The sequence below is a fragment of the Solanum stenotomum genome, chromosome 6, assembly GCF_019186545.1.
Source record: "Solanum stenotomum isolate F172 chromosome 6, ASM1918654v1, whole genome shotgun sequence".
Classification (NCBI taxonomy): domain Eukaryota; kingdom Viridiplantae; phylum Streptophyta; class Magnoliopsida; order Solanales; family Solanaceae; genus Solanum; species Solanum stenotomum.
The window spans coordinates 45,897,452-45,962,408 of record NC_064287.1 but is presented as its reverse complement, the minus strand read 5'-3'; the positions used below and the strand labels follow the sequence as shown (position 1 = coordinate 45,962,408).

General features: G+C 34.3%; 4 protein-coding genes and 1 pseudogene across 8 annotated transcripts; 4 read left to right on the top strand and 1 right to left on the bottom strand.

Annotated features, from left to right (window-relative positions):
* The first annotated feature begins 4,764 nt into the window (after positions 1-4,764).
* On the top strand, positions 4,765-36,070 carry LOC125867011 (protein NRT1/ PTR FAMILY 1.2-like). 5 transcript variants are annotated; one of them, XM_049547428.1, is made up of 5 exons: positions 5,398-5,571; positions 5,636-5,853; positions 5,974-6,533; positions 6,617-7,175; positions 35,665-36,070. In XM_049547428.1, exons 1-5 carry the CDS (start codon positions 5,490-5,492, stop codon positions 36,001-36,003), a joined length of 1,758 nt encoding a protein of 585 aa, XP_049403385.1. In that variant the 5' UTR covers positions 5,398-5,489; the 3' UTR covers positions 36,004-36,070. The 5 variants fall into 5 exon arrangements, with proteins under 5 accessions (XP_049403386.1, XP_049403385.1, XP_049403388.1 ...); XM_049547431.1 differs by having other exon boundaries at positions 6,617-7,269; positions 35,760-35,902; XM_049547429.1 differs by lacking the exons at positions 5,398-5,571; positions 35,665-36,070 and adding an exon at positions 4,765-4,876 and having other exon boundaries at positions 6,617-7,529.
* A 15,658-nt stretch (positions 36,071-51,728) lies between these two features.
* On the top strand, positions 51,729-54,056 carry LOC125867014 (protein NRT1/ PTR FAMILY 1.2-like). Its single transcript, XM_049547433.1, has 4 exons — positions 51,729-52,054; positions 52,139-52,356; positions 52,455-53,014; positions 53,119-54,056. The coding sequence occupies exons 1-4, from the start codon at positions 51,982-51,984 to the stop codon at positions 54,014-54,016; spliced, it is 1,749 nt and encodes a 582-aa protein (XP_049403390.1). The 5' UTR covers positions 51,729-51,981; the 3' UTR covers positions 54,017-54,056.
* Positions 54,057-55,085: 1,029 nt separating this feature from the next.
* On the top strand, positions 55,086-56,902 carry LOC125867018 (protein NRT1/ PTR FAMILY 1.2-like; annotated as a pseudogene).
* Positions 56,903-57,597: 695 nt separating this feature from the next.
* Positions 57,598-63,970, top strand: LOC125867037 (uncharacterized). The gene is made up of 3 exons (XM_049547460.1): positions 57,598-58,339; positions 59,003-59,290; positions 63,388-63,970. The coding sequence occupies exons 1-2, from the start codon at positions 57,669-57,671 to the stop codon at positions 59,262-59,264; spliced, it is 933 nt and encodes a 310-aa protein (XP_049403417.1). The 5' UTR covers positions 57,598-57,668; the 3' UTR covers positions 59,265-59,290; positions 63,388-63,970.
* On the bottom strand, positions 59,380-63,748 carry LOC125867027 (probable serine/threonine-protein kinase PBL28). Its single transcript, XM_049547448.1, has 7 exons — positions 63,584-63,748; positions 63,248-63,435; positions 62,866-63,064; positions 62,624-62,787; positions 61,978-62,082; positions 60,522-60,644; positions 59,380-60,410 (listed from the first exon to the last, which is right to left on the bottom strand). The coding sequence occupies exons 1-7, from the start codon at positions 63,651-63,653 to the stop codon at positions 60,174-60,176; spliced, it is 1,086 nt and encodes a 361-aa protein (XP_049403405.1). The 5' UTR covers positions 63,654-63,748; the 3' UTR covers positions 59,380-60,173.
* Positions 63,971-64,957: the final 987 nt, after the last annotated feature.

Sequence of the window (64,957 nt, the reverse complement as noted above, 5' to 3'; positions counted from 1 at the left end):
TTTATATGAAAATGGAAAGGGATCAATTATACCCCTAAAAAGTTTGAACCCATAAACACCTAATCCGACCCATAAATCAACCCCCCCTTTTAAATAAACTATCCGACCTGTTTTCAACAATTTCGTTTAAATTTTTATTTTTTTTGGTAAATCCCAAAAATTAGTAATTGATTAATAAAAAAAGGAAAAATATGAAAAAAAAATGTAATGCCAAAAATTCACAAATAAATATCTGAGGCATGTTATGCCTTGGGGGGCCCTCACTATAACTAATGGCTCTAGCATCATTCTTCTGTTGGCCATAGTTTCAAAGAAGTGCAGCGTTTCTTGACCTTAAAAACGTTACATCGAATTTACCAGTCTAATTTCTTTGTCCATAAGACAGCCACTCAGCATAAGCAAGCATATAAATACAACAATCCCTACATACAATCAGAGAAGAGAAAACAACGATACAAATAGATAAATATATGAGAATACTAAATTCATAATAATATACCAACTTACAAGTTGCCATGTTCCTGTTGAGGTATGTTTTCAATGAAGACTATATCAAAAAATTTGTTCTCTTCTTGACTGAGAGATATATCTACTCCTCTGTTCTTGTAATAATCGTTCACTGTCAATTTTAGAGGAATGAGTTGAACCAACTTTTTTACCTCACACATGATCGTTGCATTGTGACCTGCTGCTCTGATTAGATTTGCAAATGTTTATGGACAATGTGCACGCTTGTTAGTATGTATTTTGTATTCCCAACTAGATGGTTTTTGCCTCTTCATAAGGCAGATAACCAGGCCTAAATACAAAAAGATATTACATCAATAGCAAGAAGCAATACAAAAATGAAAGTTATTGATCTGAGGATATGAAATAAAATGACTTATAGGACAAACTAATGAGCACCTTTGGAGTCACATAATTTGGTATTCCACAAGTTGTAAGTAGCAGTCCATCTTCATTAAAAAATAAACGTCAATGAACTTAATATACATTAAGATACAGTGATGTAGTTGGTATTGGCAATTTATACAGAAGTGTTGATACTTGATAGATCAGATTAAGCAAAAAACGACTTTGTAAGAAATAAGAAGTTTCCATAGGTGAACTTGTTGAGACAACATACTCAATCCAATATAATAGTTTCAAATATACTTAGGAGTGCATCTAACTGACAGTCCCCCAAGCATATACATGCCAACATGATGAAAACTACCATTACTTTGAGCAAAAAATTGAATGTCAACTTTGATTATTAATTTTTTTTTAAAAAAAAATGCAATTACTTCTTAACATATAAATTTGAAACTAAAATTCCAGATTCAAATCTCCCTTTTATACCTTTGCATCTATTGGATGCCTTAATGAAATCTCACATCATAAAAAAAAAAAAATACAGATTCAACTTATGTTACCTTAAGCAATCATATTTTTCGTGACCATGTTGAAATAAATATATGCTTTACACTTGTGAAATAACAATATTTGTTAATCATAGCAAAGCCTACAACACCACACATACAATACAAACATATCAAGCCAATTAGTCAAGCTAAAACTACTACCTAAGATTCATGATCCATCTGTATTATAACATGGTCAAAATTTCAACTATCTCGGCTGAAAGAGTCAAGTCAGATTCAAGAAACAAAATCGAAATACTGAATGAACAAAAAACTCCACCACACTTGCTAATAGTGGTTAAGTTGTGCGGACTTTTCAATTTTGATTGTGCAGCAGTGTTGGATTGTCCAAAATACAGTATTTTTAGAAAATTAAGTGCACACCCAATCAACATTTATAAAGAGTCCAAGCAACATATGATTATGATACTTGAAACCTTGAATAACTAAGAAATGTCTGAACTATGACAGAATGTTATAACGTTACAAACGTAAAGTTTGAAACCGCATCAATCACCTTTGGTAGGTCCGTTAACAACTATTTATAAAATGCATGTTCAACAGTTTCAAGTTTCAAAGACATTTGACAATTAAACTATGGTGAATAAAGCTTTGGGTTATAGTTCACCTAAGACATCCTGCTTTATTTGTACTGAAAAGATAAATTTTTTTTATAGTGAAATCTTTAAAAAAAAATCTGTACTTTTTTAAAGTATAGAGATTGCAAATAGCGCACCTAGGCTATTTGCACTAATAAATATTACACTTGTGGTAGTGAGTTTTAATATAAATAAATATTTTCTACTAAAGTTATTTTACAATGATATGATTCAAGCATGTGAGTAAATACTATCATCTACGCCTGCTTTTTCAATTTTGAAATCATAAATAATCTTCAACACAAGGTACTTTAATGGAAGAACAAGAAAAAAAAAACTCGCACGGATCACATAACTTGTTGCTTTGGGCCAAATAAATCCAAAATAAACTGAAAATCATAATAAATAGCACCAAGAATGCATATAACTAACTGAGTTACCACAGTACTGAATGTTGTGTTTGGTAGCTGAATGGTCTCTGTTGGTGTATTGTATACCCCAATAAGTTGCATTATATATTTCAAAATTGTGTGAAATGTAATAGTGAATTTTGTCATATGTATACCACTATGTTATAAATTATACCTGTACTAAATAGACAACAACAATAACATAGCCAATGTAATCACACGAGTGAAGTTTGAGGTACCAAAAATACAACACCACACAAATTTTAATTAGTTTATATTGATGTGTTTTGCTTTGTCTACGAAACATCTAATAAACTAATTGAATGTAAATGCACTTTACAAATAAAAAAATATATTTTATTCATTGAATGCAAATGCTCTTTACAAATATTTAAACATAACACAACTATTGCTAATTGTTAAACCATGGAGGCCAATTTGTCTACTTGTAATAAACTCTGTGAGATATGTATTTATAGAAAAAGAATATTTTATGAATGTTGGAGGTGACGATCTAATTTGGGCCTTGAGAACACTGACTTCTCATGTGGGCTTGGAGGCAAACAAGTCGTGAGCTTTGTGCTTAATGGGCCATTGTCGGAAGCCCAATCCCCAGATTTCTTCTCAATAGAAACAGAGTTATAAATTGAGATTTGGAGCCCAACACAACATCAACAGTACCAAACAAACACTTTTAGTCTTATTTTGTATTGGTCTTTAATTTGTTTGTGTTTTCTGTTCGTCTATAATTTAATAATTTATACTTATCTCTTTTAACTAATAATTAAAGTTTAAATTATTGAATCATAATAAGACATACTTCAATTTCTAAGAAACTTATACCTGATTAGACATAAATTCGGAAAAAGAATTAGAGTTAGAGACTTAGAGGGCTTGTGAAAATGCCATGAGAATACCAACCAAGAGCCAAATCCAAAAGGGGAAGAGGAGAGAGGGAGTATCCAAATTCCTACCATTCACTAAAGATGAGTTCTCTATTTGAAATAGAAAGCCTCCTCCACCCACTCTTCACCACCAACAAATCTTTTCTTTTTACATATTTAAAAAATATTTTTCCTGGTTGCCTACCAACACCAAGATTGGTATTAATCAGATAAAAAAGTCTTGTCTTTTTTCTCTGCCCATATATCAGTTGGTATGAGTAAACTCTTATAAGCTCTCAGATTTATCTTTTCAAGAACACAAAAAGATTCAATCTTTTTGCAAGGTGGTAAGTCTTCTTATTATGTCTTCTTCAATTCTTCTCATGTAATTACCACTTTCTTATTATCTCGGAAAAGCTTCAACAATAACCATCGACACGGTGCTGCTTCCACCTCCGATGTCCACCAATGACGCCAAACACTCAAAGAATACCTGCACAACAATAAGAAACCAACAAATTGGAGATCAATCTCGAATCGACAGCCATTGCATCATTGAGAACACCATTGAACTCTAGCTCTTCATCAGTACCTTTTTGGTGAATACTTTAAAAAATCCCTACATATAAATTGGGTATCAAAGAGAAAATAGGATTAAATAATCGATTTCCACGCAAACAAGTCAAAATACATATATAAATTGTGGTCTAGAAGTTGAGAAATACTCAATTTATGAAAAAAAAATAATATGAAAGACGAGAACTGAAGGAAAAAAAAAACAATCATAAGAGAAAAAGACACTTACCGGAGACAACACTGAAGAGTGAGCAGTGATGGGAAGAGAGGAGGTCTCTTTATTTGTGTCTAAAGTGTAATTTTAGAAAATTCCTTTTTATAGTCACATAGCTAGATACTTCCTCCGTCCCATTTTATGTGGCAATATTTGACCGGGCACGGAGTTTAAGAAATAAATGAAGACTTTGAAATATTTACCAAATTGTCCTTTTAAAAGTAGACTCAATTTCTCTCTCCTCATAAATGTATTGGAGTATTATTTTAAGATTAAGTGGGACCAACAAGGATAAAAAAAGAATTGTACCTTTAAATACTTTCCATATAAGGAAATGTGACATTCTTTTTGGGACTGACCAAAAAGGAAATGTTGTCACATAAAATGGGACAGAGGGAGTATTATTTAGTAGTAAAAGACTCATTTACCCTTGGTTGTCCTTGGGCTTATCTTTCTAGAAAATTCCTCTTTAGTGTGTGGATGATGAAATGGTAGATATTATTTAGTAGTAAAAGACTCTTTTACCCTTGGTCGTTTGGTCGTCAGCATGCTTCTATATAGTAATAATAATAATAATAATAATATTCTATGTATCTTATTGAAAAATATTTTAATATATTCTGGACCATTCATTTTACTGAATCTACATCATCGAATTTAAAGCAAGGAAGATTGAAGAAACTGAAGAGGAAAAAAAACAGAGTGTTAGTGAAAATGGAGAGTGAAAGAGAATTATTAGTTGAAGAAATCCCAAGAAAGGGCAGTCTTAGAACCATGCCTTTTATCATTGGTAATACTCTTTAAAAATTACAAACATAGGGAGAAAAAGGGTCAAAATAGTTTATTTATAAAGGTATTTACAAGTTTTGTGGGGTCATAGAACACTCACATAATTTAAATGTCTTTTTAAAAATTTGCGACAACTTCAAGTGTTATTTTATGTCTTTCCTCCCAAATACAACTTGAAGTTGAAGGCTAGACAATATTAATTGTTACATGACATGACCTGCCACTCTGCCAGCCTTTTTACTACTAAAACATACTTTATAATTGATTTGCTTTAGAAATTTGTGTCTTATATTGTTTGTTTAAACATTTATAAAAGAGTTGTTTCTCAACGTGTCATGTTTTTTGGTTGTCACACTTTGTTATAATGAAGAGTAAATTTTTAAATTCAACTTGAAAAATAAAAGTAAAAAATATTCATGATCCAATCGTTATCAAAATTTAAATTGTCTAATATGCCCCACTCTCTGTCACGTCTATATCTCATTCAATATTTTGGAAGCAACCAATTTGAGGCGATAAATGTGGGCATGGGGTTTTGTGTATCTTACTCTTTCTCTCTGTCTCTGTTAATCATATATTAAAGCAAAAGAAGAAAACTGAAGAGGAAACAGAGAATGGTACTGAAAATGGGCACAGAATCACAAGTTGAAGAAAACCCAAGAAAGGGTGGTCTTAGAACCATGCCTTTTATCATTGGTAATACTCTTTTTTTTTTTGTTTACATTGTTTAAGTAGTAATTGTTTCATATATTTTTTTCAGTGAATGAATCATTTGAAAGGGTAGCAAGTTTTGGTTTACAAACGAATATGATAATCTACTTGATGACATATTATAACATGAGTGCTGCTACTGGAACTAGCATTCTTGGACTATGGGGTGCACTTTCAAATGGATTGGCTCTTTTTGGGGCAATTACTGCTGATTTTTACTTGGGTCGGTATAGGGCTGTTGCCTATGGATCCATCTCCACTCTTATTGTGAGTGTTTTGATGTCAATCTGTTATCTCACTAGTGCAGATGTTTTTTTTCTTATTTATTTATAGAAAATGGTGATGTTCAGACTAAATTGGGTTAAGTTTAACATTTTTCTTGGACAGGGAATGATTATTCTATGGCTCACAGCGATGATTCCACAACTCAAGTCTTCACCCTGCTCTCAGATCCAACATGTTTGTAATGGAGTAACAGCACTCCAACTTGCTGTTCTGTTTTCATCTTTTGTGTTTATGTCAATTGGAGCTGGTTTTGTTAGACCTTGTTCTATAATATTTGGTGCTGATCAATTGGAAAATAAAAAGAACCCCAACAACCAGAGGATTCTTGAAAGCTATTTCAATTGGTACTATGCTAGCTCAGGGATTTCAACTATTCTTGCAGTTACCGTTATCGTTTATATTCAAGATCTTTATGGTTGGAAAGTTGGCTTTGGTGTCCCTACTATCCTCATGTTTTTGTCTGTCTTGATGTTCCAAATCGGTTCTCCTCTTTATATCAAAGTGAAAGCTAAAACTACGGAAAACTTGGTCATAGGATTGTTTCAAGCAGCTGTAGCAGCTTTTAGGAAAAGAAATAATACCCGTCTTTCATTGAGTGATTGTGATGAATACTATCGTTGGCCACTTGAATCAGAGGTCTTGACTCCATCAAAGGACTTCAGGTCAGTGTCTTCATCTTTTCTTCCTTTTTCAGTGCTATATGATATTGCAGTTCATTGTAATAAAGTTTTATTGTATGTTATAGGTGTTTAAATAGAGCTTGTATGATTGAAGATCCTCAAAGAGATTTGAATCCTGATGGATCAGCTTCAAATCCATGGAATCTCTCTAGTGTGGAACAAGTTGAATCACTGAAGGCTCTTATTAAAGCACTTCCTATGTGGTCCACCTGTTTCATGATCTTTGTGGATATGAATGTATTTTCATTTTCCTTGCTTCAAACCAAGACAATGGATAGACACATCTTTCCTCACTTTGAAGTACCAGCAGCATCATTCAGTGTGTTTATGATTATTGCTTTAACAATCTGGATTGCTTTCTACGACCGCGTTTTGGTCCCTTTGCTATCAAAATATACAGGACAAGCAAGAGGGTTAAGTCCTGTGACCCGAATGGGGATTGGTTTAATATCCTCTGCTATGTCTATTGCATTGTCAGCAATAACAGAAAGCATAAGACGACAAAGGGCAATAGAAGAAGGGCTCGAGGACGACCCAAATGCTTTAGTGAACATGTCTGCTATGTGGTTCGTGCCACAATATGCACTACTCGGAGTTGCTGCGGCTACCCATGGAGTTGGACAGGTTGAGTTTTTCTACGCTTTATTTCCCAAAAGCATGTCCAGCATCGCGTCTTCTATGTACACTGTTGGGACTGCTGTGTCGAGTTTGATTGGAAGTATTCTGGTGAGTGGTGTGGATTGGCTTTCATCAACCGGTGGTAAAACAAGCTGGCTTTCGAGCAACATTAATAAGGGTCACATTGATTACTTTTTCTGGTTGCTTTCTTTCTTGGGTTTTCTCAACTTCTTATATTTTTTGGTCGTCTGCCGATTTTATGAATCTCTCAATGATGGGAGCAGTAGGTTATCTCATGTGGCTGAAGAGAAAGAATGTGATTATAGACTCTTACATGAATCTTGATGTGATGTTGTACTGCATTCTTGAATGATGCAATTATTACTAATTATTTTATTATTAATAAACAATATGGGGACAATTCTATTCTTTTCTTAATTCCTAAGTATTTGATTGTCAAGAAGAGTCCCGTCACACCTCGATTTCTTTATGAATATTTCAAGAGTTTATGAAATATTTGAGATGCCTCTGTAAGAAAATATATTAGAGTCCGGAGCCAAAATGACAACTTGTTTGCTCCAAAATGCATAATGGCAACCCAATTTATTTTTTTTAAAAAACAAAATGGAAAATTCGCTTACGAGTGAGCGAGATCCTTTATGATTTTAATAGCCGTTAACAACGTCCAATGAGAAATGTTAAACATTTTCTTTAACAAAATAACTGCTAGAGCAGCGAGTTCCATAAAAAAAAAACCCATAAAATTGCTGCAGCGGCGAGTTTATTTAATGTATTTTACTTTTTAAAAAAAAAACACATACTCATAGCAGCTTTTTTCAAAACTTAATTTTAAAGGGTAATGCTAAATGACCAGAAAATTAAAAAGTCTATAATATCTTTTTTATTTTAAAATAAACTGTTCTTTTTTCCATTTTTTAATTAAAAGGTATTAAAATTAAAAAGATAAAAATGTTCAAAAAAAATAAAATAAAATAGTGTGAAATATATTATTTTACCATTCTGACTAAATTTTCTGGTGAAAAGATTTTTTTCAATTTTAAAACTAATAACCTATAGACAATTTTGTTTTTTCCTATATTCATTGGAATATAAAAATGGAAGTACATTGGAATCATAATACTAATTAATAATATGTAATGGAAGTACATTGGAATCATAATACTGCTTATGTGCCTAATTACGTATCCATTTTTCTTTTTTTAGTTTTCTTTAGTTACTTGTCCATTTTTCCTTTTTTAGTTGTACTTAATTACTTGTCTATTTTTTAACCTATTATACCCTCAATTAATTACATTGAAAAAGGTAAGACTTCTTGAAAACTTTAAGTTTTTAAGTCATTCATTTCATAATTAATAGGGGTAAAATGATAAACTCACTATATCAATAATTATTTTCTTAATGTGTGTCAATTCAAAAGTGGATAAATAATTAGGGACATGAGAGTACTAATTAATACTCATTTGCTACCAACTCTTAATAAATCCAAGTGGGAATTAATAATTCCAAATTTACAATTAATTAAATTGATCTATTTTAGTTTGAATTTTAAAATTAATCAATTTAATTCTTGAAAAGCAAACCTGATCACTTTATGTGATAATTCTTTTTGGATCCTTATAATTGTTTAAAGTTGTGTTTAATGTAGTTGCAAAGGCATTTGCTATTGCCACTGCTCTTGTCTTTGATGGTTCAGCCTTACAGTTGGCTTGCTATGGGCCCTTTATACATTTAGGAAGAAAAAAATGGTCTTTTTGACTCCGAAAAATTCAAATATATTATTTCTTATTTAGACATGAACTATATATAGTTTAGAATAGTAGTTTTCAAGAATCTCAAATGAAATTGCACTCATCTTAGCTTGTATAGTCCCACAAAATTTTGATGTCTATAGATATACAGTTCGCCAATTTATAACTACCGTCGTCACTCACCATTATTAACTATCACCATCTACATTCATCATCATAACAATTCCCAATCACTAATAATAATTGTCATTATTATATATCGCCACAAATCGTAATTATTCTCTACCTTCATTAGCTATTATATAAACCACATTTACAATTATTAGCATAACAACTTTCAATCACTAATGATAATAATTATTATTATTAGTCATGGTAAAAAAAATTATAATTATTCTTCACCAATTACTTCTCCACTCTTACTATGAGTTATGCCATTTTCACAATTTCAACATTATGTGGTAGGTGGGGGCTACTCTGTGGCTGGCTAGAAATAAAAAATGACACGAGCTAAATGAGTTATTTCCTTGTGGATGGGTGACTACAATTATTAACTTCAAGTAGTATAATATTTTGCTATAAATTTTAGTGTGATAACAAGTTATACATCATATTTGATATATTATTTTTCTACATAGTAAATTATGATTATTTCCATTCTAATATATTGTTTACGTGATTATAAATCATTTTATTAAAGACAAAATTAATATTTTAAAATTAAATTGTTACGAAATATAGAAGACATAATAAATAAATATGAAATTTAACTTGACTTTAGTTGACATACATGTCCTCCAACTCTGAGTGTGCACAACTAAACATTTAAACTTGTATAAAATTGAATAAATAAACATATTCATCCTACGTTGCATCCTACGTGGCTATTATATGTCATATGTAATGTCCTACGTGTATTAAACTGTTCTTTTAAAATATATATATATATATATATAGGAAAATTCAATATTATTTATCCACTTTAAAATGAACGAAAAATTAAGTCAGCAAGATGTTTATGATTTGGTCTTAAATTGAAATCTCTATTCGTCATAATAAATCTCGATCTGGAGTCAACTTCAACTGCTACACTTAGAAATGTCGATTCCTTTCATCTTTAAGATGATCACACCTAACACCGATTTTATATTAGTCTGTTTTACAAAATGTCATTTTTTTAATATCTCTTTAATTTTATTTTTTCACGATAACATATTTAAGATTATAAAATTAAAAAAAAAAAAGTACTTACTTTGATGTGTTGGGTATATAGTAAGAATAAATAAAAAATGGAGGAAAGATGAAAGGACGGATGATGAAGTGTTCTCTTATGCTTTAATAAAAAACAATTCTTACTCATTAGTGGAGGAAAAAAAAGTTGTGTTTAAACAAGGAAATACTTTTATTAGTCATTAAATGGGTTGGAAAGAGGGACTCCTTATGTCATCGCTTGCAATATTTTTGCTTTGGAAAATGATTGAGAGATTATTTTTTGATAAGGTTTTCTTTAATTATTAATTTAATTAATTATTAATTTATTAATGAATGGCAAATATCTTTTCCATTTTATTTAAATTTCTCACCATTTTCTAGTGATTGTTTTGAAAGGTTGCAAACTTACAAGAACAACCTTGTCTTAGTGACTATTCTGGAAGGTTGCAAATTTTCAGAAACAATTTTCTTCGCTTTAAATACTTGTGATTCCTCAGACTTTTCACTATGAAATTTTTTGAACTTCTTCTTTTGCACAATTAAATCTAGTATTCTAGTGTACTTTGCTCTCGTTGAGTGGCTCACTGACACCATTGTTTTTGTACCAATACACTGGTGAGTAGAATCTTTCTATCCTGAGAGGATATATTCGTTTAAACCTTGATACTGGAGGAGAATAATTTCCTTAATGACACATTTTATATTCAGTGTGCTTGATATTATTTCTTTCTGTTTCATCTTACTGTTACAGATTCTGATATGTCTTTACAATAATTAATTTATGTTTTTGATTATATGCTTTAAATTTATTCTTATACAAAGTTATTGTTCTAAGTATTTATTAGTACATATTAGATAAAATGATGTACACTCAAAAATTAAACCAGAAGTATATATAGACCATTTAGCTTACTAAATACAACATCGAATTTAAGGCAAGGAACAGTCCCATCTCAATGATTATGTATTTAACATGTCAAAGTCAAATCGCAACTTTTTACATATCAACGATTGGTAGAGACTTCTAATTTTTTTTTAAATGAGTGGGATCTTGTTGGGGGTCATTACTAATGATTCTTACTTGGGTCGGTATAGAGTTGTTGCCTATGGATTCATGTCCACTTTTATTGGCGGTTGTGCCATCTTTGACATGTTTCTTGTTTTCCTTTTACTCGTTTATTCTTAATTATTTGTTCATTTTTTTTACTTGTCTCTTTTTGCTTGTTCATTTTGATAAATCAAGAAATGATATTTTTTTTAAATTATTATACCTTCAATTAATTAGGCTCTTATTGTATTTATTCTATTGGATCTATCTGTCGGGTAGGTAATCGACACAGAAATCTCATTATTCGTGGTATTGCAATAAATTCATTATATAATAATTGAAAAAGGTAGAACTTCTTAAAAAATCTTAAATTTTAATTCATGCATATCGATCATAGTTAATAGGATAAAACGGTAAACTCATTATTTGTAAATTAGATGCCAAAAAACAATATCAAATATTATAGCATACCAAATTTATAAAAAAATACCTAGTTTTACGGGTTTGTGTGCCCTATAAATGAATTCATGTCATAGAATTAAAAATTATATTCCTCACTAGCATGTGACTCTGCCAATTCTGTTCTGCTAATAATCCCGTCATACCAATTGGAGGAGACCTTGCAAATTGATTTTGTTTTTTCACTATACTTAAAAGAAGCTTTACCTTTACTTTTTCCGTTTCAAAATAAATGGTATTTTTTTATTTTTTCTATTTTATTTCAAAGGTGTTTCAAGAAGACATAAACAATGGTTGAATAGAGCTTGCATGAATGAAGATCCTCAAAGAGATATAAATCCCGATGAAATTACTTTAATAAAATTTTAATGTTATTAAGATATTTATTCAAATAATACTACAAAGATGTCAATTCATCAATTTCATCCAATCACAACTATCATCATCACTTACCATTACCAACTATTATTATTATTATTATTATTATTAACCATTACCGTCCACGACCCAAATTATCATTCCACCACTACCATCATTAAGCAATTAGAACCGACTAAACAAAATTAGGGTCTAAAACAAAACTTTGAGAGAGGCCCTAAAATTGGGAGACATTTCCTCCATGTATGTCAAGTCAATTGGGACTTACTAATAAATAAAGATATACTTATTTATATTTGTTGAGTGCACCCGCCAACAACGTATATATTCAGCAGAATCAACTCAGCATCAAACTAATGAGAGAAGTATTGAAAATACCTCTCAACTTGACGTAAATTATTAGTTTAGTCTTAAAATTATTGACAACTTTAAAAAAAACTCTTCTACTTGACTAACTAAACTTAGATACACTCCGATCTGCCAAATGACATGACAAGTGGTCTCAATCTTTTGTAGGAGTATGGGGCTCTTAATAAAAAATCGAAAGAAGTGTTTTCTTCTAAACTTGAAGAGAATTTAGAGACGTATTTCACTCATGTTGCAGTATAGGAGGTGAAGAGGAAAAACAGAGAGACAGAGTGAAAATAGGGACAGAAATCAGACAAGAAGAAGAGAAGCCAAGAAAGGGTGGTCTTAGAACTATGCCTTTCATCATTAATAATTCTTCTTTTTTTGTTCTTTAAATTGTTTGCATGTGTTAAGTACTAAATATTTTTTTTTTTTATGTTTTTGTTCCAGTGAATGAATCATTTGAGATGATAGCAAGTTATGGTTTACAAACAAATATGCTAATTTATTTGATGACATTTTATAACATGAGTGCTGCCACTGCTACTACAATTCTTGAACTATGGGCTGCACTTTCAAATGAATTGGCCATTGTTGGGGCCATTATTGCTAATTCTTACTTGGGTCGGTTTAGAGCTATTGCATTTAGATCCATTTCAACTCTTATTGTGAGTTTGTGAGATTTTCAACAAGACAATACTAATTGCTGATATTTTAAATTTGTATAAAGTTGAACAAATAGATATTTGATCACTTTATATAAAGTTGAACAAATAGACGGTTGTCACGACCCGAGCCTATACCCCGAAAGCGACACGGCGTACAAGACTCCGAAAAGTCTCATACAAGCCTCATAGCATTCATTACATTCGATATAAGGAAAATTGTACGGAATTAAAACTTTTTTTTAAATCCATACAATACAAAAAACATTTAAAACAACGGAAGTCTATTGTCTCAAATGGCCATCTGAACAATATCTTGAAACAAAAGTAGGGTCACGGCCCTTTACAATCGAAAGTCTAACAATAGTCTTTTACGTGAAAGAAAATGAAATATCAAGTACTTGTCCTCGATCTATGAGGACATACCACTTAGTCTTGGAGAATCTCAAATCCAAGCCCTTGAACTAGAGAGAAAGCAACTCACTTGCCGGAACCTACACATGTAGTAAAATAAGAGAAATATGGATTAGCACAATTAAGTACCAAGTATGATATCCATGCAAAAACAATGCTTAAAACGGACATTTTGTTTGAAAGTCATACTTTTATGTCATTTTGATAAAACTTCATGAACATGAGTATAAGAGACATAATATACAAGCACAACCAACATACAAGTAATTTCTTCACATTTGAACATAATCAACATACATGACATTTCATTACATTAAGCTTTCACCTCAAATAACACCAAGTCATACCTTGTGCAATGTATGAATAGCGTCCCATACCACCATCCACACTAGATACCACATTAAGGCCACCAAAAGTGAACTTACCATTCATCCTTTTCATTTTTACACAATACTCATACATAAGAGACATAACTATTTCATAAGTCATAATAAGGAAGTAACTCATAATACAATCCAAGTATAGCATGCATCATTACATTAGACATTTAAGTCAACATTCTTCATTAGCTTCATTTAGAGCACTTTTATTCATTAGTCATTAAGACCTTAGAAAACTCACTATAGCCCTCTCAAAGCCTATAACCAGTGGCGGAGCCAGAATTTTTAATTAGGAGGTTCAAAATCTGAAGAAATAGACACATGAAGTAGTCTAAGGGGGTTCAACATCTACTATATATACATAAAAAAAATATTTTAACTATGTAAAAATAATATAATTTTCCGCCGAAGGGGGGTCGGATGACCCCCCTAAAGATTGGGTGGCTCCGCCACTGCCAATAACTTGTGCAATGCATGGAGGACATCCCATACTACCACCCACACTTCATAGAACTTCTTAAGAAATCATAGTGCACATCTCACATGATGGGAATAAGCATTAACCGACATAGACTATGAGAGCTAACCATGGAATCTGGTGTCATATAACCCCATACCATAAAGAGGTGGTCTACTTGCCTAAGGTAGAACTGGTAACATTTTAGCTTGGATGGAATCCACTAGCTAATATCCTATGTGGGCACATAGTTATGGAATAGGAAGATGTTCATTGGAACCTGGCCTAACATGGGGAGAGTTTCCATCTTACCATATCCTCTCGGTACTTAGCCTCCATTCCCATAGAGTAGTTCAGTTCATTCACATTAACATTATTGTACTTGAGAGGGCTACCAATATTAGGTCTACCAACCCAAAGTATATTACACATGAAAGGGTCACCACCGTTGGTCTGTCGATTCAAGGTACATTAGGGATAGCTCATTGAATTTCAAAGAAGGGTGCCATCAACATTAGGTCTACCGATACAAGGTTCATTATTTCACACATGAAAGGGCCACCAACACTAAGTCTACAGATTCAAGGTTTATCATCAACATTCATGGAAAGGTGCCATTAGCCTACCGATCCCAAAGTTCATTAACATTATCTATGAAAGGGTGCCATAAGTCTACCGATCCAAGATACGTCATTAGGATAAGTCATAGAACTCATCATGCAAGGGCTACCAACATTGGTCTACCGATTCATGTTCATTAAGTCAAAATACATTCATTAGTCAAGAAGAGGATGCCTAAGCCAACCAATTCAAGATATAACATTCAAGGTCACATTCATCAATACAAGAAAAGGATGCCTTAAGCCTACCAATTCAAGATACATCAATCCACATTACTTTCATTTATACAAGAAAAGAATGCCTAAGCCTACCAATTCAAGATATACATTACATAGAAGAAAACCCTTCACATTCTATCATCATCATTCATGAGTGTTAATTGAGAATATGCTATCAACAACAACAACAATATTGCATTCTAATCATGATCATCATATTATCATTGAATTCACATGCATATCCTTCACATCATAATCATACAATAACCTTCATACCTTACTTTTCAAGACCAAGGATCACATTCACCCACACACCTTAAAATACTACAATTAGGCATGAGTAATAACATAATTTCAACAATCTATATCAATATAAACATAAACAATTCAACATACTTTCATGATCAATCAATTCCCAATCCCAAATCACAACTTAAGAATTTGGGGGAAAACATAGGTTCAAAGGGAAAGTCATTTTAATTCACCATTCAATCATCAATTAATCCATGATTCATAACATAAATGCCTTTTGAAATCGTTTGGAATGGAACACATGCATAGATTGAAAACTTAGGGTTTTTGGGGAACTTTGGAGATTTGAAATCATTTTTAAATTGGGTCCTTGAAAGAAACTAAGTTAAGGATAAAGACTACCATACCTTCTATGGAAGAACTCCACGAAAATGCCTTGAAACTTGAGAGCTTGAATCCTTCACCTCAAATGGAGGTTTCTAGAGAGAGAACTTTTGAAAGGAGAGGGGAGGTTTGTATTTTTAGGTTTTGAAATAATGAGTTGTAAATGTGTTTTAATACTTTAAAATATCTTAATAAATCCATAATAACTGTCCCCTAACTAAAATAACTTAAGTAGGAATTTACCGTACCACCCCTCAACTTGGCCGAAAATGGACAGCAAGCAGGTTTGACCTACGACCCCTTTCCTATGGATCGTAGGTGGGATGACACCCCGTCCTGCTGGTCTGTGGTTTGGGTTTGGGGTCACCCTTTGGGGTCTTGACCTACAGAGGCCATCCACGTAGCGTGGATGTACCTATGGGGCGTAGGTCCCTATTTGTAGATCTTCCCAAATTTCCAGGTTTTTGGTTTTCTTGGGGTCTTGGGGTTTAGTCTTAAGGTCCTTCTCAAGGACCCCTTGGGTGGTCCTTGGGGAGTCGTACCTTGACGTTTAACCCCTAAACCTCTCAACCTAAGCTCAGGACAACATTCTACCATATGAAAGCCCACAACAACTCAAACACACACTAGTTAGGCTCTAGTTTCACCTAGTCATTTTATGGGTAGTTACATTATCTCCAACTTGGGAACATTCATTCTCGAATGTCACTTTAAACACATTAAGGGTTAACGACTCAATACTAGCAGCCCATCATGCATGCAACATCATAAACAATGCACAAAACTAGGAGGAAACATCAACTCCACATCAATAAGCTCAATGCAACACAGGAAAGTAGGAACTACATCTACGAACTCATTACACATCATAACTTCAACATTTCTCATTTCATTGGAGGAATTACCTTCTCCAACTCACATCATGCTCATCATAACATCATTAGGCACATTTTGCAATTTCTTCATAAAAGCACAAAGCACATTTAGGCATGTTCAACAATTCACCTCATGAAGCATATAGACAACTCATACTAAATGAACATCAACATGAGGAACATAATTCATGAAAACTCAATTTCTCATTTAAACATAAATTCATAAAGAACATGCATAATATAAGGAGACCATGGAAACACATATTCACACATGAATACAACACATGAAACAAGCTACAATGAACTCTTGGTCTCAAACTTCAATAGGAACAGAAGGAAAGAGATAAGGATATTGAAACTCTCAACAACCTTACTATTCAATATATTATCTCCTACTTAGGAGTAAACCCAACTAAGGCCAACATGAAAATAACATAAGGACTTTAACACAACATTCACAACTATAAGAAACCATCACTTACCGGTGCCTTCATTCGGATTAGCTCATTTGTCCTTGTTAGCTTGAAGCACATAAAAACGGTTTGTCTTTTGAGCATTAGGATCCGGGCCATCAAGAGAAACTCGCTTGGCCTCCCTTCCTTTGGCCATAAGAGTAGGGCAATCTTTCACTTGGTGATCATTTTTTCCACAACCATAGCACCCACTAGTACTGGCTAGGCACTTCCCATGATACTTCTTTCCACAATTGTGGCAAGTAGGTTTAGAAAATGGAGGTCCACTACCTCTCTCTTGGTTACCCCTAGGAGTGCTTGAAAAATCTTGGTTTGGAGCTCTCTTTTTGAACCTCGGTTGACCTTGCTTATTGGACCTAGACCTCTTCAACTCCTTATTCTTCCTCTTAAGTTTGGACTCCTCAATAGATTGAGCATATACCATAAGTCTAGAAATGTTCATGTCATCATAGAGAATCGCCGTATGACACTCTTCTTCAACTAGGTCGGATACACCAGTAACAAACCTACTCATCTTATCTCTAGGGTTAGACACCAAAGATGAAGCATACTTAGACAATTGGGTAAATCTCAAAGAGTACTCTTGAACACTCATGTTACCTTGCCTAAGGTTGATAAACTCCTCCATCTTAACCTTTTTTTTTCTTACGAGGAAAGAACCTTCCAAGGAATGCTTCCTTGAACAATTCTCAATCTATAGGCCTCGCTCCTATCGGCCTATTACCTTTCCATTGAGTGAACCAAATTTGGGAAACATCCTTCAATTTATAAGCGGCTAGTTCCGTTTTTTCTATAGAAGTCACCCCCATAGCATTGACTATCTTATAGTCCTCATCCAAAAACTCTTGGGGATCCTCTTCCACTTTGGAACCAAGAAAAATCAGAGGATTCATCCTCACAAAGTCTCTCAACCTAGAATCCATAGTACTTACATTGGGGTTCAGATTAACACCCCTAGTAGCTTGGGCTGTCATAACTTGTGCTTGAGTAGTTACGACTTTAGCAATCATCAAAAGAGCCGAACTAACTTTCTCATTGGTCATGGCCGGGGGATCCACCGGAAGTTGATTGCCTAAAGGAACTTGGTCACCTTGAGGACCTTGGGGAGGAACTCCCTAATTCACAATCTCCTCTTCCATCCTTCTTCTGTTCGCCATTGTATTCATATCCTATAAACACAAGAGAAGGGTTAGGAAAAGGACTTTTACATAGCTAAACTCTAAGGCACGACTTCAAGAATAATGAAAGAAGTGTAGCTTCCTAACGTCCTATAGCCTCTCGCTCATAGATGTGTCACGACTCATACCGATGAACAAGACTCTACTAGACGTGGCTTGTGAGACATCAATCCTAAAAACTATTTCCAAAATCTTGTGCTCTTATACCATGTTTGTCATGACCCGAGTCTATACCCCGAAAGTGACACAGCGTACAAGACTCTAAAAAGTCTCAAACAAGCCTCATAGTATTCATTACATTCGATATAAGGAAAATGGAACAGAATTAAAACTTCTCCTTAAATCCATACAATAGAAAAACATTTAAAACAACGACAGTCTATTGTCTCAAATGGCCATCTGAACAATATCTTAAAACAAAAGCAGGGTCACGACCCTTTACAATCGAAAGTCTAACAATAGTCTTTTATATGAAAGAAAATGAGATAACAAGTACTTGTCCTCGATCTATGAGGACATACCACTTAGTCTTGGAGAATCTCAAATTCAAGCCCTTGAACTAGAGAGAAAGTAACTCATTTGCCGGAACCTACACTTGTAGTAAAATAAGAGAAATATGGATTAGCACAATTAAGTACCAAGTATGATAGCCATGCAAAAACCATGTATAAAACGGACATTTTGTTTGAAAGTCATACTTTTATGTCATTTTGATAAAACTTCATGAACATGAGTATAAGAGGCATAATATACAAACACAACCGACAAACAAGTCATTTATTCACATTTGAACATAATCAATATACATGACATCTCATTACATTAAGTTTTCACCTCAAATAACTCCAAGCCATACCTTGTGCAATGTATGAGTAGCGTCCCATACCACCATCCACACTAGATACCACATTAAGGCCACCAAAAGTGAACTTACCATTCATCCTTTCCATTTTTACACAATACTCATACATAAGAGACATAACCATATCATAAGTCATAATAAGGAAGTAACTCATAATACAATCCAAGTATAGCATGCATCATTACACTAGACATTTAAGTCAACATTCTTCATTAGCTTCATTTAAACCACTTTCATTCATTAGTCATTAAGACCTTAAAGAACTCATTATAGCCCTCTCAAAGCCTATAACTTGTGCAATGCATGCATGACATCCCATACTACCACCCACACTTCATAGAACTTCATAAGAAACCATAGTGCACATCTCATATGATAGGAATAAGCATTAATCCACATAGACCATGAGAGCTAACCATGGAGTTCAGTGTCATATAGCTATACACCGTAAAGAGGTGGTCTACTTGCCTAAGTTAGGACCGGTAACATTTTAGCTTGATGTGGACACATAGTTATGGGATAGGAAGATGTTCATTGGAACTCGGCCAAACATGGGGAGAGTTTCCATCTTAACATATCCTCTCGGTGCTTAGCCTCCATTCCCATAGAGTAGTTCATTCACATCAACATTATTGTACTTGAGAGGGCTACCAATATTAGGTCTACCGACCCAAAGTACATTACACATGAAAGGTTCACCACTGTTAGGTCTACCGATTCAAGGTACATTAGGGATAGCTCATTGAATTTCCAAGAAAGGTGCCATCAACATTAGGTCTACCGATACAAGTTCATCATTTCACACATGAAAGGGCCACCAACACTAGGTCCACCGATTCAAGGTTTATCATCAACATTCATGGAAGGGTGCCATCAGCCTACCGATCCCAAAGTTCATTAACATTATCTATGGAAGGGTGCCATAAGCCTACCGATCCAAGATACATCATTAGGATAGGTCATAGAACTCATCATGCAAGGGCTAACAACATTGGTCTACAGATTCATGTTCATTAAGTCAAAATACATTCATTAGTCAAGAAGAGGATGCCTAAGCCAACCAATTCAAGATATAACATTCAAGGTCACATTCATCAATACGAGAAAAGGATGCCTTAAGCCTACCAATTCAAGATACATCAATCCACATTACTTTCATTTATACAAGAAAAGAATGCCTAAGCCTACCAATTCAAGATATACATTAAATAGAAAAAAACCCTTCATATTCTATCATCATCATTCATGAGTGTTAATTGAGAATATGCTATCAACAACAACAACACTATTACATTCTAATCATGATCATCATATTATCATTGAATTCACATGCATATCCTTCACATCATAATCATACAATAACCTTCATACCTTACTTTTCAAGGCCAAAGATCACATTCACCCATACACCTTAAAATACTACAATTATGCATGAGTAATAACATAATTTCAACAATCTATATCAATATAAACATAAACAATTCAACATACTTTCATGATCAATCAATTCCCAATCACAAATCACAACTTATGAATTTAGGGGAAAACGTGGGTTCTAGGGGAAAATCATCTTAATTCACCATTCAATCATCAATTAATCCATGATTCATAACATAAATGCCTTTTGAAATTGTTTGGAATGGAACCCATGCATAGATTGAAAACTTAGGGTTTTTGGGGAACTTTGGAGATTTGAAATCAGTTTTGAAATTGGGTCCTTGAAAGAAACTAAGTCAAGGATGAAGACTACCATACCTTCTATGGAAGAACTCCACGAAAATCACTTGAAAAAGATGAAGACTTGACCTTGAGAGCTTGAATCTTTCACCTCCAATGAAGGTTTCTAGAGAAAGAACTTTTGAGAGGAGGGGGGAGGTTTGTATTTTTGGGATTTGAAATAATGAATTGTAAATGTGTTTTAATACTTTAAAAACCCTTAAAATATCTTAATAAACCCATAATAATCATCCCCCAACTAAAATAACTTAATTAGGAATTTACCATACCACCCCTCAACTTGGCCGAAAATGGACAGCAAGCAAGTGTGACCTACGACCCCTTACCTATGGACTATAGGTGGGGTAATGCCCCATCCTGCTGGTCCGTGGTTTGGGTCGGGGGTCACCCTCTGGGGCCTTGACCTACGGAGGCCATCCACGGGGCGTGGATGGACCTACGGGGCGTAGGTCCCCATCCGTAAGTCATCCCAAATTTCTAGATTTTTGGTGTTCTTGACTTAATATCAATATAGCTTCCCGAAACTCAACTTTGGTGACTTCTCCTTGGAGTTGCACTTCTGGTGCATTTGGTACCCCTTGTTCCTGTGGTTAAACATTCCTTCTAGCGGGACGACCTTTGACAGCTCTTCGTGGAGGCATGATCTAAAAGACACGCGCAAGCATGAATTAGAATAAACTTTTTAGAAATAATCTTTATCGCATGAAATGAGTATGAAAGAAGTGAGATAGTGTCACGACTCAGATCATCGTGGCACCCACACTTACCCTCCGGTGGGAGAACCATTCATACTAATTAGCTAACCAACTTGATCAAAATACTAAAGCATTCAAGGTTACAGAAGCAAGTTTAAATGCTAAGGAAAATATAGGGAATTCCCATAAACTCCAACAAAAGTCTAACAACCAAAACTAACATTGCGGAAGTAATACCTAGAACCTGAAAGTCAATGTACCAAAACTCTAAAAAGATCCATAAGTCTAAACAAGAAGGGGCACAACCCCAAACTAACATAGAAATACTAACTAGAAAGTCTAAGTCCGAAAATATGGACTTTAAACGAAAGAGAACTGATGGCAGCCCGGAAGAACTAGCTTACCCTTGCACTGTACTTCAACAAAGAAAGAGCAAATGCAGTATTAGTACACAACCACAGTGTACTGGTAGGATCACACGGTTATCCCACTAAGTGCAACATACATAAGTCATTACAACATAATAATAACATATATACACCGAACATATACAATATCAATATCATTTACGAACAACGATCATGCTCATAATTCTCAATTACACAATTATGTCAAGTCAAAGGTCCTCTCATGGAACCCAAACTCAAACTATTAGCATACTGGTACGTGGTATCCGATCTAATATTTATGTCGGAACATGGCAACCGATCCCATATTTATATCGAAACGTGGCAACCGATCCAAGTTAGTGTCTCGGAACGCAACAGCCGATCTATTCAACAAGCCACAATCACAATCACAAAGTACATTTTCATAATCATACAATCAAGTCATGATTCATGACATCATCATTCATCTATCCTCATTTACAATTAGTGTGATCAATAATGCAACATTCACATACATACATGTATTATAATGAAGTAAAAACAAACATACATCACATACCATGAAATCACAACCATCACCTACCTCGAACAAAGCTTGAATCCCCTAAGAAATTTGATTCTTCCCTTTCCGAATTCGTTCCGCTTGTTCTTGGTCTACAAATAATTAATATAACACGGGAATCAACAAATAATAACTAATTTCCAGAATTACCAACAATTTTATCAACCCTGGATCAAACCCATGATCCCAATATCCAAATTAGGGCTTTTTCCACCATAATTCCCAGATCAAAATACTCCCCCATCGATAATTACCTACTAGATTACGATCTATGGATCGAAAAGCGGATTCGAGGAGTTAAAACCTTACCTTTAGAATTAAGAATGGTGGAAAACTGTCAAGAATCTCCTGGGATTCGTCTCCTTATTCTCAAGAACGAAAGTTGCATAATAAAGACGTTTTGGGGTTTATTTCCGACTTAAATCGCGACTGTCCCACTAAAGCGGTACCACTCCGCTACAGCGACCCACCCTGGCGGCACAAATTCCCACCATAGCGGCTTGCACAGAACAATGACCTAATTTAATAAATGCAATACCCTCATTCACAACACACATACAACCAACGACGCTCAGAAACTACCCGTTCATGCTAAGATCAGTTTCGAGAGTTCTACTCATCCAAATTCAATTTCGTAAAGTTGTACGAGTTTTTTAAAGTCTTAAATATCTACTCATGTGATCAAAAATATAATTAAATCACCTAATTATTTCCAGCTTTTCCTAGACCTTACTCACTTCGATTTCGTCCAAATCTGGACTAGGTTGGGAAATTTCAAGTTACTACGAAAAAGTTTTCCGGCTCAAAATTTTTCCCGTTGGATTTTCTATAATGACGGCAATAGGTCATTACATGTAGTTGTTGACACCCAATTTTTGACCCTCCTTTCTTCTAATTTATTGTTTTCGAGCTTCTAATTTGATAACATATAAAATAATCCTTTTTCACAACTATTTTTACCATTACAACTATTTATCTATTAAAATTATACGTTTATTGTCGAGATGATTGTTATCACTTTCTATACCTCTTTTCTTAAATAATCAATTGTCGTCATCTTATTTCTAGTTTCGTATTTATTAAATTAATTTAAGTCAATATTTTGCACATATATTTTATATTAGCGATGTTTTATTACGTAAATTATTAGTTGTCATCTGATGGTATATTTTATATTAATTATAAAGTAAGAAGCCCAAAATAATTTAAAAGAAGAAAGGAAAAGGCTAAGAAATTCGGCCCAAAACCCCTCAAATCAGACCAACATTTCAGCCCAATTCGGTCCAAAGCCTCCAAAAGAGACCAAAACGCTTCAGCCATTGTTTTATATCAAAATATCCAAAAATAGCCCAAAAAATTGAGCCCAAAAACAATTTTTTCGGCCCAAATTTGGACCTAATATTGAGAGAACAACAACTGCCTCATCTCTCTTCTTCCCTCCCATTTTCAGAAAAAAAAAAAAAGAACAACTAGGTCTGTCAACCATTGACAGAGCTCAACTACCCCATTTTCATGATATATGCATATCAATAGCATGAAGGCTGCTATGTTCAACTACTCACGTCATTCAAGTTTGAACGGTTATATTGACCAAGTTCAAAAATTTGAAATTTCAAAATCCCGCCCAAAAACACAGCCCTAACTCTAAATCGCCTATAAATACTCGCATTCAACCCTATCTTTAGGGGGATTTCGTTTTTTACCTCTAGAACAGATGTTCAACTTCTTTTTAGCTTTTTCCATTGCACCAGAGTACTGCTAGCTACTGTTTTTGTTCTAAAATATTTCCTTTATATTCTCTCCCGATCTTGGACGAAGCTCTATTTTTGAAGCTTATTCGAGTTCGTTGTTGTTCGAAGTTTGACCTTGGATCGAAGCGCCCTTGTTCACTGCCCTATAGCAGGTACATTCATTCCCTGTTCTCTCTGTTTTCTTTGTTACTATATTAAAATGTTACATATGTCGTAGTAATCTCTGCTCATTTAAGCTATAATAAGAATAACATTTCAGATGTGTTTCGGCTCATTCAAGACTCATAATAATCTAAAGTCCTCTTTCTTTCATGTTCAACCATCTTGTAGTTTAAGAAATGATTTATTTTTGTTCTTAAATCTCTATTTTTAGTCAAGTTAGTGTTGTTTATGATGTAATGGCCTCCTATGTCTTTATTTGGTAACCAATCTTGAAGTTTTTGTCGCAAGCTATTCGTTTCCTAGGAAGTAATTGCAATCATACGGGATGTAGTTTTCCGTTATATATGATATGAATTTTTGTTAAGCTTATTTCCTGTTATATTTCCCTTAGCAGACATGTATGTATTATATATGTGTTCCTTTTCAGAATTGCAAGTAATGGCATATTGAAATCTCAAATCTTGTTTGATGTGATATCTCTTTAGATAATGATAATCTCCTTGCAATTGATATTAATGGGTCGATTTCATATCTTATTAGAAAGACAAATCAGGTTTAGTAAATAATTCTTTTTAGTTTAGTCATAATGGCAATGAATTATTTTCAAGATTGGTATAGCTCTTAAGCTCTGTTTCTTGGCGTATTAGACAACTTGATAATATTACTTGAAACCAATTTTCTTGTTAGTTAATGTCCCTCTGACGTCTTTTGTATGATGAAATTTTTTGGCTTGTTTTTTTTCTTTTTGTAAAAAAAAAAAGTATGCTAAAAAGAGTTGATATTTGTTGTTGATTATTTTTAGAAATGATATGCGGGTTATTTTTAATTTGCTTTATGTCTTTATTTTGTTTATTTATTTTTTGTTAGAGTAAGAAAGATCATGATCCTTGGCATGTTATCTAAGATTCCGATATTATCTCTATGTGTATAAAATATAGATTTTAAATCCTTTTGCTTAATTCATTAGTTGGTACAGTTGGATTTTTTATTTTCTTCCAAGTGTTTTGTAAGGGCTACTTAAAATGTCTTAATATCTTAGTTTGAGTTTTTCCGTTCAGCATTAGTACGCTTTATATGTTAAATATTATATTTGATGTATGATGTTACTTAATTAGTATTATCTATTTTTATTATATTGCTTAAAGTCGTATATCTTACTAATTCAATTTATCTTCTCTTTAGTTGCATGAATACTTTGGAACAAAAATGGAGTCCCGATTAAGGACTCTCGCAAAATCGAGTCTCATAGACTCAACATTATCCTCATACCCGCACATGGAGTTTTCACTACATACTTGACCATTCGAAATTGCAAGCGAAATTAATGGCCCTGTCTTGGAGTCAATTATGGCTACTTACATTTTTTCATTATTTGTTTACATGTTTTTCTTTACATGTTACACTAGTTTACGTGACTTGAAGATGTTCTTATCTTTGAATTCACAAATAGGTAACTTAATATAGATGTTTGGGTTTGGGTACCTTTAGCTAGCAATAAACCTATTAGTTACTTCAGCTTTTATTACTTCACTTGAAAAAATCTTTTTAAACACTTGATTTTGCATCACTTTAAACTCACTAATTTTTCAAGTTTTGTTCCAACTTGGCAATGTCTTACAAAGAAAATATTTTGTTCTAAACCTTTTTTTTTTTCTTAAACTTTTTCTAACGAGAGTACTTGTCAATCAATGAACAAGTGTCTTTTTTTTTTTAAGTACTTATTCTTAGTCATGGATTTATCTAAATGGATCTAAAGAAATTACTCTTCCTTAAATCTTTCACTCTAATACAATTATAATAAGAGCTTTAAAATAAATAATGTTTTCCAACTTGGCTACTCAATTACTTAATCTTTAGCATTCTTTCTTTTCAATTTAATTAACCTAAGTTTGGTCGGTAACCGTCTTTAACAGATCTTAAAGGATGCCTTACCCCTTTCCTTTAGGATAACTAGAACTCTTACCTAGAATCTTTTTAAGTTAGTAAACCTTAATTGAAGTCAATTTTAGTATTACTTAGTTAAATATTTAGTTGTCCTAATTCACCATAATAATTAGGTGGCAACTTCTTAAGTTAGTTAAAAATTTGGAAATCACCAATATGTTGTACATGTTTTGACCTCGAGTTAAAATGCGGTATAACAATAGTTCCTAAATGTCATAGCCTCCTAATTATAGATATGGTGCGCTTCACACCGATAATTAGGACTCTACAAACATAGCTTCATAGACTCCATAGGACTCTTAAACTTTGTGCTCTGATACCAAATTTGTCACGCCTTGAGCCTATACCCCGGGTGGGACTGACACTCGAGAACCATTATTGGCCCCAAGCGAACCCTTGGCCCGACTTAACTCTTAGAAGAAGACTTACTCATGATAAAAAAGAGTATAAAAATACAATCATACTAAAATTGTCTCAATGAATAATTTAGAATGTATTTAAAGATCAACATTCATCTGGCTAAAATGGCAACTCAAGTCTCAACATAACTGAAAAGGAAATGAAAAGACTCATGAATTAATATCAACTAACTGTCTATGAAGCCTCTAACAACTGAGATGGACGTCGGGACAAGACCATGACATCCTAATGAACTAAAATGATAAAGTAATAAAAGGGGATCCTCCGGAAGCAAGGAGGCTCAACAACAACTCTAAAGCTCAACTAGAATCAACAATGTGCTGGATGCAGATCCTGGTTACCTGTATCTACATCATAAAAGATGCAGGCCATCTGACATCAGTACATTGAATGTACGAGCATGCGAGGGGAAATCTAAAACAAGACATAAGCTTGAAAGGAACTGAAAGAACATACATGGCTCAACTCAATTCATTACAATGTAAAGCAATAATATGTATGCATTATAAGGAAAAGCTTTTAAAACATGGATAACAACTCTATGTATTGAGAAATACAATAGTAACAATGTTTGTATGCAAAGATACAATATAAACTCTATTTGTATGTAAAAATACAATTAACACTGTGTATATAAGAATACAAAATACTTCTGTGGGAGTTTCTCTAACCGACAACCATCACTTAAAAGCTATTGTGATGATACAATGTTTTGCCTCACGCTGTCAGGGTCGTCCTATACCTTGCCGAGGGTATAAAACGTGACTACTAAGTGGATCCACTAGTCTGTGCTGAAGAAAATCATCTAAAAAGTACGACCCTTTTCTACCCATGATGGCTACATAGTTTATGGGGGCTAGGAGTTGTCTAAACTCTCCCCTATATCAGTGCTCAATACTACTCCAAAATATAACTAGCTCATATGTTTCAAAACATAACACTTTTTGTTGTTTGAGATAATTACTCAAAAACTAGCCCAAAGGCTCTCTAGGAAATCAGTGTTTTCTCTCTTGCTTAATTGTGAAAGCATTTACTCTCTACTGAAAACTAGCTCAAAGACTCTTTTGGAAATCGATGTTTCCTTTCTTGTTTAAATGTGAAAACATTTTACTCTTTGAGAATACATAGTCCCCATATACTCTTTTGAAGAAATGAACTTCACTCTTTACTTTTTGTTCAACTCAAAACCCAAGTCTTAAAACAAGTTTAAAGCATTTGTAAAAGACTTTTGAATAGGACTCTAAGAACTCTCTAAACTTGGCTCTTAACTTTCCTTGAGTTTGAATTTATGGATTCAAGGTTATGATTCATGTTCATGGATGATATCATGATGTTTAGACATACCTTAGAATATATAAATCAACTATAAAACATGCGTACGATTCAAGGAAACTCAAACGGAAAGAACTGGGAAAGAGTAGAAGATCTGGCGACCTTGGTGTACTAAGTGGTGTCGGGCGCCACACACTAAACTTCAGAGTCTAGGTTGGGGAAAATTGGCTAGCGCGGTGACCCAGAGCCCAAAGTACAGACCCCAAAGTGGGGCGCTCTGAGAGGCACGGCACCCCACACTCCTGCCCAGAAAACTCCAATTTTTCTTGCTCGTTTTTTCAACTCTAAACCCTCTAGATTCAATTAGTTCCTTCACCAAACACTTAGATTCAAATACATAACCAAAATATGCAAGAATCTACTCAAAACAACATCAACTTTCATGAATCTAACTTAAGAACTTCTCAAAAACTTCAACAATCAAGAACCCAATAGAAACTTCAAGACAATCCATCAAGAACTCATATTCTATACTTTCAAGATCATAATTTCGCTGAATTAAATCATGATTAGCGTGTGGGTGAAATAACCCAACGCTATATGATCTCACTTACCATGTAGGGATCAACCCTTGGCGAAATCCACAAGCTTAACTTCAAGAATGCGACGAATCCTTGTTTTTTCTCCTCTTCTTTTCTCTTCTCTCAAAACCCTAACTTAATTTTTATGAAGCGTAAACTGAACTAATTCAGTTTTGACCCCAACTTAATTACCAAAAACTAATTTAATTAATTGGGTAGTGAAAAGACCATAATACCCCTCAAAAATTCGATTCTGACTTTCCTTCTCAAGACATCCTGACTTCAAATGGGCATATCTCCCTCATATGAACTCGAAATTGAGCAAACTTAGGGGCGTTGGAAATATAATTCAAATATATTTCATTATATATCTTATATCACACCTAACACATCAAAGTTATGGTCGTTTGGAGTTGACTCAAAACTTATACTTAGCAAAACTTGCCAAACTTTCCAAATTTGATCTTTCCAAAAATGGTTTCTTTCTATGTCTACTTTCTTTCTAAAGTGGGATGTTACAAATATTTTACAAATACAAATTAGATTTTAAAATTTTCATAAATTTTATGATCAAGCATAATCTTTGAAATTCAACTAATAGAAAAAGGTCGAAAGAATCGTTTGCTTTGAACAAGAGAGAGTTGCTTAGATGGTAAGCATATCTCACTTTCAATCTTAAGGTTATGAGTTCGAGTCATCAAAGAAGCAAATGTGGGAGCTCCCGAGGGGGAGCTAAAACAAAAACTAATAGAAAAAGTAAAAAATATCCATGACAAAATAGCTCATTCTTTTTTTTTGGGTGGGGGGAAGTGGAAATGGAGGAGACAGATTACAATATGGGGAATGGAATCCTCACCAACAAGGCGGGAGTTCAGATAACCAACCAGCTAAGATATTAAGATTCCCCGATCAAATGGTTATTCAAGTTAATACTACCAACGTTCACTTTTAATTGTCATAGTTTCTTTTTTTAGAATCAAACTATAAAAACTTTGACCAACATTTTACAATGTATATTTTCATCACATTGATATGCAAAAAATTGCAATTTATAGTACTTTTCGTATACTTTATCTAAATTTTTTGTTTAAAATATCGGATTAATGTAATTTAATTTAACTTTGAAAATTAGACAAATTAACTTTTGAAAGGCGCAACATGACAAACAAAAATGGACGGAGTATCGTTTGATATAACATGGGGTGAGTTGCTCACTATTTTTAAATGACTGACAAGCCTCATCGTTACCTTGCCCATTCTACCTCTGCATGTGCCATATGACTGATTGGAAATTGTGCTTTTTGTCACGACCCGAGTCTACACCCTGGATGTGGCCGACACTCAAGAACTATTGTTGGTCCCCAAGCGAACCCTCATCCTGGCTGACTACAAGCGGAAGACTAACTTAAGCATGCAAAAGCTCAAAAACTGAATAAATATTCATGAAACTTAAATAGAAAGCTTTAACTCAAAAGAAAACTCCAAATAAAATAAATTATTTCACTCGCCATAAAATAGGAAACTTAAGTCTTTAAAACATTTAATAAAATAAATGATATAGACTTCTCAACTATACTAACTATCTATGAAGCCTCTAACTGATAAAGATGAAAGTCGGGAAAAGACCCACGACATCCTAGCAACTAATATAACTGAAAGGTAAATGAAATCCTCCGGAAGAAAGGAGGCTCACCATAGCTAACTCGAACTCTCGGATGTATCAACGAAGCTCATATTGATGATCCTGAATACCTGTGTCTGCATCATGAGAAGATGCAGGCCAAATGGCTCAGTACGTGGAATGTACGTGGATGTAAGGGGAATTCTAAAGCATAATATAAGCTTGAAAAGAATCTGAAAGAAACTGAGGAACTTACCTGGCTCAACTCAACTCAACATAACTGAACTCATTTCAATATAAAGCAATTTAAAACATGTGCAATATAAAGAAAAGCTGTTTAAAAACATGATGCCAACCCTGTGTGTATGCAAAGATGCATATAACTCTGAGATGTATGTAAAAATATAAATAATCTGATGTATATAAAAATACAAAATACTATTGTGGAAGTTTCTCTAACCGACAACCATCACATAAGAACTATTGTGATGATACAACGATCTTCTTCACGCTGTCAGCGCATCCTATACCTTGCCACAGGTATAAGACCTGACCTACTAAGTGGATCCACTAGTCTATGCAAAAAGGATTCATCTAAAAAGTATGACCGTTTTCTACCCATGATGGCTACATGGTTTATGGAGACGTGAGTTATCTGAACTCAAGCTCGTCCCCATATCGGTGCTCAATACTACTCCCAAAATATGATACTAGCTCTTTATGTTTAAAACATACTTCTTTATGTGATTTGAGATAATTGCTCAAAAACTTAGCTCACAGTCTATCTTGGAAATCAAGGTTTCCTCTCTTGCTTATTGTGAAAGCATTAATTGAAAACTAGCTCAAAGGGTCTTTTGAAAATCTCAGTTTTCCGTACTTATTTAAATGTGAAAACATTTTAAACTCTTTTGGGAATACATAGTCCCCATATACTTTTGAAGAAATGAACTTCAACTTTACTCTTTACTAAACTCAAATCTTAAGTCTTAAAACAAAGTTAAAACATTTATAAAAGACTTCTTAAAATATGGTTCATGCCGAATTATGAACGTGAACGACTCGATGCAAAGTTTTCAATAACCATAGATAGATCTCAATACACGGAACTCAAGAACTTCACTAATACTACTCATTTCAAGAATGCTCAACTCAGAGGGTTCATGAGGAATTATGAGCATGAACTACTCAACTCAAGGACTCAAATATACTTCTCATCTCAAGATTGTTCGACTTGTAAGGTTCATGCAGAATTATGGGCATGAATAATTCAACTCAAGAACTTCATGGGTAACATGTAATAGTGCCATGATTATAAATATGATCTTATTGGGGATTAGGAACTCAATACTTAGAACTTGAAGATACTACTCCTCTCAAAGGTACTCAACTGATGATGTTCATGCGGAAGTTATGGGCATGAACGACTCGACGCAAGGGTCAAAATATCAATAAGGAACTTATGTATACGACTTTTCTCATTCTCATACTTACTCAAAACTTAACTCAAACCGATGATGAGTCTCAAAGGATTCACAATTGAACTCAAAGACTTTCTTGAAACTCTACTCTTAACTCTCTCATGAATGTGAATTATGAATTCAAGAGTTATGGTTCATGATATGAATGATCTCGTGATGACAAAGTAGACTCATGAATACATTCTCCTCAATCTCATACTCACTTGCTCGAGTCTTGAAAAAAGTTACTAGAAATTATAGAAAACTCTTCAAAAGGACTCAAAGGGACTGTCTCAAAATGGTCGAAAAAACTCTAAAGACTCAACTCTTAACTTTTTCTTGAATTTGAATTATTAATTCAAGGTTAGGATTCATGTTATGAATGATTTTTAAGTGTTTAGAAGTAGTTTAGAGTGATTAGAATCAAAAAGAGTGAAGGAAAAAAGTGTGGGGATAGGCGACCTGACACGTTCCGGGCGCCAACCCCTAACTTCAGAGACTGCATATGGGCGCACTGCAGGGGCACCACCTCAGCCCCTTGGGCACATTTGGGGCGCGCCGCCCCAACCTTTTCTCAGGTCAAGTTCGACGAATTTCGTCTCTCGTTTTCTTATCCTAAATCACTTTTAATCGATTTCTTTTCTCAAGTTTTCCTTAGATTCAATCCCCCAACCTAAGTACACACTAATCCACTCAAAACAATCACTTTAATCTCAAGATATCATCAAAACCCCAACAAACAAGATTTAGAATGAACTTCAAGAGCACCTATCAAGAACTTAAATCCTTTAACTTTTTGAGAATAAATATTCGCTGAAAATAATATGTTTAGCGTGTGGGTGAACAAACCCAACACTATGGAAGCTCACATACCTCTTAGGGATCAAACATAATATGTTTGGCGACAATACGCAACAACTCTCAAGAATTTTGACGAACGCTTCGATCCTTTCTCTTTTCTCCTCTTCTCTCTTCTTCTTTTCTCTTCTTTTCTCTTCTTGAACTCTCAACTAAACCCTAGGCGTAAACTAGGATTATAAAACTGAACCTAATCAGATTAGTCCCCTAAAATATTACTAAAAATGAATTAAATCTGATTGGGTAAGGGAAAGACCAAAATACCCCTCTAAAATCCGGTTTTGACTTTCCTTATCTAGACAGCCTAACTTCGAATGGACATATCTCCCTCATACGATATTGAAACTGAGAAAAATCGGCGGCGTTGGAAAGATAATTCAAAGATATTTCCTACGGTATCTGGTATCACACCTAACTCATCTTGGGTTAGAAGTTATGGTCGTTTGAAGTTGACCCAAAACTCATACTTAACTTAACTTGCAAAATTTCAAATTTTGCTATTTCCAATTTAATTATTTTTGGAACTCAAGGTGCTACATCTAGTGACCTTAACACTTAAGAAATTTTTAATTCCTTGGTAAAATCTCACTCACTACGAAGAACGGTTCAAGTATTAGCTCAAAATCTTTCTGGGGTGTTACACTTTTAATGTCAAATTAACAATGACAAGAGTATAATGATAGACTATCCTCATTATTGCCCATCTTAAATAATTTTTATATTATTAAGATATTTATTTAAAAACTTCTACGAAGAGTATTTGCAACAAATTTTAATGGACGAAAAATATATTCTAATCATAAATAAAATATAAAAAAAAATAAGAATATTTTTATTAATAGATAGTGTGGCTTCGATTTTAATTTTATCTTAATTCAAAGCTAATAATAATCATCATTTACAATTATTAGCATAACAACTTTTAATCGCTATTGATAATTATCATCATTATCAGTCATCTTACAAAAATAATAATTATTCATTCACTGTCATAAATTATTACTATAGTATAGGTCGTTACACAATAAGTAATGATAATTGTCATAATTATGTGTTCATTCTCCATCATCATTAACTATCAACATAACCATTATCAATTAACAGAAAAATCTTTTAATATATTCTATGTATCTTATCGAAAAATATTTTAATATATTATGGAGTTCTGGACCATTCATTTTACTGAATCTACATCATCGAATTTAAAGCAAGGAATGTGTACACATATTAGTTGAAGAAACTGAAAAGGAAAAAAAACAGAGTGTTAGTGAAAATGGAGAGTGAAAGAGAATTATTATTAGTTGAAGAAAACCCAAGAAAGGGTGGTCTAAGAACCATGCCTTTTATCATTGGTAATACTTTTTTTTGTTTTGATTTTTTTTTGTTTACATTGTTTAAGTAGTAATTGTTTCATTTTTTTTCTTCAGTGAACGGATCATTTGGAAGGGTAGCAAGTTTTGGTTTACAAGCAAATTTGATAATCTACTTGATGACATATTATAACATGACTGCTACTACTGGTACTATCATTCTTGGACTATGGGGTGCACTTTCAAATGGATTGGCTCTTTTTGGGGCAATTACTGCTGATTTTTACTTGGGTCGGTATAGGGCTATTGCCTATGGATCCATCTCCACTCTTGTTGTGAGTGTTTTGATGTCGATCTGTTATCTCACTAGTGCAAATGTTTTTTTTTTTCTTATTTATTTATAGAAAATGGTGATGTTCAGACTAAATTGGGTTCACCTTGACAAAGTTTAACATTTTTCTTCGACAGGGAATGATTATTCTATGGCTCACAGCGATGATTCCACAACTCAAGTCTTCACCCTGCTCTCAGATCCAACATGTTTGTAATGGAGTAACAGCACTCCAACTTGTTGTTCTGTTTTCATCTTTTGTGTTTATGTCAATTGGAGCTGGTTTTGTTGAACCTTGTTCTATAATATTTGGTGCTGATCAATTGGAAAATAAAAAGAACCCCAACAACCAGAGGATTCTTGAAAGCTATTTCAATTGGTACTATGCTAGCTCAGGGATTTCAATTATTCTTGCAGTTACCGTTATCGTTTATATTCAAGATAATTATGGTTGGAAAGTTGGCTTTGGTGTCCCTGCTATCCTCATGTTTTTGTCTGTCTTGATGTTCCAAATTGGTTCTCCTCTTTATATCAAAGTGAAAGCTAAAACTACAGAAAACTTGGTCATAGGATTGTTTCAAGCAGCTGTAGCAGCTTTTAGGAAAAGAAATACCCGTCATCCATTGAGTGATTGTGATGAATTCTATCGTTGGCCACTTGAATCAGACGTCTTGCCTCCATCAAAGGACTTCAGGTCAGTGTCTCCATCTTTTCACCAATATAATGGCACTTCTATTGTCAATATTAATTGAATTTAAGATTTTATGATTTGTTAATCACAAAACTTTTCTCCTTTTTTCAGTGATATATGATATTGCAGTTCATCGTAATTAAGTTTTATTGTATGTTATAGGTGTTTAAATAGAGCTTGCATAATCGAAGATCCTCAACGAGATTTGAATCCTGATGGATCAGCTTCAAATCCATGGAATCTCTGTAGTGTGGAACAAGTTGAATCACTAAAGGCTCTTATTAAAGCACTTCCTATGTGGTCCACCTGTTTCATGATCTTTGTGGATATAAATGTCTTTTCATTTTCCTTGCTTCAAACCAAGACAATGGATAGACACATCCTTCCTCACTTTGAAGTACCAGCAGCATCATTCAGTGTGTTTATGATTGCTGCTTTAACAATCTGGATTGCTTTCTACGACCGTGTTTTGGTCCCTTTGCTATCAAAATATACAGGACAACCAAGAGGGTTAAGTCCTATCACCCGAATGGGGATTGGCTTAATATCCTCTGGTATGTCTATTGCATTGTCAGCAATAACAGAAAGCATAAGACGACAAAGGGCAATAGAGGAAGGGCATGAGGACGACCCAAATGCTTTAGTGAACATGTCTGCTATATGGTTCGTGCCACAATATGCACTACTTGGTGTGGCTGAGGCTACCCATGCAGTTGGACAGGTTGAGTTTTTCTACGCTTTATTTCCCAAAAGCATGTCCAGCATCGCGTCATCTATGTACACTGTTGGGACTGCTGTGTCGAGTTTGATTGGAAGTATTCTGGTGAGTGGTGTGGATTGGCTTTCATCAACCGGTGGTAAAACAAGCTGGCTTTCGAGCAACATTAATAAGGGTCACATTGATTACTTTTTCTGGTTGCTTTCTTTCTTGAGTTTTATCAACTTCTTATATTTTCTGGTCGTCTGCCGATTTTATGAATCTCTCAATGATGGGAGCAGTAGGTTATATCATGTGGCAGAAGATAAAGAATGTGATTATAGACTCTTACATGAATCTTGATGTTATGTTGTACTGCATTTTGAATGATACAATTATTACTAATTATTTTATTATTAATAAACAATGTGGGAACAATTCTATTATTTTCTTGATTCTTCTTTCTGATTTTTTATTTATCTCCATACAAAAACGATTTTGTGGATCTTTTCTAAGTATTTGATTGTCAAGAAGAGTCTGGTCACACCTTGATTTGTTTATGAATATTTCAAGAGTTTATGAAATATTCGAGATGACTCTTTAAGGAAATGTATTAGAGTCCGGATCCAAAATGGCAATTGTTTGCTCCAAAATGCATAAAGCACCACCCAATTTTTTTAAAAACCAAAATGGAAAATTCACTTATGAGGGAGCGAGATCCTTTATGATTTTAACAGCCGTTAACAACGTCCAATGAGAAATGTTAAACATTTTTATTAACAAAATAACTGTTAGAGCAACGAGTTCTATAAAAAAAAAGTCATAAAATTGCTGTAGCGGCGAGTTTATTTAATGTATTTTACTTTTTAAAAAAAAAAAAACATACGCAACTTTTTTCAAAACTAATTTTAAAGGGTAATGCTAAATGATCAGAAAATTAAAAAGTCTATAATATATTTTTTATTTTAAAATAAACTGTTCTTTTTTCCATTTTTTAATTAAAAGATATTAAAATTAAAAGGGTAAAAATGTTCAAAAAGATAAAATAAAATAGTGTGAAATATATTATTTTACCATTTTGACTAAATTTTCTGGCCAAAAGAATTTTATCAATTTTAAAACTAATAACCTATAGACAATTTTGTTTTTTCCTATATTGATTGGAATATAAAAATGGAAGTACATTGGAATCATAATACTAATTAATAGTATGTAATAGAAGTACATTGGAATCATAATTGCTTCTGTTCCTAATTACTTGTCCATTTTTCCTTTTTTAGTTGTACTTAATTACTTGTCCATTGTTTTACTTATTATACCTTCAATTAATTACATTGAAAAAGGTAAGACTTCTTGCAAACTTTAAGTTTTTAAGTCATCCATTTCATAATTAATAGGGGTAAAATGATAAACTCACTATGTCAATAATTATTTTCTTAATGTATGTCAATTCAAAAGTGGACAAATAATTAGGAACATGGGAGTACTAATTAATTCTCATTTGATACCAACTCTTAATAAATCCAAGTGGGAATTAATAATTCCAAATTTACAATTAATTAAATTGATCTATTTTAGTTTGAATTTTAAAATTAATCAATTTAATTCTTGAAAAGCAAACCTGATCACTTTATGTGATAATTCTTTTTGGATCCTTATAATTGTTTAAAGTTGTGTTTAATGTAGTTGCAAAGGCATTTGCTATTGCCACTGCTCTTGTCCTTGATGGTTCAGCCTTACAATTGGCTTGCTATGGACCCTTTATGCATTTTGGAAGAAAAAAATGGTTTTTTGACTTCGAAAATTTAAATATATTATTTTTTATTTAGACATGAACTATATATAGTTTAGAGTAGTAGTTTCCAAGAATCTCAAATAAAATTGCACTCGTCTTAGCTTGTATAGTCCCACAAAATTTTGATGTCTATAGATATACAGTTCACCAATTTATAACTGTCGTCATCACTCACCATTATTAACTATCACCATCTACATTCATCATCATAACAACTCCCAATCGCTAATAATAATTGTCATTATTATATATCGCCACAAATCGTAATTATTCTCTACCTTCATTAGCAATTATATTAACCACATTTACAATTATTAGCATAACAACTTTCAATCACTAATGATAATAATTATTATTATTAGTCATGGTAAAAAAATTATAATTATTCTTCACCAATTACTTCTCCACTCTTACTATGAGTTATGCCATTTTCACAATTTCAAGATTATGTGGTATGTGGGGGCTACTCTGTGGCTGGCTAGAAATAAAAAATGACACGAACTAAATGAGTTATTTCCTTGTGGATGGGTGCCTACAATTATTAACTTCAAGTAGTATAATATTTTGCTATAAATTTTAGTATGATAACAAGTTATACATCATATTTGATATGTTGTTTTTCTACATAGTAAATTATGATTATTTCCATTCTAAAATTTTGTTTACGTGACTATAAATCATTTCATTAAAGATAAAATTGATATTCTAAAGTTAAATTGTTACGAAATATAAAAGACATAATAAATAAATATGAAATTTAACTTGGCTTCAGTTGACATACATATCCTCCAACTCTGAGTGTGCATAACTAAACATTTAAACTTGTATAAAATTGAAAAAAATAAACATATTCATCCTACGTTGAATCCTACGTGGCTATTATATGTCATATGTAATGTCCTACGTGTATTAAACTGTTCTTTTTTAAATATATATATATAATATTATTTATCCATTTTAAAATGAACGAAAAATTAAGTCAGCAAGATGTTTATGATTTGGTCTTAAATTGAAATCTCTATTCGTCATAATAATTCTCGATCTGGAATCAACTTCAACTGCTACACTTAGACATGTCGATTCATTTCATCTTTAAGATGATCACACCTAACATCGATTTTATATTAGTCTGTTTAAAAAAAATGGCATTTTTTTTATATCTCTTTAATTTTATTTTTTCACGATAACATATTTAAGATTATAAAATAAAATAAAAATTATTTACTTTGATGTGTTGGGTATATAGTAAGAATAAATGAAAAATGGAGGAAAGATGAAAGGATAGATGAATTGTTCTCTTATGCTTTAATAAAAAAACAATTCTTACTCATTGGGTGGAGGAAAAAAAAGTTTTGTATTTAAACAAGGAAATACTTTTATTAGTCATTAAATGGGTTGGAAAGAGGGACTCCTTATGTCATCACTTGCAATATTTTTGCTTTGAAAAATGATTGAAAGATTATTTTTTTGATAAGGTTTTCTTTATTTATTAATTTAATTAATTATTAATTTATTAATGAATGGCAAATATCTTTTCCATTTTATTTATGTTTCTCACCATTTTCTAATGATTGTTCTGAAAGGTTGCAAACTTACAAGAACAATCATGTCTTAGTGACTATTCTGGAAGGTTGCAAATTTTCAGAAACAATTTTCTTCGCTTTAAATACTTGTGATTCCTCAGACTTTTCACTATGAAAATTTTTGAACTTCTTCTTTTGCACAATTAAATCTAGTATTCTAGTGTACTTTGCTCTTGTTGAGTGGCTCACTGACACCATTGTTTTTGTTCCAATACACTGGTGAGTAGAATCTTTCTATCCTGAGAGGATATATTCGCTTAAACCTTGGTACTGCAGGAGAATAATTTCCTTAATGACACATTTTACATTCAGTGTGCTTGATATTATTTCTTTCTGTTTCATCTTATTGTTATAGATTTTGATATGTCTTTACAATCATTAATTTATATTTTTGATTATATGCTTTAAATTTATTCTTATGCAAGGTTATTGTTCTAAGTATTTATTAGTACATATTAGATAAAATGATGTACACTCAAAAATTAAACCAGAAGTATATATAGACCATTCGGCTTACTAAATACAACATCGAATTTAAGGCAAGGAACAGTTCCATCTCAATGATTATGTATTTAACATGTCAAATTCAAATCGCAACTTTTTACATATCAACGATTGGTAGAGACTTTTATTTTTTTTTAAAATGAGTGGGATCTTGTTGGGGGCCATTACTAATGATTCTTACTTGGGTCGGTACAGGGTTGTTCCCTATGGATCCATGTCCACTTTTATTGGCAGTTGTGCCATCTTCAACATGTTTCTTGTTTTCCTTTTACTCGTTTGTTTTTAATTACTTGTTCATTTTTTTTTACTTATCTCTTTTATTTGTTCATTTGATAAATCAAGAAATGACATTTTTTTTTACTATTTTACCTTCAATTAATTAGGGTCTTATTCTATTGGATCAATCTGTCGGGTAGGTAATTGACACAAAAGTCTCATTGTTCGTGATATTGCAATAAATTCATTATATGATAATTGAAAAAGGTAGAACTTCTTAAAAAATTTAAGATTTTAATTCATGCATATCATAATTAATAGAATAAAATGATAAACTCATTACTTGTAGATTGGATGCCAACAAACAATATCAAATATTATAGCATACCAAATTTATATAAAAATACCTAGTTTTACGGGTTTGTGTGCCCTATAAATGAATTCATGTCATAGAATTAAAAATTATATTCCTCACTAGCATGTGACTATGCCAATTCTGTTCTGCTAATAATCCCGTCATACCAATTGGAGGAGACCTTGCAAATTGATTTTGTTTTTTCACTATACTTGAAAGAAGCTTTACCTTTACTTTTTTCGTTTCAAAATAAATGGTATTTTTTAATTTTTCTATTTTATTTCAAAGGTGTTTCAAGAAGACATAAACAATGGTTGAATAGAGCTTGCATGAATGAAGATCCTCAAAGAGATATAAATCCCGATGAAATTACTTTAACAAAATTTTAATATTATTAAGATATTTATTCAAACGATACTACAAAGATGTCAATTCATCAATTTCATCCAATCACAACTATCATCACTTACCATTACCAACTATTATTATTATTATTATGTCATATCAACCATTACCACCCACGACCCAAATTAGCATTCCACCACTACCATCATTAAGCAAAATTAGGGTCTAAAACAAAACTTTGAGAGAGGCCCTAAAATTGGGAGACATTTCCTCCATGTATGTCAAGTCAATTGGGACTTACTAAATAATAAAGATATACTTATTTATATTTGTTGACAGCACCCGCCAACAACGTATATATTCAGCGGAATCAACTCAACATCAAACTAATGAGAGAAGTATTAAAAATACCTCTCAACTTGACGTTAATTATTAGTTTAGTCTTTAAATTATTGATAACTTTAAAAACACTCCTGTCACGCCCCGAGCCTACACCCTGGACGTGGCCGGCACTCGAAGACCATTGCTGGCCCCCAAGCGAACCCTTGGCCTGGCTTTCTTAACTCAGCGGAAACTTAACTCAACAGCAACTCAATGCAATGCAAGGTTATAAAACCACCTAACTAATAAAAATCTGGCCAAAAAGGCAACTCAAGTCCCAAAATAGAATATTTACATATATACATAGATGAGAGACTCAAAACCAACTGACTGACTGTCTATGAAGCCTCTATAATACTGAGATGGGTGTTGGGACAGACCCCACAATATCCTAATAAAACAAAACTAAGAGAACAAAATAATCGAGTCCTCCGGAATGCAAAGAGGCTCACCACTGACTCTGAAGTACTCAACTGGATCAATGGCAAACTGGATGCTGGCCCTGGGTACCTGTGTCTACATCATAATAAGATGCAGGCCAACTGACATCAGTACATTGAATGTACGAGTATGCGAGCTGGAAAGCTAAACCACAACTTAAGCTTGGGAGGAGTATAAAGGAACTCTTACCTTGGCTCTGTTCAACTCATGAATAACTGAACTCAATATATAAAGCAATAAGACACATGCAATATATAAAACTTGTTAAATAGTGTAAACAACTGAGCTTGTTAAAGATAAAACAATAACAACTCAACTTTACTTATGTAAAAGTAATATAACTTTAGTGGGAGATTCTTTAACCGACAATCACCACTATGAGCCCTAGTGGTGATACAACGTTTTACCTCACGTTGCCCAAGGACCATCCTATACATTGCCGTGATATAGGAAGCTATCTTTATTAAGTGGATCCACTAGCTTAACTTTACGGATTCATCTAAAAAGTATGACCCGTTAACTCCCATGTTGGCACATGGTTCTTATGGAGAGTTGAGTTTATATGAACTCGTGTCCCCAATTCGGTGCTCAAGACTACTCCCAAAAATACTTTAGCTTATAAGTGTTTTAAACACATCTTTCTTTATTTGAGATAATTACTCAAAACTTTGCCCGAAGGCTCACTTGGAAACAATGTTCCTTTTTCTTGAAAACTAGTCCAAAGGCTCTTTTGGAATCATAGTTCCTTTCTTACTCAAATGTAAAAACATTTGGAAACTTCTTTGGGAATACATAGTTCCCTAATAACTTTTGAGAAATGAACTCAACTTTAAACTATTGACTTAACTTGAAACTCTTGACTTAACTTGACTTGGAAACTAACTCTCCTTGAATTGGAATCATGAATTCAAGGTGTTTGATCACGTGTTATGGACGAGTTCTTGACGTTTAAACGTACCTTGGAGTGTTGGAAACAACTAGGGAACATAAGTACAAGACCTAGGAACATGTATGAGAAAGTGGGGAAAGAATGGAAAAACTTGGCGCTCTGAGAGGCGCGGAGCGCCAAACCTCAAACTTCAGAGAGGTCTGGTTGGGGCTCTGGTAGGGGCGGCGCCCCAAGGGCTGGACATCAGAGTCCCTCTTGGGGCGCGCTGGCTGGCGCGACGCCCCAGCTCTTTTCCCCGAAAACTCAACTTTTCTCCTCATTTTCTCCAACTCCTAAACCTTCTAAACTTCAAAGCTTTATCCCCCAAACACTTAGGATCATCAAAACCCTTCACATACACTAGATTCAACTCAAAAACACCACTGGAAACATACACCAAACCAACAAGAACTACAACACAACACAACCACAACTTCAACAATTCCAACCAATAACTTCAATCAAACATAATCAATCTTTTCTCGAAATTAAACGAGCTTGGCGTGTGGGGGAAAGAACCAACCCAACACTATGAACTCACATACCTTAATAGGGATCACCCCCGAAGAAAACCACAACAAACTTTACGAAGATTGCTTCTTCTTCTTCTTTCTCTCCTTTTCTCTCAAGAACCCTAACTCTTACTCTTTTTAAAATGGGAAAAACTGATAAAAAATCAGTCTTACACCTTAATATATATCCAAAGACAAGGCAAGGGAAAAGACCAAAATACCTTTACAATTTCTGGACGGATTCCCTGCCAACTGCCCAACTTTCAAAGGGAATAACTCGCTCATACGAACTCAGAAACGAGCAAACTTGATAGCGTTGGAAAGACCAATCCACGAACTTCGCAACCATAACTGGAACTACACTTAGATCATCCTGAGCTAGGAGTTATAACTGTTCAAAGTTGGCCAAAAATTAATTATTTTCCATACTTATCCAAATTTTTCTAGATTTTTTTTAATTCTTTCCAAAAAGACTATTTCCAAGTTTTAAGCTTCTTCCTAGTCCCCAACTTGCAAGATGTCACAACTCCTTTACTTGACTAACTAAACTTAGATACACTCCGATCTGCCAAATGACATGACAAGTGGTCTCAATCTATTGTAGGAGTATGGGGCTCTTAATAAAAAATCGAAAGAGGTGTTTTCTTCTAAACTTGAAGAGAATTTAGAGACGTATTTCACTCATGTTGCAGTATAGGAGGTGAAGAGGAAAAACACAGAGAGAGTGAAAATGGGGACATAAATTAGACAAGAAGAAGAGAAGCCAAGAAAGGGTGGTCTTAGAACTATGCCTTTCACCATTAATAATTATTCTTTTTTTGTTCTTTAAATTGTTTGCATGTGTTAAGTACTAAATAATTTTTTTTTATGTTTTTGTTCCAGTGAATGAATCATTTGAGATGATAGAAAGTTATGGTTTACAAACAACAACAACAACAACAACATGCCCAGTGAAATCCCACTAGGTGGGGTCTGGGGAGGGATAAGTGTACGCAGACCTTGCCACTACCTCGTGAGGTAGAGAGGCTGTTTCCGGGAGACCCTCAGCTCATTATGGTTTACAAACAAATATGCTAATTTATTTGATGACATTTTATAACATAAGTGCTGCCACTGCTACTACAATTCTTGAACTATGGGCTGCACTTTCAAATGAATTGGCCATTGTTGGGGCCATTATTGCTAATTCTTACTTGGGTCGGTTTAGAGCTATTGCATTTAGATCCATTTCAACTCTTATTGTGAGTTTGTGAGATTTTCAACAAGACAATACTAATTGTTGATATTTTAAATTTGTATAAAGTTGAACAAATAGACATTTGATCACTTTATATAAAGTTGAACAAATAGACGGTTGTCACGACCCGAGCCTATACCCCGAAAGCGACACGGCGTACAAGACTCCGAAAAGTCTCATACAAGCCTCATAGCATTCATTACATTTGATATAAGGAAAATGGTACGGAATTAAAACTTTTCTTTAAATCCATACAATACAAAAAAAATTTAAAACAACGGAAGTCTATTGTCTCAAATGGCCATCTTAACAATATCTTGAAACAAAAGTAGGGTCACGACCCTTTACAATCGAAAGTCTAACAATAGTCTTTTACATGAAAGAAAATGAAACATCAAGTACTTGTCCTCGATCTATGAGGACATACAACTTAGTCTTGGAGAATCTCAAATCCAAGCCCTTGAACTAGAGAGAAAGCAACTCACTTGCCGGAACCTACACTTGTAGTAAAATAAGAGAAATATGGATTAGCACAATTAAGTACTAAGTATGATAGTCATGCAAAAACCATGCTTAAAACGGACATTTTGTTTAAAAGTCATACCTTTATGTCATTTTGATAAAACTTCATGAACATGAGTATAAGAGGCATAATATACAAACACAACCAACATACATGACATTTCATTACATTAAGCTTTCACCTCAAATAACACCAAGTCATACCTTGTGCAATGTATGAATAGCATCTCATACCACCATCCACACTAGATACCACATTAAGGCCACCAAAAGTGAACTTACCATTCATCATTTCCATTTTTACACAATACTCATACATAAGAGACATAACCATTTCATAAGTCATAATAAGGAAGTAACTCATAATACAATCCAATACAATCCAAGTATAGCATGCATCATTACATTAGACATTTAAGTCAACATTCTTCATTAGCTTCATTTAGAGCACTTTCATTCATTAGTCATTAAGACCTTAGAAAACTCACTATAGCCCTCTCAAAGCCTATAACTTGTGCAATGCATGAATGACATCCCATACTACCACCCACACTTCATAGAACTTCTTAAGAAACCATAGTGCACATCTCACATGATGGGAATAAGAATTAACCGACATAGACCATGAGAGTTAACCATGGAATCCGGTGTCATATAGCCCCACACCATAAAGAGGTGGTCTACTTGCCTAAGGTAGAACCGGTAACATTTTAGCTTGGATGGAATCCACTAGCTAATATCCTATGTGGGCACATAGTTATGGAATAGGAAGATGTTCATTGGAACCCGACCTAACATGGGAGAGTTTCCATCTTACCATATCCTCTCGGTGCTTAGCCTCCATTCCCATAGAGTAGTTCATTCACATCAACATTATTGTACTTGAGAGGGCTACCAATATTAGGTCTACCGACCCAAAGTACATTACACATGAAAGGTTCACCACTGTTAGGTCTACCGATTCAAGGTACATTAGGGATAGCTCATTGAATTTCCAAGAAAGGTGCCATCAACATTAGGTCTACCGATACAAGTTCATCATTTCACACATGAAAGGGCCACCAACACTAGGTCCACCGATTCAAGGTTTATCATCAACATTCATGGAAGGGTGCCATCAGCCTACCGATCCCAAAGTTCATTAACATTATCTATGGAAGGGTGCCATAAGCCTACCGATCCAAGATACATCATTAGGATAGGTCATAGAACTCATCATGCAAGGGCTAACAACATTGGTCTACAGATTCATGTTCATTAAGTCAAAATACATTCATTAGTCAAGAAGAGGATGCCTAAGCCAACCAATTCAAGATATAACATTCAAGGTCACATTCATCAATACGAGAAAAGGATGCATTAAGCCTACCAATTCAAGATACATCAATCCATGTTACTTTTATTTATACAAGAAAAGAATGCCTAAGCCTACCAATTCAAGATATACATTACATAGAAAAAAACGCTTCACATTCTATCATCATCATTCATGAGTGTTAATTGAGAATATGCAATCAACAACAACACCATTACATTATAATCATGATCATCATATTATCATTGAATTCACATACATATCCTTCACATCATAATCATACAATAACCTTCATACCTTACTTTTCAAAGCCAAAGATCACATTCACCCACACACATTAAAATACTACAATTAGGCATGAGTAATAACATAATTTCAACAATCTATATCAATATAAACATAAACAATTCAACATACATTCATGATCAATCAATTCCCAATCACAAATCACAACTTATGAATTTAGGGGAAAACATGGGTTCAAGGGGAAAATCATCTTAATTCACCATTCAATCATCAATTAATCCATGATTCATAACATAAATGCCTTTTGAAATCGTTTGGAATGGAACCCATGCATAGATTGAAAACTTAGGGTGTTTGGGGAACATTGGAAATTTGAAATCACTTTTGAAATTGGCTCCTTGAAAGAAACTAAGTCAAGGATAAAGACTACCATACCTTCTATGGAAGAACTCCACGAAAATGCCTTGAAAAAGATGAAGACTTGACCTCGAGAGCTTGAATCCTTCACCTAAAATGGAGGTTTCTAGAGAGAGAACTTTTGAAAGGAAAGGGGAGGTTTGTATTTTTGGGTTTTGAAATAATGAGTTGTAAATGTGTTTTAATACTTTAAAAACCCTTAAAATATCTTAATAAACCCATAATAATCATCCCCCAACTAAAATAACTTAATTAGGAATTTACCATACCACCCCTCAACTTGGCCGAAAATGGACAGCAAGCAGGTGTGACCTACAACCCCTTACATATGGACCATAGGTGGGGTGACGCCCCATCCTGCTGATCTGTGGTTTGGGGGTCACCCTCTGGGGCCTTGACCTACAGAGGCCATCCACGGGGCGTGGATGGACCTACGAGGCGTAGGTCCCCATTCGTAAGTCATCCCAAATTTCCAGATTTTTTGTTTTCTTGGGGTTTAGGCTTAGGGTCCTCCTTAAGGACCCGTTGGGTGGTACTTGGGGAGTCGTACCTTGACGTTTAACCCCTAAACCCTTCAACCTAAGCTCGGGACAACATTCTACCACATGAAACCCCACAACAACTCAAACAAACAGTAGTTAGGCTCTGGTTTCACCTAGTCGTTTTATGGGTCGTTACAACGGTCGATTCCAAGAATATGCGGCTAGTGTTGTTCAAAGAAATGCTCAATAGACAGAGCTTGAAGCACTAAAGTTGAAAGATTTGGAGGCGAAAAACTATATTTTTCAAGCCATTGATCATTCAATATTGGAAACAATTTTTTGCAAGGATATGTCAAAGCGAATTTGAGATCTCGTGAAGAAGAAGTACCAGGGAAATGCAAGGGCAAAGCGAGCACAACTTCAAACTCTACAAGGTGAGTTTGAGACGTTGAGTATGAAGCAGTGTATGAAGTCGGGAGAGTCGGTGCCAATGTACTTCTCACGCACTATGACAATTGCCAACAAGATGGGGATTCATTGAGAGAGAGGCTTGAAGACGTCATCATTATTGAGAAGATCATGCGGTCTATGTTGCCAAAATTCAATTTTGTTATCTACTCCATTGAAGAGTCAAAAGTTCTGGACACTCTTTCACTTGATGAACTACAAATTTCTTTGATGGTTCATGAGTAGAAGATTGTTAAACATCATGCAGAAGAGCAAAAATTACAAGTAACCACAACCTCCAAAGATTATGAGCACAGAAGGAGCAAGTGGAAGGAAAGAAACTCAAAGAGAACTGAAGAGGGAAATCACCAAAAGAATGGTCAGCATAATCGTGATCAACGACACTCATCCAATGGGATGTCAAGGTTTGTAGATAAGTCTCATATCCAGTGTTATAGATGTCACAGGTATGGTCGTTACCATTCTAAATGTCGTACAAATCTGAAAAATGTACATGGAGAGAACTCTAATTTTGCATACGTAACTGAGGATGAAGAGGTCTCTTTGTTAATGGTGAGACAATCCTTGGAAGAATACCACAAAAGTGTATGGTATTTAGATATGGGCTGTAGCAACCATTTGTCTGGAAAAAAATCTGTATTTTATGGACTAGATGAAACTTTTCGCACAACAATCAAGTTTGGAGATAATTTCTGCATTGCTGTCAAAGGGAAATGGAAGGTGAAACTCCAAATAAAGTCTTCATTTATGCAGATTATCTCTGATGTTTCTTTGCGCTAAATCTTATCAGTGTGGGTCAGCTTCAAGAGACTGGATACGAGGTGTCTATCAAGCATGGAATTTGCAGAATCCGAAATTCTAATCTTGGACTAATTGTTGAAGCTAAAGATGACTGCAAATAAGTTTTTCCCACTTGATACGCAAAATATTGGCACTACCAATTTTTGTTTTTAAACAAAGTTGAATAGTCAAGCATGGCTCTGACACTATAGATATGGGCATTTGAAATTTGGAGGACTGAAAATGTTGCAGCAAAAGAAGATGATTATAGATCTTCCTAATTTTTATATTCCTGCAAATATTTGTGAAGATTATGTCATTAGAAATCAATCTCATGATAGCTTTCCAAAAGAAAACACATGGAGAGATAAAAGATAGCTAGAGTTGGTTCATTCAGATATTTGTGGACCATTAAATCCAATATTCAATAGAGGAAAACATTATTTTATAACTTTATTGATGATTTTAGCCGAAAGACATAGGTTTATTTTCTGTAAAAAAAAATAATAATCTAAAGCTTTTATCAGTTTCAAAAGCTTCAAAGCTCTTGTTGAGGAGACAGGATGTTCCATAAAGATTCTTGGTACTGATCGTGGATGGGAGTATCTTTCACAAAGATTTATATATTTTTTTAGTTTCATGGGATACAATGGCAACTTACAACAGCTTATACTCATCAACAAAATAGAGTATGCGAGGAAGAATCAGTCAATCAAGAACGTTGTGCAGAGCCTTTTACGAAAGAACCATGTTCCAAAAGTTTTTTTTGCCTGAAGCAGTTTGCTGGAGCGTCTTTGTTTTGAATAGAAGTCCTTCTCGTGCTATTAAGAACATGACACCCGAAGAAGCTTGGAGCGGACAACAACCAGTTGTTCAACATTTAAGAGTGTTTGAGTATATTGCATTTGCTCATGTTCCGGATCAGAAAAGGACATAACTCAATGATAAAGAAAATAAGTGAGTTTTCATAGGTGTTAGCATGGAGTTAAGAACTTACAAGCTGTATAATCCTATCAGCAAGATGGTGATTATCAATTGTGATGTAGTGTTTGATGAAGATAATTTCTGATCGTGGGAAGAAACGCCAAACAACCAACAACTTCCTTTGTATCTTGACGATGGAGACAAAGAGCAAAAGCAACCAGTAGCCGATGAAGGTGCTTCTACCTTGGTACATCAGTAATGCACTAGCTTCCGACCTCAACGAAATTGAAGAAGACCAACATAGATGGTAGATTATGAGGTGAGTGGAAATGATCAATCTGGAAATGAAGATTCATCAACATATTTAACTTTATTTTCTGATTTTGATCCTGTAAGATTTGAGGATGCCTATAAAGATGTAAACTGGTAGAAAGCAATGGATCCTGAGATTGCCGCAATTGAAAACAACAATACTTGGGAGCTTACTGATCTTCCAAAAGCCAAAGGTTGATTGGAGTTAAATTGATTTATAAAACCAAACGCAATGAGTCTGGTGAAGTTGATAAGTACAAGGCGTGCTTGGTGGTAAAAGGATACAAGCAAGAGTATGGTGTGGATTACAAGGAGGTCCTTTCTCTGAAAGTCAGACTTGATACCATCCGAATTGTGTTGGCATTGGCAGCTCAAAACAATTGGCCGATTTATCAACTTGATGTAAAATTAGCCTTTTTGCACGGAGAGTTGCAAGAGCAGGTATATTTTGATCAACCTCTTGGTTAAGTGATGCATGAAAGTGAGCATACAGTTTATAGATTGAAAAAGGTTTTATATGGGATAAAACAAAATCTCCGAGGTTGGTATAATCGCATTGATGTATATTTTAATCTATGGGATGTTGTTGATGGGAGTAACACAAGTCCTCCAGCTAACAGATTGGAAAATAGTAGTGCATAAAAGAAGTGGAAGCAGAATAATGTGAAGGCAGAGTTCATTCTGAAGAGGACAATCTTCTCCAATTTATTCGATCCTATTATAAAGTGTAAATCAGCTCATGAAATATGGAGGAACCTCGATCGTTTGTTCAATAAGAAGAATGAAGCTCGGCTGTAGATGTTAGAGAATGAATTGGCTAACACCACTCAAAGTAATCTTTCTATCGTCGAGTATTTTTGAAGATTAAGAACTTATGTTCTGAGATATCTTTGTTGAATCAGGAAAAGGCTATCACTAAAGCATGAATGAGAATAACTATCATTCGTAGTTTGAAACCTGAATATATTCTATTTGTGACATCGATTCAAGGACGGGCTCAACAACCATCTTTGGAGGAGTTTGAAAATTTGTTGTCGTCACAGGAGTTGCTAGCCAAGCAGTTGGCGAGTTATTTATCAAATATGGAGAAGGAGATGCTCTTTAGTCCACAAGAGAAACTTCAAAGGAAAATCAAGAGATATGTCACACTCTCAATCCTCAGATGCTTCAAGCTCGCTTAGAAAGAAGGAAGAATCTTCTAACTATTCTGGTAAGAAGCCTGTCAGATGTTATCGTTGTGGAGAAGTAGGACACATAAAAAGATATTGCCGAGCCAAGGAGAGCAATATGGATCAAAAAGTTGCTGAAGAAGAAGAAGAGTGGGGAAAGTGTTTAGTAGCTGAGGCTCGAGCAATAGATGTCATGATTTCCATCTATCTTCAAAGAGACTGGATCAAGGATCCAGAATATAATATAGCCAATCATGTGGAGAAGCAAGAACTGATTTTGTAGTCATGAAACAAGAAATTTTTTAGGATGTTCCAATTGGTGACATGGTAGCTGCTATTGAAGAACTCAAAGAAGAAAATCTTGAACAGACAATATCTGAAACTACATGTGCTAGTGACGACCTTTACAAAGAAAGCATTGAGAGAGATGTTTTGGAAGTAAAACTATTTGATCAATCATCTGTAATATCAAGGTCAATTAATGACTCAGAGCAAATTCTGAAAGTTATGAAGCTGCCAAAAAAGGATATGATTTTTGAAAGTTATGAAGCAGCCAAAAAATCTATCGAGGAGATGATAAGATAATATAGCAGTGGATCATATGTTAGTGTTGAGACTTCACTGGAAATTGAAAGTGTTTCTATGGATAATATAATTATCGAGAAACTAAGAGAAAAGGGGAGTTCAGGAAATTGCAAGGAGATAATTTACATGGATCATTCGATAATAGAAAATCTTTATCATTTGAAGAAGCAAGAGGAGTCCAGAAGAAACCGTCGAGATTTTCCCCAAGATGTGGTTCAAAGCTTTGTTTGAGCTCCTCCACGACAAGTGTGGGATAGTTTCCAAAAAAAAAAAACTTTAAGGGGGAGTGTGAAAAATTAATGTTGATTTTTTGGAGGTACAAAAAAATATCTTAGATATTTAGTTGAACTTTCTAGAATTTTGTAGAGTAAATATCTTTGATATTTATATTTAAGAAAAAATATAGATGTTCTAGATAATTAGATATTTAGATGTTCTAGATAGTCAGAAGGTAAGGATATCTAGATATTTCTTGTAGATGTATCTAGAATAATTTCTAGAAGCATCCCTATGCAAATATAAATAGGGGTGACATTAGACATTTGTAATTAACCCAACCTAAGAACAACTCAAATCAAATAGTCTTCTTCCATGCCATTTTTTTAATCCTAAATACACATCCTCCATTCTAGCTTCCTCTTTTTTAGTTGAATCTTCTGATCCTAGCTAACGATTTTGAGCTAGCAGACGGGTTCTCCGATTATATTTTTCTTCTGTTATTCTCTACACTATGAACTACTCTTTTCGCTTTAATCTATCTATCTTTCATCATATATTAAAGGAAAGAGCAATGTGAAGAGGAAAACCAGAGAGACAAAGTGAAAATGAGGACAGAAATTAGACAAGTAGAAGAAAAGCCAAGAAAGGGTGGTCTTAGAACTATGCCTTTCATCATTGGTAATTCTTTTTTTTGTTGTTGTTGTTTAGATTGTTTGCATGTGTTGAGTACTAATTAATTGTTTTTTAATGTTTTTGTTCTAGTGAATGAATCATTTGAGATGATAGCAACATATGGTTTACAAACAAATATGCTAATTTATTTGATGACATTTTATAACATGAGTGCTGCCACTGCTACTAGTATTCTTGGACTATGGGCTGCACTTTCAAATGGATTGGCTATTGTTGGTGCAATTGTTGCTGATTCTTACTGCGGTCGGTTTAGAGCTGTTGCCTTTGGATCCATCTCAACTCTTATTGTGAGTAATTTGTCACATTTTCACAATTTCAACTAATTGCTGATATTTTAAATTTATATAAATTTGAACAAATAGACATTTGATCCCTTCTTCGACAGGGAATGATTGTTCTTTGGCTCACAACTATGATTCCACAACTCACGTCTGTATCCTGCTCTCACTTCCAACATGTTTGTAATGGAACAACACCAATCCAACTTGCTGTTCTGTTTTCGTCTTTTGGGTTTATGTCAATTGGAGCTGGTTTTGTTAGACCTTGTTCTATAATATTTGGTGCTGATCAATTGGAAAATAAAAAGAACCCCGACAACCAGAGGCGTATTGCTAGCTATTTCAACTGGTACTATGTTAGCACAGGAATTTCAACTATGCTTGCAGTTACTGTAATTATTTATATTCAAGATCGTTATGGTTGGCAAGTTGGCTTTGGTATCCCTATTATCCTTATGTTTTTGTCTGTCTTAATGTTCCAAATCGGTTCTCCTCTTTATATCAAAGTGAAAGCTAAAACTACGGAAAACTTGGTCATAGGATTGTTCCAAGTAGCTGTAGCAGCTTTTAGGAAAAGAAATAATACCCGTCTTCCATTGACTGATTGTGATGAATACTATCGTTGGCCACTTGAATCAGAGGTCTTCACTCCATCAATGGACTTCAGGTCAGTGTTTCCATCTTTTCATCAATGGGATTTCTATTGTCAATATTACTCCAATGCTATGCACTTTCTCTATGAGTTGTTGAAGATTTTATTGTACGTTATAGGTGGTTAAATAGAGCTTGCATGATTGAAGATCCTGAAAGAGATTTGAATCTTGATGGATCAGCTTCAAATCCATGGAATCTCTCTAGTTTGGAACGAGTTGAATCACTCAAGGCTCTTCTTAGAGTACTTCCTATGTGGTCCACCGGTTTTATGATGTCGGTGGACATGGGTGTATTCTCATTTTCCATGCTTCAAACAAAGACCATGGATAGACACATGTTCCCTCACTTTGAAATACCAGCAGCATCATTCACTATGTTCTTGCTTATCGCTTTAACAATCTGGGTTATTTTTTACGATCGTATTTTGGTCCCTTTGCTATCAAAATATACTGGAAGGCCGAAAGGGCTAAGTCCTGTGACCCGAATGAGGATTGGTTTAATAGTCTCTTGTATGTCTATGGCATTGTCAGCAATAACAGAAAGAATAAGACGACAAAAGGCAATAGAGGAAGGACATGAGGACGACCCAAATGCTTTAGTGAACATGTCTGCTATGTGGTTTGTGCCACAGTATGCACTACTCGGAATGGCTGAGGCTGCCCATACAGTTGGACAGATTGAGTTTTTCTACTCTCTACTACCCAAAAGCATGTCCAGCTTCGCGTCAGCTATGCACACTGTTGGGAGTGCTGTATCGAGTTTGATTGGAAGTATTATGGTGAGTAGTGTGGATTGGCTTTCATCAACCGGTGGTAAAACAAGCTGGCTTTCGAGCAACATTAATAAGGGTCACCTGGATTACCATTTCTGGCTGCTTACTTTTTTGAGTTTGCTAAACTTGTTATATTTTCTGATCATCTGCCGGTTTTATGAAACTGGGAATGATGAGATCAGTAGATCACCTCATGTGGCCGATGAGGAAGAATGTGATTATAGACTCTTACCAGAATCTTGATTATATATTGTACTGCATTCTTGAATAAATGAGGCAACTACTATAATTATGTTTAGCCAACTAAGTGTTTACATGTTTAGACCTGTTTTTTTTGAAGTATCTTGGTACTTCCTTAGAAAAAAATATTTCATCAAATGAACTCCGAAACCCTTATTAGTGTTGGGAGGGGCTTTAATCACCCATTTGCCTAAACAAGGACAGATCCTTTTTAGTTTTCTAGCTGTATCATGTATTGTTCTTATGCTGGGGGTGTTATTGTGGTGGAATCTGGTATTGGGGTTAATTGGGGCACTATATGGATGATGAACTTGGTCTATCGAGATGAAGAGAAATTGAATTTTTTTTAATTATTTGGTTTATTTGTGTGAGCTTATGTGTGAGGAAATGAGGATTTTTTTTAGGTTTTTGGTTGGGTTAATTTAAGAGTGAGTGGGTTAAGTGGGTGGATATGGGTGAGTTTTTAAATTTTGGGTTTAGTTAATTGGTTAAAACAGAAAAATATTACTATCTAATGAGCAGCGAATTTCGATCAAAATCGTAAAATTCAAGTTTAGCCACATGCAAATCTAACACAGAAACCCTATCTAGAGAATCGCACAAAGAAATTTTAAAAAATACAACTCAAAGATGCAAGTACCAAAGTCTGGCAGAAATAAAAGGAATTGACCTTGGGTTTTGATGTGTTTCTGTACTGATACTTCATCGCTGAAAGAGAAATAGATTGCAGTGAGCTTGGAAGAAGAAGAAGCGACACATGTTCTTCATTGAAGGCAAAAGGACACGTACAACTTTGAAATTAAAGTATGCCTCCGTCCCAATTTATGCGAGATAGTTTAACTTGATAGAAAAAGATGAAATATTAAATTAGGTGTAAGTTATTAATCTCATCCTGAATTATAACTAAACTTAAATACATCATCAATCTCATATTACAAATAGTCTCAAACTGGAGCATGCGACTCTTGATAAAAAAACCGGAAAAAGTTAAAACACCCTTACACTTATTTTCATCTTAGGAGAGCACCAAAACAATTAAAGGTAAGAGGGAAAAAACAGAGTTGTAGAGAAAATGGAGAGAGAGGCAGAATTAGCTGAAGAGAAGCCAAGAAAGGGTGGTCTTAGAACCATGCCTTTCATAATTTGTACTTCTCTTTCATTTTTTCATCTTTAAATTGTTTGCATGCATTAAGTATTTATTTCAATTTTGTTTTTTCTTTCCAGTGAATGACTCATTTGAGAGAATAGCAAGTTATGGGTTACTAATGAACATGATAATCTACTTGATGACATATTATAACATGAGTGCTGCACTTTCAAATGGATTGGCCATTGTTGGTGCAATTGTTGCTGATTCTTACTTGGGTCGGTTTAGAGCTGTTGCCTTTGGATCCATCTCCACTCTTATTGTGAGTAATTTGTCACATTTTCACTTTTGCAATGTTTAATTCGTTTATTAAACGTTCTTCTTCAACAGGGAATGATTATTCTATGGCTCACAGGTATGATTCCGCAACTCAAGTCTTTCACTTCCAACATGTTTGTAATGGAACAACACCAATCCAACTCGCTGTTCTATTTTCATCTTTTGTGTTTATGTCAATTGGAACTGGTTTGTTCTATAATATTTGGTGCTGATCGATTGGGGAAAAAAGAGAACCAGAGGCTTCTCGATAGCTGATTGGTACTATGCTAGCACGGGGATTTCAACTATTCTTGCAGTTACAGTTATCGTTTATATTCAAGATCGTTATGGTTGGCTTTAGTATCCCTGTTATCCTAATGTTTTTGTCTGTCTCAATGTTCCTAATCGGTTCTCCTCTTTATGCCATTGTCAATATTCCTCGAATGCTATGCACTTCGTCTGAAACAATTTTATATTGTCAATATTCCTCGAATGCTATGCACTTCGTCTGAAACAATTTTATATGTTAAAGCAAATTTCTTTGCGGTTACTCTTTTCACCTTTTTTCAGGTGCTATATGATATTGCAGTTTATTGGCATGTGATTTTATTGTGTGTGTTATAGGTGTTTAAATAGAGCTTGCGTGATTGAAGATCCTCAAAGAAATTTGAATCCTGATGGATCACCTTCAAATCCATGTAGTGTGGAACAAGTTGAATCACTCAAGGCTCTTATTAGAGTACTTCCTATGTGGTCCACTGGTTTTATGATTTTTGCAATTCTCATCCGTACTTCAAGCAAAGACCATGGATAGACATATCTTCCCTCACTTTGAAATACCAGCAGCATCATTTAGTGTGTTCATGATTATTGCTTTAACAATCTGGATTACCTTCTACGATCGTGTTTTAGTCCCTTTGCTATCAAAATATACTGGACAGCCAAGAGGGCTAAGTCCTGTCATCCGAATGGGGATTGGCTTAATAGTCACCTGTATGTCTATGGCGTTGTCAGCAATAACAGAAAGTATAAGACGGCAAAGGGCAATAGAGGACGACCCAAGTGCGTTAGTGAAAATGTCTGCTATGTGGCTCGTGCCACAGTATGCACTACTCGGAGTGGCTGAGGCTGCCCATGCAGTTGGACAGATTGAGTTCTTCTACTCTCTATAACCCAAAAGCATGTCCAGCATGGCGTCAGCTATGTACACTGTTGGGACTGCTGTGTCGAGTTTGGTTGTAAGTATTCTGGTGAGTGGTGTGGATTGGCTTTCATCAACTGGAGGCAAAACGAGCTGGCTTTCAAGCAACATTAATAAGGGTCATCTGGATTACTATTTCTGGCTACTTACTTTTTTGAGTTTGCTCAACTTCTTCTATTTTCTGGTCATCTGCCGGTTATATGAACCTAATGATGGGGGCAGTAGGTTATCTCATGAGGGAGAAGAAACACAATGTGATTATAGGCTTTTACCTGAATCTTGATGATATGTTGTACTGCATTGCTGAATAATATACTACTATTCTAGCTAGGAGTTTGTATATGTTTAGATTTCTACATTTTCTTTGACAGAAATGAGTATTGTGTTTTGGTATCAGTCTATCAGCCTACAGTGTGTGGAAAGTTAACTCTTCATCCTTCAAATTCTTAAAGATCTAATTTGGGAATCCCTTTCTTCTAGAGAGAAACTTATAGTAATGTGATGAGAATGCCAAAGTAAAAATCTTATTAGAGATATTTAATGCATTACAAATGCCACATCATCCTCTCGTAGACCATAATTATACTTTCTCCGTTTCAATTTGTTTGTTCTATTTTAGTTTGACATGTAGTTTCAAACTTTTGAATTTGATATATTGTCTTAAATTAAATATATGCAGATCTTGTGGTCTTAAATCTGTCGCGTGTGAAAAGTTGAAATTAAAAAAACTAAAACACAAAAGGAATAAATATAGAAAATATATCAAAGTTACAAGGATGAAAGCAACTTGACCAGATGAAGACAAACCTTAGCTTCTTCCCCATCACTCAGATTCAAACAAACAAATTGCAACTCTGCAAAAAAAGACTAACTAATTTATAAAAATTTAAAATACACTCATTTTTTTGACTTTCTACATATCTTAATTTTAATTATCAGACACTGTCCATTTCTTTAGCCAAATCTTAAGGCACAAATTCCCCTTTTGCCACATCCAAACTTTCAGTTCAGCCAAGCAATTTTCCTATAGTCTCCCTTCTTCTTCTTCAATGGCTACTGCAATTTCTTTATCATTTTCATTAGACCCTCAATCTCACCACAACTACCGTCATCATTTTCACCATAATACTAGCTTCAATTCACATAAAGCTTCAATCTTTACCCCAAAATATACATTCCCTTTTGTAATCTCATCAAAATCACGAACTTCAAATCTGATTATCCCACTTTCAACTTCCCAATCTTCTTCATCTTCTTCCTCAACATCACCATCATCAGTCCTCCAAACCCCACTTCAAACAGGTAGATTTCTCACAAATCAAGAACTTGCAAAGCTTGAATCTTTAGGGAAATATAGGTATTTTCAAGAATTGGAATCTGGGTCATTGTGGGTTCGTGTGATGAGGGAAGAAGAGATGGATGTTACTGTTTGGTTGTTGGCTGAGTCTTTTGCTGAGTCCATGTTCATGCCTAAAGGGTATGTGAAATTCTTGGCATATTTAGTGAAGCAATATATGATTGAGAGAAGAGCACTGATGCCCCATACTGCTACACTTCTTGGATTCTATAGAGAAAATGGAGAAGATGCAGATTTGCAATTGGCTGGAACTGTGGAAGTGTGTTTTGACAAAAGGGGTGCTAATGCTAATCCTCCCACACCTACACCTCCCAAGAACTCTCCATACATTTGCAATATGACAGTAGATAAGCTGCTTAGGAGGTGTAGTTTAACTGCTTCTTTCTTAGTACTCTCTCCGTTTCAATTTGTTTATATTACTATCTTTTTTAGTCTGTTCCAAAAGAATGTCTCTTTCCCCCTTTTTAGACATTTTTAAGATCACAAGATTCAAAAGTTTTCTTTACTTTCATAAACTCTGTGCCAAGCCAAAAGCAGAGAAATAAATTGAAACGGAGGGAGTACTTTGTTTCTTGTGTTAATTCTCAACTGATATATTATCAGTTCTCTATCTCAATCAACATATTGATGATGGGGAAAATTAGTTAATCAAGTTGGTTGTAAAAGACACGAGGTAAGGTATAACGCCAAATCTGACTCTGTTGTACTATTCAACTAATTGGTTGTGGTTGACTTGTTAGATATGCATGTATATGTTTTTGTGTGTGTGTGTGTCTATATATATGTGTGTCATTAACTTGTCAAATATATGCCTTGAGAGCGTAGAAGTGATTCAAGAGTTTACATGGATTCGCAAGAGATCATTCTCTGGCTGTATATGTCCCCTTCCCAATGTCTTTTTCTGTTTGAACTTTTGACATATACTTGCATAGGAAAAGTTGATGAATGTAATGTCATTCTTATTGGAAGAGTATATGGATGATGGACTAGTATTGAGTTTCGGTATTTGTTATTATCATTTTACAGAAGGGGCATAGGTTGGCATCTGTTGAAAGCAAGCGAGGAACTAATTTCTCAAATGAGTTCTTCTAGAGAGGTTTACTTGCACTGTCGAATGATTGATACTGCTCCACTCAACATGTATAGAAAAGCAGGATATACCATTGTTGAGACAGACAACATTTTTATCTTGTTGACGTTGCAGCGACGCAAGCACTTGATGTGCAAAGTCCTTCCAGATTCAGAAAGCCTTTTTGAAGTTGATGAATACACTTCAGTGGACACGTGAATATGTAAACATAGACAACTTTTGAGGTACATTATTTTCCATGGTCAAGCCCTTTTTCATCTCTTTACATGAAATTTTTGTTCTCTGGGATCTATCTGTAGTCTATTGTTCTGCGTTGTTTGTACATGTACATAATCAAACTTGATTTAGCTTTTGTTTTCCTTTTTATAACCTGAATTGGAGCTGAAACTTATATTAACCTTTACTATTGTATCTGTGATGAACTAATGAATCATTACTCCTTTATCTTCCTTAATTTTAACAAGAATGTGTCTGTTTTTACACCGGGGTGATAGCTGTCTTCAGCGTTCTATGCGTGTATGTAGTATCATCAGAGGTTAACTTTTCCAGGGAGTATGACAAACTTAAATATATCTATTTTAAAAGCAAATCAGCCAAGTGAAGTCTTAGTTTTCATTCTCTGATATGTGAGGATGAAACATTATGAATGTTATACATAACTACATATTTTAACAGGAAACTCAAGTAATTTTCTGATAAAATTGAGTTCATTTGACCAGAAATTCTCACCATTGATTCTATTAATTGGCAAACAAATGTGTACATAATCAAATCTCTGCACTAACGTGTTTGAGAAGAAGTGGGCTTGCCAGGAAAATAATAGAAGACATTCATGAGAATACTGTCTTCCTAATCTTTAATACCTCCTTGTTTTACTCAGACTCGTCCAGGCTATTATTAAATTATTAAGAAAACTTGAGATCTTCTGCTTGATTCTGGGTTGTGTTCTTTTATTACTTTGACAACTTACTATATCCTACCATCCTCATTGCTCTTTCCAATGTACACTTGAAACTCTCAGCTGATATTGCAAATTCTGAATTGGAAGAATCCTTCTTGGCGCATATTGATCAGATTTTGTGTCATCCATGTCAATCTGAGAAGGTCTTAGATCATTCTGAATGTATGCATAGTCATACTTAGCCCTTTCGTATTCGTGTGGAGGATCAGCTGAAGTTCTTTGATGCAGTCTACCATTGAGGGCCTTTCGCTACTGTCGGTTCTCACACAGCGAGATGCTAGGTTAGCAAACATGGTGATAGACTCCATTGTGTATGAGCTCCTGCTAATCTCAGGGTCAATCACCTTACGCAGCTTCTTCTTATCATTCAATATATGTCTCACCTGCGGTATCCTCAAAGAAGTGGATGTCAAATAGTGAAAAAATTTCCGAAGATATTTCATTTTTTGAACACTTTTCCTATATGATGCTAGGATTATTTTTTTGGTCGTTACCTGTAGTACTAAATTCTGATCACTTGGTCCAAGAGTGAGATCCACAGCCCTGCGTCCGGTTAAAAGCTCCAGCATAACAACACCAAATGCATAAACATCACTTTGTAAAGTGAGTTTTCCGGTCTGTTCGAAAATAGTATTAGCAAGGTTTTTCTGAAAGAAATGTTGATGAGGAATAACTTTTTTCTTCTATCAATACAATATTTATATCAAAAGAATAAAGAATGAGGAAAGAAATTTCTTGACATTCATTCACATGTTTGCGACAGAATTCAAGTAAAACTAGTCGTAATTCCTTCTAGCAGGTAGAACGTTAATATTATTTGTTTTGATAGAAGAAGAAAAAAAGGCTGACCAATGCATATTTGTGTGTATTTACCGTAGAAAGTAGAGGAAGGGCATTGATCATTATCTAAATTGACATTTAGCATCAGCATTTATTGAAAATGTTCATCACTCTTAAGTGAATAAGGGATTGGAGTGTGGGTTCGATTGCTCCATATCTATAAAGCAAGTCAAATAATTAGGACTATATCAATTCATAATCTCCTCCTTTTGTTAGTTTAGTTTCTCAATTTGGGGGTGAACATTTGTCTTAAAATGTCTTCACTACAGTAAGGTGTAATTGGAGAAAAAAGCTTAATAGTTGATATGTCAGTATTAGCCTGTCTGAAATGTTGACTAACTTAGATAAAGGCAATTTCCCTCACTGAAGTCGGATTTACTCAAGCTTGCAGTTCTGTTGGCATTGGAATGGAACATATCTTGTATTACGTTTTCCTGATGGATTAAGTTTTGATAAACATGAAATTAGCTACATTTTCATCTTATAAGATAGGATGGTTTCAGTTTGATTGAAGATCTATTCTGAACGTGAAACTGCTTTTTCTCTTGAATTTCTTTATTAGTTAAGAAGATACAAGGAAACAACATAACCACATAGTAGATTTCTCCTTGAATAATGAACCAAACATTAAGACCAACTCTTTTGCATGCCACTTTTAATTCTAAGAGAAAAGAAAGCTAGAAGAACAAAGAGCACTATACATATTTAAAAGGAAGATGAATTATGTATGTGGTTTCTTGTATTCCTTTCCCTGATAAGCTTATTCCTGTATACTCCTTTTTTTCGTAACGTTTTCTTGTGTGCTTAGGAGAAGTATTGTTAGTCAGCAGCCACTACCTAATGTATTCTGTTTCAGATTACTAATTATTCTCTCATTTTGTAGTTTGCATCTTGCTTTTGTGTAGTAACACTTTGGATTATTTTTTTAGTTTCTTACTCTCTTCATCATTCTTGTGTTATGGCTTTGTTTTGCTTGTTTCCTTTTTTCTTTGCTCATAGAGAGAGTACATTGTTTGTTTGTTGTAATGAAGAAAATCAATAGTACTAAATAAATATGATATCCAACTTTATAGAAACTTCAGACATAGATTTGATATGCAAGCAACTCACCAGTGTATATTCAGGGTCAAAATAGCCGAAAGTACCAAGTACCCTAGATGTCACACATGATTGCTGCCCCTCTGGCATCAACTTTGCAAGTCCAAAATCTGATATCTGTGCAGCAGATGAGTATTGATTATCTATTAGGGTGTGTTTGGTATGAAGGAAAACATTTTTCGGAAAATGTTTCCAATTTTCTCATGTTTGGCTGACTTAAATGTTTTCCAACTTGACAAAATGACCTCCCTATATAAACCAAGGAAAATATTCCAAAACTCTCCTTCAACCTCACCACCTGACCCTAACCCAACCCCAACCCCAACCCGGGATACTACTCAAGGCCTAACTCCCAACCTCGACTTGGAACCTGATTTTTGGCCCTGACCTTGGCCTCGACTTGGGACCCGACTCCCTATTATAGTATTTTTCGGGTTTGTTGTCTTAGTATTTTTCCCATATTATATCTAAATGCTCTTGAAACAATATTTTCTTCTTACGAACCAAACACCAGAAAATAAGTAAGAAAACCACTTATTTTCCAAAAAAACATTTCCAATTTTTTTTCCTTCATACCACACACACCCTTAGTTCTATGAAGAGATCCCCTCCTATCAGAAATATGAAGAAAATTAGAATGGATGAAATGTTGGAGTACCTTTGCATCATAACTAGTGTTCAAAAGAATATTGGTGGATTTGAAGTCCCTATGAATTATAGGAATTCCAACAGCTGAACTTGAATGCAGATATGCAAGTCCTCTTGCTGCCCCAATAGCTACCTTTAGCCTTAAGGGCCAATCCATCTTCACCTCTGAAATCCCTGCAGTTTCAGTGAGACATAGTTAGGCATCAATAGGTAAGAGTGTTCGAATCAGGAAACTTCAGCTCATAAACCAACCATTTAAATGATCTTGAAGGTTCCCCTTGTGCATATACTCATAGACTAGAAATCTGTGCTTTCCATCTGCACAATAGCCTATTAGTGATACCAGATTAGGATGATCCAGTCTGCTCAAAATATCGACTTCCACACGAAACTCACGCTCGCCTTCTGCTTCCTTGAATGAAGGTAGATCCATTTTCTTGATTGCTACAATCTTTCAATTGGCAAAACAATCAAAGTCTATATTAGTTGATCTGCTTTCTCAAGTTTCCAGTGTTACACTAGATGAGACACACATGAGGGTTTAATCATCTAATTTGTTATAACTTTCTCAAGTGAAACACGAAGAAAATAAACGACCAATGTGAAATTCTCTCCTTTAACTTGTTTGTCTTACCTCTCCAGACCGAAGTGTGCCCTTATAAACTCGACCGAACCCTCCTTTTCCAAGTAGATTGTCATCACTAAAGGAATTTGTTGCCTCCTCCATTTCTTTGAGTGTGAAAACTGATGATCCATGGCGTCTCTTTGCTGCAGGTGGATTCTGGTCTTCGATTTGCCAATATTCTACAGGTTTATATATCCCTGAAAACAATCATGTTGGATTTTATAACATGCAGAGGCTATATGCAACTCTGTGAAGTAATATGATGCAGCACAGGCAATCACAATAGCATGATAAACATTGCTGCTATATTAAGAAGGGGAAGGATACAACAAGGCTGAAACATACAAGGATTTAGCATATCCTCAGACTTGCTTCTCCTACGTTTGTTCCACACTGACACCAAACCAAAAGGCATGATTACTGTTCTTTCAATAGATTCAGATGCTTGCTTGTGTGTTCAATGATGTATTACATTTGATAAGACAGTAAACTTTGATGGAGAAAAGAATAAGTTGTAGAGAAATTAATGATAAAAAAAACAAAACAACTCGAAAACTACAGAATAATTAGGCATTCAAACACAACCATCTGAAGGAGAAAGAAGAAGAAAGAAAAAATAGATATAGAAATATATTGGAAAGAGGAGATAGATAGAGTTGTTTGAGAATCCTGTTGGAGTATGTACAAAGCAAATGAGAAGTTAGCTTATGACAAGTACTTGACATTCTAACAGCTTGTTTGGATGGTTGTTATTACCTATTGTATTCCGTTTTGTTGTTAGTTTAAATACAAAGTTTGTTTTGATTGTTACTTAAATTTTATTGTATTGTATCGTTTAATTCATCATTAGGTAACAAAGAAAAGTTTCATTTTGTCCAATGGTCTATTTGGCGTGACCGCGTCGTTACCTCTTTTTCTCTTCATTTTGTCTTTTACTTATTATTTAATAATCTTATTTTATCTTTTACACTATTTTTTTTTTTTGTAGTAGTAGTTCTTCCATGTACGTTATTTTTCTTGTAGGTTTGTCCTTCAAATAGTTGATATGTAACATTATGTAGCAACGGAAAAGGGTATAGTCTCTCCAAACGTTGTATTTGTTAACAAAATACAGTACGATACATTATAAAACAATACGTAACAACCATCCAAACAGTGTAAGCACTGCTATCACCCAACAACCTAAGGCTTATCACTTGAAGGATAAGAAAAGCAAGAGATGGAATAACAAGTTGCTTACCTTCAAATGAGAAGTGGGGTGGGTGGGTGTATGCCTTGAAAAGGAAAGAGGAGCTGCAAATTTAACATAACAATCTCTTTAAATTGCAAAATGCTCTTGTTGGAATGTCATTTTCTTGGATTTCTAAAAAAAAAAATTGCCTGAAAATTTTGGTTTTTACTGTTTTATTGATGTAACACTTAAATTTTGAGTGTTTATAAATCCATATTTTGTATTGTTGGTATGTTTTTATTCTTATAGTTACGGCTGGTGAAATATTAGTATTTATTGACGGTATGAAATGAAAATATTACGAACAAAATGGTTGCAAAACTTTGGAATGTTTGGTATATTCTTTTTTTTCAGTTTTAGTTTAATGTACTTAGAATGGATAAAGGTTGTCTCAATTGTAAAAATCGAAACATTAATTCTAACTCGATTTTGCAAGAGTTGATACATCAAAATCTCCCTAAACTATTCACGTTTGTTAGTTTAAAGTC

What these genes read in the sequence shown, in the direction of transcription:
- LOC125867011 (XM_049547428.1), top strand. Translation starts at nt 5,490, where the DNA reads ATGGTACTGAAAATGGGCACAGAATCACAAGTTGAAGAAAACCCAAGA. An exon ending in ACTCCATCAAAGGACTTCAG is followed by an intron (nt 6,534 to 6,616) that starts GTCAGTGTCTTC and finishes TGTATGTTATAG; the next exon opens with GTGTTTAAATAGAGCTTGTA. An exon ending in CTACCCATGGAGTTGGACAG is followed by an intron (nt 7,176 to 35,664) that starts GTTGAGTTTTTC and finishes GCAGTTGGACAG; the next exon opens with GTTGAGTTTTTCTACGCTTT.
- LOC125867014 (XM_049547433.1), top strand. Translation starts at nt 51,982, where the DNA reads ATGAGGACAGAAATTAGACAAGTAGAAGAAAAGCCAAGAAAGGGTGGT. An exon ending in GATCCATCTCAACTCTTATT is followed by an intron (nt 52,357 to 52,454) that starts GTGAGTAATTTG and finishes CTTCTTCGACAG; the next exon opens with GGAATGATTGTTCTTTGGCT. An exon ending in ACTCCATCAATGGACTTCAG is followed by an intron (nt 53,015 to 53,118) that starts GTCAGTGTTTCC and finishes TGTACGTTATAG; the next exon opens with GTGGTTAAATAGAGCTTGCA.
- LOC125867037 (XM_049547460.1), top strand. Translation starts at nt 57,669, where the DNA reads ATGGCTACTGCAATTTCTTTATCATTTTCATTAGACCCTCAATCTCAC. An exon ending in GTAGATAAGCTGCTTAGGAG is followed by an intron (nt 58,340 to 59,002) that starts GTGTAGTTTAAC and finishes ATCATTTTACAG; the next exon opens with AAGGGGCATAGGTTGGCATC.
- LOC125867027 (XM_049547448.1), bottom strand. Translation starts at nt 63,653, where the DNA reads ATGCCTTTTGGTTTGGTGTCAGTGTGGAACAAACGTAGGAGAAGCAAG. An exon ending in ACACTAGTTATGATGCAAAG is followed by an intron (nt 62,083 to 62,623) that starts GTACTCCAACAT and finishes TCTGCTGCACAG; the next exon opens with ATATCAGATTTTGGACTTGC. An exon ending in TTGACCCTGAATATACACTG is followed by an intron (nt 60,645 to 61,977) that starts GTGAGTTGCTTG and finishes ATTTTCGAACAG; the next exon opens with ACCGGAAAACTCACTTTACA.